The 60948-nt window shown below is 36.9% G+C and overlaps 2 protein-coding genes across 2 annotated transcripts; both read right to left on the bottom strand.

The window, feature by feature from the left end:
- Positions 1-12427: 12427 nt before the first annotated feature.
- LOC106085735 (cytochrome c oxidase assembly factor 7 homolog) lies at positions 12428-14430 on the bottom strand. Its single transcript, XM_013250123.2, has 3 exons — positions 14271-14430; positions 13167-13459; positions 12428-13112 (listed from the first exon to the last, which is right to left on the bottom strand). Exons 1-3 carry the CDS (start codon positions 14368-14370, stop codon positions 12717-12719), a joined length of 789 nt encoding a protein of 262 aa, XP_013105577.2. The 5' UTR covers positions 14371-14430; the 3' UTR covers positions 12428-12716.
- Positions 14431-15440: 1010 nt separating this feature from the next.
- LOC106085744 (probable citrate synthase, mitochondrial) lies at positions 15441-36187 on the bottom strand. Its single transcript, XM_013250147.2, has 5 exons — positions 36083-36187; positions 35766-35827; positions 18797-18955; positions 17261-17620; positions 15441-17189 (listed from the first exon to the last, which is right to left on the bottom strand). The coding sequence occupies exons 2-5, from the start codon at positions 35805-35807 to the stop codon at positions 16359-16361; spliced, it is 1392 nt and encodes a 463-aa protein (XP_013105601.1). The 5' UTR covers positions 35808-35827; positions 36083-36187; the 3' UTR covers positions 15441-16358.
- Positions 36188-60948: the final 24761 nt, after the last annotated feature.

Here is a 60948-nt window from a genome sequence, read left to right as displayed (position 1 = left end):
ACGCTCTGATGACAGATTTTGAAATTTTGCCTCGTTGTCCTTTAGATTCGCCAACAGTTTTGAGATTTTGAAAACTTCGAAATTTTGGCGATTTTCGAAAATGACTTATAGCCTTGTCTGAAAAATGGTCAAAAAAAACTTTTTTTCGCTTTTCGCAAAAACTGTTGGCGAATATAATTCCCCATCGAAAACTGAATTCAGAGCATATTTCAAATGTTCAAAAAACCCATTTGTTGACAAAAAACGTGTCGATTTAAGTGAAAATACGCGCGATTTTGACGCTCTGATGACAGATTTTGAAATTTTGCCTCGTTGTCCTTTAGATTCGCCAACATTTTTAAGATTTTGAAAACTTTGAAATTTTGGTGATTTTCGAAAATTTCAATGACTTATAGCCTTGTCTGAAAAATGGTCAAAAAAACTTTTTTTCGCTTTTCGCAAAAAATGTTGGCGAATATAATTCCCCATCGAAAACTGAATTCAGAGCATATTTCAAATGTTCAAAATACCCATTTGTTGACAAAAAACGTGTCGATTTAAGTGAAAATACGCGCGATTTTGACGCTCTGATGACAGATTTCGAAATTTTGCCTCATTGTCCTTTAGATTCGCCAACAGTTTTGAGATTTTGAAAACTTCGAAATTTTGGCGATTTTCGAAAATTTCAATGACTTATAGCCTTGTCTGAAAAATGGTCAAAAAAACTTTTTTTCGCTTTTCGCAAAAAACGTTGGCGAATATAATTCCCCATCGAAAACTGAGTTCAGAGCATATTTCAAATGTTCAAAATACCCATTTGTTGTCAAAAAACGTGTCGATTTAAGTGAAAATACGCGCGATTTTGACGCTCTGATGACAGATTTCGAAATTTTGCCTCATTGTTCTATAGATTCGCCAACAGTTTTGAGATTTTGAAAACTTCGAAATTTTGGTGATTTTCGAAAATTTCAATGACTTATTGCCTTGTCTGAAAAATGGTCAAAAAAACTTTTTTTCGCTTTTCGCAAAAACTGTTGGCGAATATAATTCCCCATCGAAAACTGAGTTCAGATCATATTTCAAATGTTCAAAATACCCATTTGTTGTCAAAAAACGTGTCGATTTAAGTGAAAATACGCGCGATTTTGACGCTCTGATGACAGATTTCGAAATTTTGCCTCATTGTCCTTTAGATTCGCCAACAGTTTTGAGATTTTGAAAACTTCGAAATTTTGGCGATTTTCGAAAATTTCAATGACTTATAGCCTTGTCTGAAAAATGGTCAAAAAAACTTTTTTTCGCTTTTCGCAAAAAATGTTGGCGAATATAATTCCCCATCGAAAACTGAGTTCAGAGCATATTTCAAATGTTCAAAATACCCATTTGTTGTCAAAAAACGTGTCGATTTAAGTGAAAATACGCGCGATTTTGACGCTCTGATGACAGATTTCGAAATTTTGCCTCATTGTCCTATAGATTCGCCAACAGTTTTGAGATTTTGAAAACTTCGAAATTTTGGTGATTTTCGAAAATTTCAATGACTTATAGCCTTGTCTGAAAAATGGTCAAAAAAACTTTTTTTCGCTTTTCGCAAAAAATGTTGGCGAATATAATTCCCCATCGAAAACTGAATTCAGAGCATATTTCAAATGTTCAAAAAACCCATTTGTTGACAAAAAACGTGTCGATTTAAGTGAAAATACGCGCGATTTTGACGCTCTGATGACAGATTTCGAAATTTTGCCTCATTGTCCTTTAGATTCGCCAACAGTTTTGAGATTTTGAAAACTTCGAAATTTTGGCGATTTTCGAAAATTTCAATGACTTATAGGCTTGTCTGAAAAATGGTCAAAAAAACTTTTTTTCGCTTTTCGCAAAAAATGTTGGCGAATATAATTCCCCATCGAAAACTGAATTCAGAGCATATTTCAAATGTTCAAAAAACCCATTTGTTGACAAAAAACGTGTCGATTTAAGTGAAAATACGCGCGATTTTGACGCTCTGATGACAGATTTTGAAATTTTGCCTCGTTGTCCTTTAGATTCGCCAACAGTTTTGAGATTTTGAAAACTTCGAAATTTTGGCGATTTTCGAAAATGACTTATAGCCTTGTCTGAAAAATGGTCAAAAAAAACTTTTTTTCGCTTTTCGCAAAAACTGTTGGCGAATATAATTCCCCATCGAAAACTGAATTCAGAGCATATTTCAAATGTTCAAAAAACCCATTTGTTGACAAAAAACGTGTCGATTTAAGTGAAAATACGCGCGATTTTGACGCTCTGATGACAGATTTTGAAATTTTGCCTCGTTGTCCTTTAGATTCGCCAACATTTTTAAGATTTTGAAAACTTTGAAATTTTGGTGATTTTCGAAAATTTCAATGACTTATAGCCTTGTCTGAAAAATGGTCAAAAAAACTTTTTTTCGCTTTTCGCAAAAAATGTTGGCGAATATAATTCCCCATCGAAAACTGAATTCAGAGCATATTTCAAATGTTCAAAAAACCCATTTGTTGACAAAAAACGTGTCGATTTAAGTGAAAATACGCGCGATTTTGACGCTCTGATGACAGATTTCGAAATTTTGCCTCATTGTCCTTTAGATTCGCCAACAGTTTTGAGATTTTGAAAACTTCGAAATTTTGGCGATTTTCGAAAATTTCAATGACTTATAGCCTTGTCTGAAAAATGGTCAAAAAAACTTTTTTTCGCTTTTCGCAAAAAACGTTGGCGAATATAATTCCCCATCGAAAACTGAGTTCAGAGCATATTTCAAATGTTCAAAATACCCATTTGTTGTCAAAAAACGTGTCGATTTAAGTGAAAATACGCGCGATTTTGACGCTCTGATGACAGATTTCGAAATTTTGCCTCATTGTTCTATAGATTCGCCAACAGTTTTGAGATTTTGAAAACTTCGAAATTTTGGTGATTTTCGAAAATTTCAATGACTTATAGCCTTGTCTGAAAAATGGTCAAAAAAACTTTTTTTCGCTTTTCGCAAAAACTGTTGGCGAATATAATTCCCCATCGAAAACTGAGTTCAGATCATATTTCAAATGTTCAAAATACCCATTTGTTGTCAAAAAACGTGTCGATTTAAGTGAAAATACGCGCGATTTTGACGCTCTGATGACAGATTTCGAAATTTTGCCTCATTGTCCTTTAGATTCGCCAACAGTTTTGAGATTTTGAAAACTTCGAAATTTTGGCGATTTTCGAAAATTTCAATGACTTATAGCCTTGTCTGAAAAATGGTCAAAAAAACTTTTTTTCGCTTTTCGCAAAAAATGTTGGCGAATATAATTCCCCATCGAAAACTGAGTTCAGAGCATATTTCAAATGTTCAAAATACCCATTTGTTGTCAAAAAACGTGTCGATTTAAGTGAAAATACGCGCGATTTTGACGCTCTGATGACAGATTTCGAAATTTTGCCTCATTGTCCTATAGATTCGCCAACAGTTTTGAGATTTTGAAAACTTCGAAATTTTGGTGATTTTCGAAAATTTCAATGACTTATAGCCTTGTCTGAAAAATGGTCAAAAAAACTTTTTTTCGCTTTTCGCAAAAAATGTTGGCGAATATAATTCCCCATCGAAAACTGAATTCAGAGCATATTTCAAATGTTCAAAAAAGCCATTTGTTGACAAAAAACGTGTCGATTTATGTGAAAATACGCGCGATTTTGACGCTCTGATGACAGATTTCGAAATTTTGCCTCATTGTCCTTTAGATTCGCCAACAGTTTTGAGATTTTGAAAACTTCGAAATTTTGGCGATTTTCGAAAATTTCGAAAATGACTTATAGCCTTGTCTGAAAAATGGTCAAAAAAACTTTTTTTCGCTTTTCGCAAAAACTGTTGGCGAATATAATTCCTCATCGAAAACTGAGTTCAGAGCATATTTCAAATGTTCAAAATACCCATTTGTTGTCAAAAAACGTGTCGATTTAAGTGAAAATACGCGCGATTTTGACGCTCTGACGACAGATTTCGAAATTTTGCCTCATTGTCCTTTAGATTCGCCAACAGTTTTGAGATTTTGAAAACTTCGAAATTTTGGCGATTTTCGAAAATTTCAATGACTTATAGCCTTGTCTGAAAAATGGTCAAAAAAACTTTTTTTCGCTTTTCGCAAAAAATGTTGGCGAATATAATTCCCCATAGAAAACTGAATTCAGAGCATATTTCAAATGTTCAAAATACCCATTTGTTGACAAAAAACGTGTCGATTTAAGTGAAAATACGCGCGATTTTGACGCTCTGATGACAGATTTCGAAATTTTGCCTCATTGTCCTTTAGATTCGCCAACAGTTTTGAGATTTTGAAAACTTCGAAATTTTGGCGATTTTCGAAAATTTCAATGACTTATAGCCTTGTCTGAAAAATGGTCAAAAAAACTTTTTTTCGCTTTTCGCAAAAAATGTTGGCGAATATAATTCCCCATCGAAAACTGAGTTCAGAGCATATTTCAAATGTTCAAAATACCCATTTGTTGTCAAAAAACGTGTCGATTTAAGTGAAAATACGCGCGATTTTGACGCTCTGATGACAGATTTCGAAATTTTGCCTCATTGTCCTATAGATTCGCCAACAGTTTTGAGATTTTGAAAACTTCGAAATTTTGGTGATTTTCGAAAATTTCAATGACTTATAGCCTTGTCTGAAAAATGGTCAAAAAAACTTTTTTTCGCTTTTCGCAAAAAATGTTGGCGAATATAATTCCCCATCGAAAACTGAATTCAGAGCATATTTCAAATGTTCAAAAAACCCATTTGTTGACAAAAAACGTGTCGATTTAAGTGAAAATACGCGCGATTTTGACGCTCTGATGACAGATTTTGAAATTTTGCCTCGTTGTCCTTTAGATTCGCCAACATTTTTAAGATTTTGAAAACTTTGAAATTTTGGTGATTTTCGAAAATTTCAATGACTTATAGCCTTGTCTGAAAAATGGTCAAAAAAACTTTTTTCGCTTTTCGCAAAAAACGTTGGCGAATATAATTCCCCATCGAAAACTGAATTCAGAGCATATTTCAAATGTTCAAAAAAGCCATTTGTTGACAAAAAACGTGTCGATTTATGTGAAAATACGCGCGATTTTGACGCTCTGATGACAGATTTCGAAATTTTGCCTCATTGTCCTTTAGATTCGCCAACAGTTTTGAGATTTTGAAAACTTCGAAATTTTGGTGATTTTCGAAAATTTCAATGACTTATAGCCTTGTCTGAAAAATGGTCAAAAAAACTTTTTTTCGCTTTTCGCAAAAAACGTTGGCGAATATAATTCCCCATCGAAAACTGAGTTCAGAGCATATTTCAAATGTTCAAAATACCCATTTGTTGTCAAAAAACGTGTCGATTTAAGTGAAAATACGCGCGATTTTGACGCTCTGATGACAGATTTCGAAATTTTGCCTCATTGTCCTTTAGATTCGCCAACAGTTTTGAGATTTTGAAAACTTCGAAATTTTGGTGATTTTCGAAAATTTCAATGACTTATAGCCTTGTCTGAAAAATGGTCAAAAAAACTTTTTTTCGCTTTTCGCAAAAAACGTTGGCGAATATAATTCCCCATCGAAAACTGAATTCAGAGCATATTTCAAATGTTCAAAAAGCCCATTTGTTGACAAAAAACGTGTCGATTTAAGTGAAAATACGGGCGATTTTGACGCTCTGATGACAGATTTCGAAATTTTGCCTCATTGTCCTTTAGATTCGCCAACAGTTTTGAGATTTTGAAAACTTCGAAATTTTGGCGATTTTCGAAAATTTCGAAAATGACTTATAGCCTTGTCTGAAAAATGGTCAAAAAAACTTTTTTTCGCTTTTCGCAAAAAATGTTGGCGAATATAATTCCCCATCGAAAACTGAATTCAGAGCATATTTCAAATGTTCAAAAAAGCCATTTGTTGACAAAAAACGTGTCGATTTATGTGAAAATACGCGCGATTTTGACGCTCTGATGACAGATTTCGAAATTTTGCCTCATTGTCCTTTAGATTCGCCAACAGTTTTGAGATTTTGAAAACTTCGAAATTTTGGTGATTTTCGAAAATTTCAATGACTTATAGCCTTGTCTGAAAAATGGTCAAAAAAACTTTTTTTCGCTTTTCGCAAAAAACGTTGGCGAATATAATTCCCCATCGAAAACTGAATTCAAAGCATATTTCAAATGTTCAAAAAAGCCATTTGTTGACAAAAAACGTGTCGATTTATGTGAAAATACGCGCGATTTTGACGCTCTGATGACAGATTTCGAAATTTTGCCTCATTGTCCTTTAGATTCGCCAACAGTTTTGAGATTTTGAAAACTTCGAAATTTTGGCGATTTTCGAAAATTTCAATGACTTATAGCCTTGTCTGAAAAATGGTCAAAAAAACTTTTTTTCGCTTTTCGCAAAAAATGTTGGCGAATATAATTCCCCATCGAAAACTGAATTCAGAGCATATTTCAAATGTTCAAAAAAGCCATTTGTTGACAAAAAACGTGTCGATTTATGTGAAAATACGCGCGATTTTGACGCTCTGATGACAGATTTCGAAATTTTGCCTCATTGTCCTTTAGATTCGCCAACAGTTTTGAGATTTTGAAAACTTCGAAATTTTGGCGATTTTCGAAAATTTCAATGACTTATAGCCTTGTCTGAAAAATGGTCAAAAAAACTTTTTTTCGCTTTTCGCAAAAAATGTTGGCGAATATAATTCCCCATCGAAAACTGAATTCAGAGCATATTTCAAATGTTCAAAAAACCCATTTGTTGACAAAAACGTGTCGATTTAAGTGAAAATACGCGCGATTTTGACGCTCTGATGACAGATTTCGGAAATTTTCCTAATTGTCCTTTAGATTCGCCAACATTTGTAAGATTTTGAAAACTTCGAAATTTTGGCGATTTTCGAAAATTTCAATGACTTATAGCCTTGTCTGAAAAATGGTCAAAAAAACTTTTTTTCGCTTTTCGCAAAAAATGTTGGCGAATATAATTCCCCATCGAAAACTGAATTCAGAGCATATTTCAAATGTTCAAAATATCCATTTATTGACAAAAAACGTGTCGATTTAAGTGAAAATACGGGCGATTTTGACGCTCTGATGACAGATTTCGAAATTTTGCCTCATTGTCCTATAGATTCGCCAACAGTTTTGAGATTTTGAAAACTTCGAAATTTTGGTGATTTTCGAAAATTTCAATGACTTATAGCCTTGTCTGAAAAATGGTCAAAAAAACTTTTTTTCGCTTTTCGCAAAAAATGTTGGCGAATATAATTCCCCATCGAAAACTGAATTCAGAGCATATTTCAAATGTTCAAAAAACCCATTTGCTGACAAAAAACGTGTCGATTTAAGTGAAAATACGCGCGATTTTGACGCTCTGATGACAGATTTCGAAATTTTGCCTCATTGTCCTTTAGATTCGCCAACAGTTTTGAGATTTTGAAAACTTCGAAATTTTGGCGATTTTCGAAAATTTCAATGACTTATAGCCTTGTCTGAAAAATGGTCAAAAAAACTTTTTTTCGCTTTTCGCAAAAAATGTTGGCGAATATAATTCCCCATCGAAAACTGAATTCAGAGCATATTTCAAATGTTCAAAAAAGCCATTTGTTGACAAAAAACGTGTCGATTTAAGTGAAAATACGCGCGATTTTGACGCTCTGATGACAGATTTCGGAAATTTTCCTAATTGTCCTTTAGATTCGCCAACATTTGTAAGATTTTGAAAACTTCGAAATTTTGGCGATTTCAAATATTTCAAAGCATATTTCAAATGTTCAAAATATCCATTTATTGACAAAAAACGTGTCGATTTAAGTGAAAATACGCGCGATTTTGACGCTCTGATGACAGATTTCGAAATTTTGCCTCATTGTCCTATAGATTCGCCAACAGTTTTGAGATTTTGAAAACTTCGAAATTTTGGTGATTTTCGAAAATTTCAATGACTTATAGCCTTGTCTGAAAAATGGTCAAAAAAACTTTTTTTCGCTTTTCGCAAAAAATGTTGGCGAATATAATTCCCCATCGAAAACTGAATTCAGAGCATATTTCAAATGTTCAAAAAACCCATTTGCTGACAAAAAACGTGTCGATTTAAGTGAAAATACGCGCGATTTTGACGCTCTGATGACAGATTTCGAAATTTTGCCTCATTGTCCTTTAGATTCGCCAACAGTTTTGAGATTTTGAAAACTTCGAAATTTTGGCGATTTTCGAAAATTTCAATGACTTATAGCCTTGTCTGAAAAATGGTCAAAAAAACTTTTTTTCGCTTTTCGCAAAAAATGTTGGCGAATATAATTCCCCATCGAAAACTGAATTCAGAGCATATTTCAAATGTTCAAAAAAGCCATTTGTTGACAAAAAACGTGTCGATTTAAGTGAAAATACGCGCGATTTTGACGCTCTGATGACAGATTTCGGAAATTTTCCTAATTGTCCTTTAGATTCGCCAACATTTGTAAGATTTTGAAAACTTCGAAATTTTGGCGATTTCAAATATTTCAAAGCATATTTCAAATGTTCAAAATATCCATTTATTGACAAAAAACGTGTCGATTTAAGTGAAAATACGCGCGATTTTGACGCTCTGATGACAGATTTCGAAATTTTGCCTCATTGTCCTATAGATTCGCCAACAGTTTTGAGATTTTGAAAACTTCGAAATTTTGGTGATTTTCGAAAATTTCAATGACTTATAGCCTTGTCTGAAAAATGGTCAAAAAAACTTTTTTTCGCTTTTCGCAAAAAATGTTGGCGAATATAATTCCCCATCGAAAACTGAATTCAGAGCATATTTCAAATGTTCAAAAAAGCCATTTGTTGACAAAAAACGTGTCGATTTAAGTGAAAATACGCGCGATTTTGACGCTCTGATGACAGATTTCGGAAATTTTCCTAATTGTCCTTTAGATTCGCCAACATTTGTAAGATTTTGAAAACTTCGAAATTTTGGCGATTTTCGAAAATTTCAATGACTTATAGCCTTGTCTGAAAAATGGTCAAAAAAACTTTTTTTCGCTTTTCGCAAAAAATGTTGGCGAATATAATTCCCCATCGAAAACTGAATTCAGAGCATATTTCAAATGTTCAAAAAAGCCATTTGTTGACAAAAAACGTGTCGATTTAAGTGAAAATACGCGCGATTTTGACGCTCTGATGACAGATTTCGGAAATTTTCCTAATTGTCCTTTAGATTCGCCAACATTTGTAAGATTTTGAAAACTTCGAAATTTTGGCGATTTTCGAAAATTTCAATGACTTATAGCCTTGTCTGAAAAATGGTCAAAAAAACTTTTTTTCGCTTTTCGCAAAAAATGTTGGCGAATATAATTCCCCATCGAAAACTGAATTCAGAGCATATTTCAAATGTTCAAAAAAGCCATTTGTTGACAAAAAACGTGTCGATTTAAGTGAAAATACGCGCGATTTTGACGCTCTGATGACAGATTTCGGAAATTTTCCTAATTGTCCTTTAGATTCGCCAACATTTGTAAGATTTTGAAAACTTCGAAATTTTGGCGATTTTCGAAAATTTCAATGACTTATAGCCTTGTCTGAAAAATGGTCAAAAAAACTTTTTTTCACTTTTCGCAAAAAATGTTGGCGAATATAATTCCCCATCGAAAACTGAATTCAGAGCATATTTCAAATGTTCAAAAAACCCATTTGTTGACAAAAAACGTGTCGATTTAAGTGAAAATACGCGCGATTTTGACGCTCTGATGACAGATTTCGGAAATTTTCCTAATTGTCCTTTAGATTCGCCAACATTTATAAGATTTTGAAAACTTCGAAATTTTGGCGATTTTCGAAAATTTCAATGACTTATAGCCTTGTCTGAAAAATGGTCAAAAAAACTTTTTTTCGCTTTTCGCAAAAAATGTTGGCGAATATAATTCCCCATCGAAAACTGAATTCAGAGCATATTTCAAATGTTCAAAAAAGCCATTTGTTGACAAAAAACGTGTCGATTTAAGTGAAAATACGCGCGATTTTGACGCTCTGATGACAGATTTCGGAAATTTTCCTAATTGTCCTTTAGATTCGCCAACATTTGTAAGATTTTGAAAACTTCGAAATTTTGGCGATTTTCGAAAATTTCAATGACTTATAGCCTTGTCTGAAAAATGGTCAAAAAAACTTTTTTTCGCTTTTCGCAAAAAATGTTGGCGAATATAATTCCCCATCGAAAACTGAATTCAGAGCATATTTCAAATGTTCGAAAAAGCCATTTGTTGACAAAAAACGTGTCGATTTAAGTGAAAATACGCGCGATTTTGACGCTCTGATGACAGATTTCGGAAATTTTCCTAATTGTCCTTTAGATTCGCCAACATTTGTAAGATTTTGAAAACTTCGAAATTTTGGCGATTTCAAATATTTCAAAGCATATTTCAAATGTTCAAAATATCCATTTATTGACAAAAAACGTGTCGATTTAAGTGAAAATACGCGCGATTTTGACGCTCTGATGACAGATTTCGAAATTTTGCCTCATTGTCCTATAGATTCGCCAACAGTTTTGAGATTTTGAAAACTTCGAAATTTTGGTGATTTTCGAAAATTTCAATGACTTATAGCCTTGTCTGAAAAATGGTCAAAAAAACTTTTTTTCGCTTTTCGCAAAAAATGTTGGCGAATATAATTCCCCATCGAAAACTGAATTCAGAGCATATTTCAAATGTTCAAAAAACCCATTTGCTGACAAAAAACGTGTCGATTTAAGTGAAAATACGCGCGATTTTGACGCTCTGATGACAGATTTCGGAAATTTTCCTAATTGTCCTTTAGATTCGCCAACAGTTTTGAGATTTTCAGAGCATATTTCAAATGTTCAAAAAAGCCATTTGTTGACAAAAAACGTGTCGATTTAAGTGAAAATACGCGCGATTTTGACGCTCTGATGACAGATTTCGGAAATTTTCCTAATTGTCCTTTAGATTCGCCAACAGTTTTGAGATTTTGAAAACTTCGAAATTTTGGTGATTTTCGAAAATTTCAATGACTTATAGCCTTGTCTGAAAAATGGTCAAAAAAACTTTTTTTCGCTTTTCGCAAAAAATGTTGGCGAATATAATTCCCCATCGAAAACTGAATTCAGAGCATATTTCAAATGTTCAAAATACCCATTTGTTGACAAAAAACGTGTCGATTTAAGTGAAAATACGCGCGATTTTGACGCTCCGATGACAGATTTTGAAATTTTGCCTCGTTGTCCTTTAGATTCGCCAACATTTTTAAGATTTTGAAAACTTGGAAATTTTGGTGATTTTCGAAAATTTCAATGACTTATAGCCTTGTCTGAAAAATGGTCAAAAAAACTTTTTTTCGCTTTTCGCAAAAAATGTTGGCGAATATAATTCCCCATCGAAAACTGAATTCAGAGCATATTTCAAATGTTCAAAATATCCATTTATTGACAAAAAACGTGTCGATTTAAGTGAAAATACGCGCGATTTTGACGCTCCGATGACAGATTTCGAAATTTTGCCTCGTTGTCCTTTAGATTCGCCAACATTTTTAAGATTTTGAAAACTTCGAAATTTTGGTGATTTTCGAAAATTTCAATGACTTATAGCCTTGTCTGAAAAATGGTCAAAAAAACTTTTTTTCGCTTTTCGCAAAAAATGTTGGCGAATATAATTCCCCATCGAAAACTGAATTCAGAGCATATTTCTAATGTTCAAAATACCCATTTGTTGACAAAAAACGTGTCGATTTAAGTGAAAATACGCGCGATTTTGACGCTCCGATGACAGATTTTGAAATTTTGCCTCGTTGTCCTTTAGATTCGCCAACATTTTTAAGATTTTGAAAACTTCGAAATTTTGGTGATTTTCGAAAATTTCAATGAGAAAAATTTTAAAATTTCGAAATTGTAAAACTTGAGCGCCAAATTTACTTCCTCATTTTTGTTCTAGCGTGTTTATTTCAACCCAGATTGATATTAATAACCAATTACATGGCAACACTACCGTTTATGGTATGGCAGCGAGACAGCGCCATCTATCACAAGTTATAAGCCATTTTATCGACTAAAGAAGGAGGCAATAGTGGGCTTTAATTAGTACCCACGGAAAATCGACCTTTTTAGCTTTTTAGAGCCGCTTACATTTTGTGGCTAGGATGTATCTCCCACGAGTTATCTTTCTGGGAAAAAAAGTAAACTTCAAAGAATCAAGACCAGCTAAAAGCTTTTCTCTCTAACACAAACAATAGATGGCGCTGTCTAGCAGCCTAACGATACATGATAATGTTGCCACGTGTTTGACATATTAGAGATGTGCCAGCAAAAAAAGGCAATTTCCTGAGCAGCAAATATAAAGTACTCAACTCTTCGAAGTCTCACTTGCTGTCGGGATAACTTACCTGCCACTTATAAAAATTATAGCGAAGACATTACTTATATTATATTTAAATTTAACTATTTTTATATGTTATACGTCCATTTCAAAAATATGTTTGTGTACGTAAATAGTAAATCTTATGCAAAAATTTAAACAAAATAATTGTTTCTTTCTCGCTTGATAAAATTACTTTAAAAGGGATAGGTAAGGGACGAGAGAAACAATAATGCAACAAATAAAACTAATCAATTAATGTGCCGTCAAATAAATCAAATTACAACAACTGAAAATAGTTGTCGGTTTCATGCCGATCATTTCAAATAAATAGGCCCGGAAACAGAAGTACAGAATTGTAAATTGTTCCCAAATAATGTGAACTCATCATTATTGGGGATTTTTCAAACCCTGTTGGAATTGTAAAGTTTGTTGTTGTTTTTTAATTTCCTCTTGCAACTCCATAGCGACCTTTTTATATTTTTCAGCCTCAGTTTCATTTTTCTCTGTTCCATCACCGCGGGCATACATCTGGCTTAAATTTGCGCAAGCATACATATTGCGCAGCTCACAAGCCTTGTAAGCAAATTCAAATGCCTTTTTCATATCCTTTTGCACAATGTAATCGCTTTCTTTTACCGGTTTCTGAGGAGCTTGCGTCGAAGGTGGTGCATGGGGGTTATATTCTTCCGGTTTGTTCTGAACACCAGATATATGCATGCCAGACAAATAGAAGCATGCTGTGGCATTGTTCATGTCGCAACTTTTAGTAAGATATGTTAAACCCTAGAAAAAAGGAAAATATTAATGTTCTTATTCATTACTTTGAGGCCAACGTACCTTTTGCACATCTCGATCAATTTCTTTGGGCATAGAGCGAGACACCAACAACAAACCGGAATGCAAACACGAGTCAGAGTCATTTAAATTGCAACCTTTTTCATAATAACTGAATGCAGCTCTTGGGTCACCTTTGTTGCCGCCGCTTTTGCCTTTTCCCAAAAAGCTGTAGTTGCCATATTTGAAACACGACTTTGCGTAACCATAGTCGTCACATGTCGATTTATAAACCTTAGCCGCTTTCTCGAAGTCCTTTTTGATGCCCTCCAAATAGTCGCCCAATAAATGGCACACTACAAAAAACAATAGTAGTAAATACAAAGCTTTCATTAATAAGCCGTATTTATGAATTATTACGTAATATTATAAAGGATTACACATGGTCGACGAAGCATATAAAAAACTTTGCCAATGTTCTGTAAATTTACATGAATAATAAATTTCCTAAGATATTCGAAATTATCGGTTGTGCAGTACCTGCTGTAAACATTGCCGGCATCTGTTGTATGCCTAGCCTATTTCTTAGTTATATGCAATATTAATCCAAAAACAAAATTGTTATTTCATACTCCTGCGAAAGTACGTATGTGACTAGCTTAGCTGAAAGATGTCCCAAGTAAAATCAATCGAAACCTAAGGGATATGTTAAGACACCAAGCATTATGCAATATGCGTTTTTCGAATATCAGATTTGTAATCTAATTTCACATTGACAAAGCCAATGAGCCGACCACGGCTCTGCCATTTATCCAAATTTACAAAGCCTGTTAAAGTGCATACTGGTATTCAAATTTGATCTCCGCGAATCATATTTCGAAGAAACAACATTCTTTTTGGCATAAACCAATTGCTGGCATTAACTTGTAACAATGTTATTTGCATGCTAACCAATGCACAAAGTCAAAACATTGGAACGATATGTGGGAAGCAAAAAGGAAACAAAAACAAAACCTTTTATGTGAATACAGTGGACAAAGGTTATATTTGTTTAGATGTAATGGCAAGTTCAACTATTCAGCAGCAGACATGAAGCTCCTAAAAGAAACTCTTCCATTCCTTTGGGCTACTACAAAGGATAGGTTAGGAATGCAATTTTTTACTCACCTTCAGGCTTTTTTTCCGAATAGCACCCAAAACGATATTCCACGCCAAGCTTATCTATATACTCCTTCACATCTGATTCCTTTTTTAGATCGTATGCCATATTAGTTTATAAATTAAATTTTATGCTTTGATGCTAGAATAAGATGTAAATGCTGTCAGCTGTTTTCGGCAAAGTGACGTAAGGCCAAAGTTACCATATTTATATAAATTTTTTTTAATAACATAACTAGCTCCGTTCGCGTACTTTAAAATGTAAATGCTTATTGAAAGCCTTTTGCGTGCAGTTTGAAAAGGAGATTTTTAACACTTCGATGCATAGTAGATGAACTTTCCTCTCTGAAAAAAAGGTGTATAAGTGCAACGATTAAAAATCTGACACTTTCTTTTGTTTCTTAACCAAGAGAACCTACATCAACGACATTCTAAGATTAATGGGTCGATTATGGATTGCAACCTAACTTCAGCTGAGTTGCCAACGGCTAAATGTGTTAGAGAAATTGCCATTGCTGTATTAAATTGCATATGTTTTTACAATTACTTAGTAGCTGCATGATCAAAACACTGATATTGAATGCAACCGAGAACTATTTTTGTTATTTCATGATTTTATCTCCTGACAACGAAACTGTAGTTGCGTGACCATTAATAATCGACCTCTAAGTACCATTCCACCTACTATGGCTTGGGTTCCATATAGTCTATAACTTCCTTAAGCATTTAACGTATCCAAAATAGATTTGTGGACGTACCAATGGCTGGTGAGACGACGAAAACTATGGGCGTCCGCTTCATGAGAAGAAGAGACTATTATTGCAAGAAAGGGCTGGAGCGCACTACAAACAGATTACTGTCTTAGGTGTTTGTCCATAGTGGCATGGGGCAGATTAGAATCCGCACCCTTGTACAGCGTATGCGTGCGCTATTAATTCGTATTATGTTTGCAGAGATCCATGAGGTTCCAGAGTATAGGCGAGATCAAGACTAATCGGTGAACAAAGAAAAAAAAAGACAAAAACAACCTAATAAACATACTGAACAATCTTAACGAACTGCTTCCGTCATCTGAGGTGAGCGATTATTTTCATTTTGATGGGACCTTTGGCAATGTCCCATTGCCCATATATAATATATCCAAACCACAAAAACACCAAACCCAGAAAAGTCATCTAATGTTTTCGACATGTGTAGATAATGAAGCTGCTTGCACTTTATTGTTTCCAGAACTCGGTTTTTTATAACTCTTACTTTAGTCATTTATTAAATATTTCCATTGTTATGTATGGATGAACACTACAAACTGTTTTTGTTTTGATTCAAAATAACGTAACTTTCATAAGTTATTATTGTTCTACACATTCATTTGTTAATTTCATGATTACTTTAATATCTAGACTTAGGTATGCAGTTGAACTTCGATTCATCTCCATTCGTTTGGTCTTAAAAATGCGAATATATAGAATGGTATATGTAAATACAACTTGTTTAGAATGTCGTCTAGTCCTCCCTGGCTCTCCGTTGTAACATCCAAAATTACATATCCAATCAATAGTTTGTTTTAATGTGTGTGCATGAATGAAGGCTTCGAAAACATGGGAAAGAGACAATGGAACCATGTTTCAAAAAGATACACACACCTTTCTTTCATCGTCTTCTGGGCCATTAAAATTTGGCTTTTAAATATTTCATATGTTCGCAATATATTTTATTGTTTTCATCTTAATTGTGTCCTTGTTTTTATAAAAAAATGAGGATTCTGCAGGTGTTGTTGCTATTTTTGGTTTGTTTAAATGGTTTTATTTTGTATTTTGTTGTATTTAAATTAAATTAAAATTAATTAAGCTTTAGTTCGTTAGGTAAATATGATGATTTGTTGTTGTATTGGTTACTTTTGCTAGTTTTAATCCTCTCATAATTTTTATCATTACAATCGAAATGATTCTTAATTATTTACTTCTTATTATCATTTTTTCTAAATCATTTAAAAACGTTATGCTTTTGTGGTTGTTTTGTTGTTGTTGTAGATTTGATACATTTGTTGTTGTTTAGAAATAGTTTTTGGTTTTATTACTGTACGGTATCTGTTATAATTTACTTCTTAACCATTTTCATGAGCAGGTCTGTGGATAGGGACTTGGGGCGTTCAATGGGCAAGCCCAAAGCACGATCCCAGACGAGGGATGCCAACACGCCGAGAGCGCGGGAAACGCCGAACAAAACGGTGTAGTAGTTCATTTCCTTCATGCCGTAGTATTGCAACAACACACCGGAGTGAGCATCTACATTGGGCCAGGGGTTCTTGACCTTGCCGGTTTCGGTGAGGATTGGTGGGACGACCTTGTAGATCTTGGATACCAACTGGAAGAGTTCATCGTTGGGCAGATGCTTGAGGGCGAACTCACGTTGGCAGGTGTAGCGGGGATCTGTCTTGCGGAGCACAGCGTGACCATAGCCAGGAACGACTTGACCAGACTTAAGGGTCTTCCAGATGTAGTCCTTGAGTTGTTCCTCCGAGGGGTTGTTGCCGGCTTCCTTTTGCAATTTGCGCAACCAAACCAAGACTTCTTGGTTGGCCAAACCATGCAAAGGACCAGCCAAACCGTTCATACCGGCAGCGAATGAGAGGTAGGGATCGCTCAAGGCGGAACCAACCAAGTGCACAGTGTGGGCAGACACATTGCCACCCTCGTGATCACTGTGAATGGTCAAGTACAAGCGCATCAATTCGGTGAATTCTGGATTGTCGTAGCCCAACATTTTCACAAAGTTGGCAGACCAATCCAAGTTGGAGTCAATGGATTTTGAACCTTTGCCATTGCGATAGGTATTGCAATAGATGGTGGCAGCGACAACTGGTAGTTTAGCAATCAAGTCCATGCTGTCTTCATAGACGTATTCCCAATACTTGGATTTGTGCACACCCTGGATAAAAAAATGAACGATGGAGTGATTAACCAACATGCACATGTGCACATCATAACACAATTACCCACCTCTGAGTAAGCCTTGGCAAATTTGCTGTCGTGGTTCAAGGCAGTAATGGCAGCCGAGAATTGAGACATGGGATGCAAAGTGGTAGGGAAGTTGTTCAACATGGTGACAACGTGTTGAGGCAAGGCAGCACGATCGGCCCATTCGCGGGACAATTGTTTAACCTGACCCTTTGAGGGAACATCACCGGTCATCAAAAGCCAGAAAAGGCCTTCGGGCAATGGCTCAGCACCACCTTCGGCAGCAGGCAATACTTTTTGGCATTCGGGAATGGAAAGTCCACGGAAACGGATACCTTCGTCGGCATCCAAAACAGAAGTTTCTGTAACCAAGGCTTTAATACCACGCATACCACCATACATCTGGAAGAGATCATAATTATACATAAGTTACAGCATTTTTTTATACCTTCATGGAATATGTACCATTTTTTTTTTTGTACCTAGACATTTTTATTTATTTTTTTTTATACAAAAATACTATCCATCGAAGATGCGCTATATAGGTCAACAAAAATAGTTTGCAATATTGTAAAGAAAGGAATTTGGCAATAAAACACTTTGAAACAATGTAATTTAAAATTATGCAACACACTCATAGAGGAAATGGCATAATCGAAAATCAATATAAGAACGGCAGCGGCCATAGGACAAACTGCAACAGTGAGCATCACAACGACCGCAAAATATAACAAAACTATTATAGAAATAGTGCAGCATGTTCAGCCCCAATGTTATCTTGTTTTCGCCATTTCCTCGTCACCATAACTACTGCCCCCACTTTGAGTTATTGAAAAAGGTGAAACATTGTGTAATCGCATGAGAATTATTTAGAACGTTAAAAAACGAAGACATAAAATGCATTTAATTTTAGAAGCGCCGGACAGAAAAGCCGCCAGAGAGAGAGAGCGAGAGAGCGAACACGGCATTAATGGATTAAAAAATGACCAAATTTCAACACCATTTGCTTTGTGTTGCCGTCATTCTTCGAAGGAGGCGATGCTCGATTATTTAATCGCTTGGCATTTGGCCATATATATTTTTTGTTTTTGTTCTAAGTTTTGCTGTTTTCTCTTCAAAGAAATGTGATGTGCCCATCTGAAGGGGATTTGGTTAGAATTTTCAAAATGAAATCGAATTCTAAAGGAAATTAATTAGAAAAAGAAGAGGACCGATTAAAAATGATAAGAATTATTGTGGACCACATTGGCAAAGTTGAATTATTTGCAAAGTTGGGTATATTAAAGATCAATGGCCTCTGCGCTGCTTTAGTTGGATGGTAATGAATGAAAAGTTTTATTTGGCATTTAACATTGATGCATATTCTTCTTGTGGGTGAAAGGGAAAACAGAGAAAATTTTGTTGAATTTGCCGATACGAAAGTAGACAAGGCTCACTTTAAATTGTTAGAATATGTGACTAACGTCTCTTTACTATGACTTTGTTTTCTGCTCGCCTTTCATTCCCCTCGCCAGTTGAACTTTACCCAAAATATCACTTTAAATGCACTTATATGTGACTTGAACGGATTTTACTCACCATGTCAATGGTGGTTTCACCCATTTTTGTGGCACCATGTTGTTTCCTGAAGTTCTTGACACGTTCCTGTTCCTGTGGAATTTTAGTAGCTAAAACATCACGCAAACTTGAATCGGCAGTGAAGAAACGGGCATATTGAGCCAAGAAGGCATTCACTTTCTGTAATAAAAATTGAAAGAAAATGATTATTAGTTGCAAGCGCATCAAATATGTGTGTGTGTGTGTTATAAATTTACTCAAGGTGTGTGTAAGAGCGATTAGACAAATGGCAATACATAGTCCAGACTTACTTAACAGACCTGCTGATAAATGCACTTGAGACATGTTTTTACCGACTTGCTGGAAAAAGGTTATATTAGTGAGCAATATTGTATAATCTCTCAACTTGTCACGCTATGTCAATGCAAAACTGACACCTTCTCTCTTCATCCCCTTAATGCCACCTCGACGCTGCTATTTTACACATGTTTCTATGTCAGTTGCTTGAGTTTTACTTCAAAGATGAACAATAGCTTTTTGTAGAATTTTGTATGGATTTATGAACTGATAAGAAATAGGCGAACACTTTTTACAATAAGCAAATGAAATGAATGAAGAATGTAAATTGAAAATAGACATCAAAGTTCCAAAATGTTAGATTCATTTTGAAGGCACCGCATTTAAACTTTAACCAAATACTAAAGGTCATGTAACATGGCGATAGATGATGTAGCAAAAACGTCATGTTAGTCCCAGTGTTTTTCTTTTTCAAAGATTATTTTCAATTTTATAAACAAATTGAAATATTTTTGATTGTGAGTGAGACTACACCAACAAAGATTACAAACATGTATTTTTACATTGTTCAGAATCTCATTCATAGTACATAGACTTCACCCTACAGGGAATAGATATTTAAAAAACTGTTGATTTATTATTTATACCTATAAACACTGTACAAAACAAAACACTTCCGAATCTTTCGTTCTAGTTTTAGCTTACAAATGAATAACAAGATATCGATAAAATTCAAACCTCTTGATTGAGACATGCATAGAAGCTAAGCTAAGTTAGCTTAGTGGTTAGAACTGGATGAGTTGAGCTGTGAATATTTATAGAATAATTCTATATATTCTGGTGGAAATATACCATATTTCGAATAACATGACTAACAGGACGAGGCGATGTCATCCCTTTAACAAAGCTTCTGAGCCTACAGTGAAAATCTTTCTCCAAGCCTGCTTGACATTTGTAAGAAATAGTTGTTGTAGTAGAAGTGTGTGGTACACTCAGGCGGCAGCCCTTGCCGATGAAGGAGTTCATCGGGTCAATCCGGTACATACAACCTGCTGCCATGGGATTGCCATGAGAAATAGTGCTAGACATATGTCAATAATTGCAGTCGCATAATGCTGTATGGACCCGCCACGGGATTTCTACGAGCACCACGTAGCTTGGCTGTATGGTGATCATCGTTATGGAATCATCCATACGAAGCTCCGATCTGTGTGGTATATGAAATTGTAGGCTGTGGGCACTGCAGCAGCTTTGAATAAATATACCACAATTCGAAATACATGACTTTTGTGACTACTTGACTTTTGTGACTACTTGGCTTTTGTGAGAAATACTGCTAGACACATGTCAATAATTGCAGTCGCATAATGCTGTATGGACACGGCACGAGATTTCTATGAGCACCACGTAGCTTGGCTGTGTGGTGATCATCGTTATGGAATCTTCCATACGAAGCTCCGATCTCTGTGGTATATGAAATTTTAGGCTGTGGGCACTGCAATAGCTTTCAAAAAATATATTGCGTTGCCCAAAAAGTAAATGCGGATTTTTCATATAGCCGGCGTTGAAAATTTTTTTTACAGCTTGTGACTCTGTAATTGCATTCTTTCTTCTGTCAATTATCAGCTGTTACTTTTAGCTTGCTTTAGAAAAAAAGTATAAAAAAAGTATATTTGATTAAAGTTCATTCTAAGTTTTATTAAAAATGCATTTACTTTCTTTTAAAAAATCCGCAATTACTTTTTGGGCAACCCAATACATTTCGAAACACATGACTAACGGCATGAGGCGATGTCGTCCCCTTAACTTCTGAGCGAACTTGACTTCTATGCGAAATAGTGCTAGACATATGTCAATAATTGCAATCGCATAATGCTGTATGGACCCGGCTCGGGATTTCTATAAGCACCACGCAGCTTGGCTGTGTGGGGAACATCTTTATGAAATCTTCTGTATACAGTTCCGATCTGTGTAGTGATCATCGTAATGGAATCTTCCATACGAAGCAGACGAAAATGCAGTCATGGACAATCTGCGGGATTGGGTCTAGTTGAGAGGCTGGCCGGCACCAGCTGTTGCTTAAATGCTGAGTGCATGTCGTACCAGATATGACAAAGCGAGTTATGTAGCCTTTAAATAGCCAATAGCACTCATGTTTCAGGTTTCAGCGGTGTTCGGTCCTATGGATCAGAACGAGCTTGCTCACCTATAGGAGCTTGATTAGGATCGCTACATATGCAAATATGTGGCTACAACAACAACACAGTATGAAAGGTAGCTAAAAAATTCATGCAAATATGTGGCTACAACAACAACAACACCGTATGAAAGGAAGCTATGAATTTCATGCCACATAAAGAATCCCTTTTGACAATTAATTCTACTTTAGTAGTTGAAAATAAAATTGACTGTCTTTTATTGCAGAAGCCCAACGTTTAAATAAGAAAGAATCCGTAAAATACAATTTGTACTTTCATCAACCATTAAATTTAAATTATTAATTCAAAAGTGAAAACGTAAAAGGCTAATAAAACTTCTCGTATTTCTTAGGTTATCTATCAAATTTTTATTTGTTTCTCTTTCGAGACAAGCTCAATGATGGGAGATTTTCTTTGCAAATGGAAAAGGAAAGCCAGAGATAACAACGCACACATCAACCACTATGGGACGCTATTCGTCTTTGGTTAGAAGACTTTTCAACCATATTAGATGTGATGGCTTCAAGGCCCGAGCGTTGGTATGTTGTATTTGAATCATATTAATTGCGAAAACGCCTCTATGATACAATTACCACATTAACCACGCTCGACAACCCTGTCTATCAGCTATACTTTTTCCCAATGCATGTGTTTTGGTGTAATGACAGACTTTTATCTGCGATAATTACACTACTTCCGTGGTACACATGATTCTGTGCATCTGTTGGAAGTTGTATTGATGGCTGTTGCTCCGTGTGCCCAAGTACGAATCCCGGCCGGGCTCCGCCGAATTTTTGTATTTTCATGTTGTTTGCCAGTTTGGGCGAAGATAATTAAATTTTACAATCTTTGTTTTCTTTCTCTTTCGAGACGAGCTCAATGATCGATAATTTTCTTTGCAAATCTATCTATCAAACTTACATACATAAATTTATTATTAATCCAAACCCCTGGCAGCCGGTTGTACGTACCGAATTGACCCGATGGAGTTCTTATCGGCAAGGCCTGCTGCCTCAGTGTATAACACACTGCTACAACAACAATAACTGTTAATCAATAGAAAAATTCGAAGAAAAGATTGCAAGATTAATGTAGACATATCTATAAAATGACTTATTATCTGTAATTGGGTCATTGGGCATGGTGCTAAAGGAATGGCAGAAATTAGTCACAACACCTTTTTAAGTGAAACACAAATTGCTTTTTTTTTGCAAATTTGAACATGAACATTTCATCAAGGAAATACAAAGACTTCACTTGGAAACAGAACTTGTTGTAACTCATTGTAGAGAAATGGTACATTGTTGTAGACAAATCACACTATGGCAGTGTTAGTGAAATTTTTCCCCGGAGGTTATTCCCAGTATTTTAACATACAAGGGTTTAACTTCATAGGTGGGACATGCTAAATTATGCGACCTTTCTTGTAAGTGCGAAATTTAGCTCTTAAAAATGTGTTATTTATATTCCCGCAGGCGTTTTGAGCATATATCGCCCTCTGTTAACCGTTTTTTGGGCTACTCTTTTAACAGCTTAGTGGGCTTTAGAATGTTGAGTATGTTTTATGAGGTTTATAATTATCAGTCTCCAAAATTTGTTTCTGATTGCTTTCGCTTTTGTCATTCAATTCGTGCCAATCAACTTCTGCTGCTCATATATGAAGGAGTCTTTCGAAGTTAGAATAGCCAGGTTGTTTAATATGCCTCCTAGCACTCTCAGAGTCTTGAATAACTCATGCCACGCATACCGCAAGAATCTATTGCTGCATCTTCGAGCCGTGTAATTATAGTAGTTATGATATCTGTGTATGTTGAAATTGTAATTCTTAAATGGGCCGAATGGCTTCGATTACATGTTTGAATAAATAAATCGAAAATCTAAACCAAAAATGTTAGCGTATCGCATTTAGATTTATTACCATTTTGCACAGCATTTTTCACCTTTTCCTTTTCGGAAGCAAATCCCCGATTACTCACCAAAGCACTAGTGAATATCTAGTCCACTCTCACTTTCATCCACTTTGATTTGCATGAGTAATCAGAAACTGATGAGGGTAAATTATTGTCTAATAATAAATCAAACAACGAAGCAGATTGGGTGCCACCTCCTTCGATCGTGATAAATCAATATTTAGAATAATTCAACCAACACCTCATTCATGAGCCGGTGTAATTGAATATGCAAAGAGCGACAACAAGCTAAGTTAACAAAACTTACGTTACACCTCAATAAGTAACAACACCAACATGAGACTAGAATGAAAAACCGCAATGGTGTGCTGTTGGTTCCGAATGCAACATGTGCGGGATGTTCATTTAAACGATTCCAACAAGTTATAATTTGGCACCGCCAGATGACGTGGATTGTCACCACAATCATTTGTTTTCATTGCATATGTAAATGTATCCATTTAGGAAAAGGAATGCATCAACCGTGGGGAAAATGTAACAGCTTTTTTGGTTTGGCATCGGCTTTCTCTATGTAAATCAAAGCCTAAAATACCACTTGCCATTGCGGTAAGTGATATTTTAAGACTAGTAGACCACAAATGTGACTAAATTCATGTGACCGCTTGGCTATGGATCCCATAATGCGGCTCCAATCAAATAAATTCTTTAGTATAACAATTCGTAGTTCTTTTCCGCCACGTGGAAAAATCTATCGCGTTTTTTTTTAAATTGTAAACATCAATACAAGAAACGAAGATGATATTAATATTTAAGCAAGTGTGTTGTGACTGACTGGCGGCATGAGTTTGAGGTGTTTCCCCCCTTCTTAGTAAACAATTAGATCCATCACATGATGTCATTTGAGGCATCAGCAGAACAACTAATTTTTTTTTCAATTTCGATTAGTATGCAATACTTTTTAGAAACATAGAAGTATACTAGAAAGTCAATAGAATCAACAATGTTTTCTTGGCAGAAAATTAATACTAAATGTCTAGGTATTTGAATAAAACATTTTTGAGGCCAAAAAAAACACCCATAGAACTTGGCAACTTGGCTGGTTTTGAGTATAGCTTTTTCCTAGCGCACTTTTCACAGACAAAAAATCATATACAATTAACAATAAATGTCAACAATATCTGGTATATGTTTGCAAAAGTCATCGGCTGGTTGGCCATTAATACGTGTACTGATTATCCCTTGGCTGTGTTACAAATAAATCAAAATCTTGTATTTTCTTAAACAATCCCAGAGTCTTTGTGCAGTCAGGAGAACCAATACCAAATTAACTTCATTTCGTGCTAATTCCTCCTTTCCACAAAATATACAATACAAAAAAAAGCGATATTACGAAAAGAAGCCAAATCACATGACGTTCCTAATTAAATGATCACATAATACTTTTGCGCCCATGCAAAGTTATACACCCCACAAATGTTTAGCTACTCTGTTTTTTTTTTTGCTTTTCATATTTTTTGTGAAAATCTTATCACCATCACGCTGTACAAGTGGAAATATCTGTATGTGCGTACTATGGTGGTGTGCTTGTGCGAAATAATACTCCTATTTATCTGATAATAGTACATTTTATTTCAAACATGAATTCCCATCGCAAACGTAGATTAGGTTGCCTTATCAATTTATTTTGCAAGTTCAAACCCGACCATTTTTTGTTATCTGTTCCCTGAAAACCCTAACAGGGTCGTTGCCTTCGTTACATCTACACCTCGGCCAATAGCAAAAACAAAAATTGGTAACGGGTTTAATAAATTTATTATGTTCTAAATGACACAAACATTGAGTAATTATCTGAAATCAATAGCTACTGTTTTTATAACAAGATGAAACTATTTTTCATATCAATGACCTTAAGTGGCAAAAAGATAAAAACAAAGAATAGTTGATATGAAATTTTTCTTAAATGAAACACCATGCGATATGCAACTGATAAGCATCTAGTGATAAAAAAAGAAGTGTTGAGCCTATCAGGAAAAATTTATTTTTTTTTAATTTCTTAATTTTCTCTCTTTGTTCATTGTTAGATTTGTTAAATGTGATTTTTCAGTAATTTTAAGGAAACCCATAAACTGAATAGACTTCACCGTATTGCCATTTAACCTTATCATGATTTATTATTTGCTTTATGGTTTTCAATAATTGTACAAGATTTTTTTTATTAAAAAAATTGTTTTCTGCTACGTTCTTTTCATCAGACTTATTTGAAATCCATCCACCAATTGACAGAAGCTTTGGCTAAGGCATTGTCGTCGTCCTTAATCAGGTACTTCAAATCATGTTGTTGTTGTAGCAATGTGTTCTACACTGAGGAGGTAGCCCTTTCCGATGAAGGACTTCATTGGGTCAATCTGGTACGTACAACCGACTGCCTTGGGATTGACTTCAAATCATGTATTTTAAATAAGTGGTGAAGTAAATATTCTGCAAATTTCTGCAAAATGTGCCCATGAACATTTTATTAAGGAACAGCGGTCATGCAAATTTGCAATACCCACAAAGTCAATGAGTGCTGTCTAATTATTTTAAGGCTCAATGATAACAGACCTCCCTTTTTAAGCTTATTATCTCCCAAATATGATCAGCATTATGTGTCCCCCCATACTGCTCACCGTTGAAAATTTCTCTGAAGGTTTCGCCACGAAATCTTGTTAATCCTATACGGTAGAATCCCGATTATCAATCCTGGACCATTTGCTATTATTTCGAGTTTGATTCATTAATCTTGCAACAGGAATATAAACAGTTTCTTGAACATTGGTCTCTCCTAGACTAAATTAGTTTATAGTGATTGTTTTAAATCAGATTAATTGTTCAACAAGATTATTAAATCTTTTAATTAGAGTATGTTAATTATAATGGTGGAACTGTTGCATACGAAAAGTTTGGTTTGATAGAAAATCTGTAATACATACTAAACAAAGCCATTCTAAAATTTGCTTGCATTGCTTTAATATTGTATTGATGTTGTTAAAGAGTTCCATAGACGATTTGAATTGAAAAAAAAATCATTCGGACACTAGTAGTTTTTGTACATGATTTTATGTGGCATTGTAAGAGCTTTTATATTTAGTTAATTGCTAAAATCAATCATTTTCAATTGTTTTAAAAACAGTACGCAGCTTTAATATTTTCTTAGGGCGAAGACATTTCATATGATGGCGTTATAGGCTGTTTGCAATCTGTGCCTGCTTCTTGAATCACATTTTCTGAACAATTCGGAAACATAAATCGGTGTTGGTGACTATGGTATAGGGTTTTAGGCATACCAATTATTTTTCTCGTCGTTGCGATGACATGCTCGGTCCATGTCCAGTAGCGGTTAGATAATTTTTGCCCATTGTAATACCGCAACAGCGAAAGAACAATGTCTCTGGCGGCAATCGAACCCACTGGTATTCAAAGATCGGTAGCAACTCAATTATTGAGTAGAAGAAGTCCTAGTTGCGTTTCACGCTATTCCAAGCTTGTGCCGCATCCAATTACGTGGGACCAAATTGTTACTGTTAGAACTACATTCATCAAAGCTACAGAATACGAGACAAACTTTTCCATTTCTTTTTATTTATCTATTATTTTTAATCCAAAATCTATATTCTTCTACTATTCGAATTATCTGCAGTGTGCAGTGCACAAGTAACTGATTAACAAACTACCGATTACAGACCATTCGTCATATAACCTCTATTTCAATAGCGTGAATTGTATTGTTAATGTTTGTAGCAATGTCATTGTCATGACGAATGTCAACGTTTTATATCAGTAGATACAATTTTCAACAAAATAAAAATAAAAATTTCAAATGTACTTCCCATTATAGATTACAAATCTATGAAAAAATTTGTAATAGCGTACATTGGATAGATGTAGCGGCAAAACAAATCTCCAATAAATAATCTCAAATGTAGATGGACACTTGAAAAGCCAAGACTCACATGATTAAAAACCTGTTTTGCTGATGTTTTATGGTGCTATTCTATAAGCAAGTTATAAGTTGATTGAACTAAGATGTATTTGGGTAAAAGTAGGCATTTCAAATATTTTATTTTTAGTTTGATTCTTGGAAACAGGATATTGAAGCTTGCTTTAAAATAAAAAAAATGAATCATTAAAAAAAGTTACTTAGAAATCGATTTAAAAATTATTTGTTTTTATATAATATACTCATTTAATCTTTTTGTTACCTAGTTTCGCCAAGTAGTTCCATTCATACAAACATTGTCCGTCAAATGTTTCTCCTTATCTAAAAGAGACTACCATTGACTCCTCTCCTTAAGTGAGGGTGATTTCCATTGATATCAGTGCGCAATGCCTCATTTTAGTGGAGGAAAACTGACATGCTGAGAGAGGCAGATGTACTATGTATGGGTGGGTATATTAGCCGCAAATTTGTTTTTAACAAATATCTTACGTAAGAAAAACATTCAAAACATTAAAAAAATGTTTTCTAATATATTTTTAGCTTGAGTTCAATAGAAAATTCTTAAAAGACTAAGCATAGCAAAAGAAAAAAAACAATCGCCAAACGAGAAGCCACATTAGCGAAAATTTATTATAAGATATTGCACATTATTGCTCTTCCACGTCATATTATTTGGTGCAACTTTGTCCTCTAGGAGAGGTCATGCATTGTTTCATTATATGAATCGTCGCATTTACTAGGATGGGTGGGTGGGTAGTGCATATGGCAAATAAAACAAGTTCAATAGCCTCTCTACGTGTTGCCCCCCCAAAATGCAAGACTAAAGAAAATGTTTTCAATGTGTGACACATCCATCTTCTTTAACTTCTCTATTGCTACGACATAGTAAATTAACTAAATAAACCCTATTGAACTTATACACTTTTGTTTTTTAAGACCAGTTAATACCAGTTTTTAATTGTGCTCAGTTCTTAATTTGCTCTGATATTGACCCACATTGCCTATATAATTCGATTAGATTTATTAAATATCAATTCTACAAAAGGCGGAAAATGTCAAAGTCTCACTGTGAGTGAACGGAACGCTTTGCCCAGTAGATAACGTAATAAATGTGTGAGTGGAAGAGTGGCGCGCAAATTAATTGAATATGCAAAGCAAGTCTTTCTTCCTCCTCTCCTCCCACTGCTGCTGCACACGTTCCACAAGCAGCAGCACGCATATGCATCACTCACTTCAATGGGAAAAGTTAATAAAAATGCAACCACAACAATAAGAACGTACCCCTCAATCACACTGTAGACGAAATGCTTCGGTGACGCAGAGTATATACAGTAGACGGCAGACAAGAAACGTAGGGGAAAAAACAACAAATGGACAAGGCAACATTTCAATAAAAAAAAAAACCCCAACTATAACATCTCGACACTACAATAACAATTGCAATATATTTACTTCATAACAACATATGTACTAATACTACTACTACATTTTCTATGAATTTGCCTTAAGGATCAGGGGATACTTCTCTCATCTCAATGAGTGCAGGGCCTCTTATTTTATGCCGAATACAAAAGGCGTGCCGCATAGCGACACCACTTAAAAGAGAAGTTTTAACATGTCAGGATGCCTTACAAATGTAGCCAGGCATTAGTAAGGGGCTAACCACCGCTAAAAATTTTTCTGATGTTCGCGCCAGGATTTAAACCCTAATATAGTTAACTATGCATTAATTAAATAACTGACGACCAAAACGCCAAGGAGCATTGCGTTGAAAAATGCAACTCTGCAAACAAGTCCGACAAAACATTTTTAACTTTGACGCCTAAAAACACTACTTCATATTTGGCAACACAAAATGTCGCTCGGGTTCAGTCGTGAAATTTCAAAATTCTTTAACTTTTGCGCATTTTTTTTTTGTGGGAATTGTTTGTAAAGTTGTTTTAAAAGTCCCACCCTAATTGAATTGGGCAAAGCTATTATTTTTGTAGCAGTGTGTTGCACACTGAGGCGGCGGCCCTTGCCGGTGAAGGACTCCCATGACAATAATAGTAATAAATAAATCAATCATAACAAATAAAAACCCGTTAGGCTCGGTCGGGTCAACCATATATATACTTCAGCATGTTTAAAATGTCAGCAAATAATTGCGCCTCCTACAGGCTGAATAGGATAAATCGGCGAGCAGTTATATGGGAGCTACATATATACGAGTTATATACGGTCCAATTTAGACCATACTGGGCACAGTTGTTGGAAGTCAAAACAAAATACTTCGTGTACAATTTCAGCAAAATCGGATTAGAATTGCGGCCTCCAGGGGCTCAAGAAGATCAGAGATCGGTTTATATCGCAGTTATATCAAAATATAGATCTATAGGGCCAATTTACAAGCTAATGAGCTTTCGAAAGGCAGGCAGACGGAAATGGCTGGGTCGACACAGAATCTCGACACAGGATCAAAAATATACATATTTTGTTTATTCTCAGATCAATATTTCGATGTGTTACAAACGGAATGACGAAATTAGTATACCCCATCCTATGGTGAAGGGAATAAAAACTTTAAGTGGTTTCATTCAAACAAAGTCTAGACTATATGTATAGAATTATTGAAGTATTTTCTTTGCCGTCAGTCAAAAATATGGTACAGATTTTAAAAGGCCGACTTGGCCCTGCGGCACATCGTTCTTGTTCGACTCAAAAAAAGGGTCCCTTATCATTGAGCTTAAACTTGAGTCGGACAGCACTCATTGAGTTTTCAGAAGTTTGGACTCTGTTCCTTAATGGAATGTTTGTGGGCAAATTTGCAAATTTTCCGATTAAATCTAATATATAAATTAATAGTTCGTATGTGATTGAAATATAATTTTTTTTTACTTTCTTGAAATGAAGCATCTATAATTTTTAAACATTTTTTTCTCTTAATAAAAAGAAGACCATATATTTCATTGGCGGCTTATCTTGCTAATATTCAACACGTTTCAAATGTTTATAATGGAAATACCAATGAAATACATAAACAAAAATAATAGCAACAAATTTTATATTTTTATTAATGACGAACTATTTTTTAATGTTTCACATGGCAATTTATACAATACTCATATGTATTATGAACAATATGTCCGATTTATTTTGATTGAAACTTCAAGCTCGAGTCCAAGGGGATGGGTCTTTAACGGGTTTGTATATCCCCGATGATATCTTCAATTAAAAGGTCGAAATATTGATAAATGAAACGGTTTTCGAATATCAATTAACCCTTTGGCTTAGCGCTAGAATTTTTTAATCAAAATTATCTTATTTTACATGTGTATGTAGATATAGCAAAGATTTTCACCGGTATTCACAAAACTTAATGTAGATTTGAAATAGGTTTATTCGACAGATTTAGTTTATAGAACTGGCAAATTAACTTATTTTATGGCTTCATTAAGTTTTATGAATAAGGTCGATTATGTTTTTTTCGGATTAGGATATTCTATATCCAACAGTATTGTCTGACTAATCTTTTTTTTCTGATAAAGAAAAGTAAATAAATACCCACGTTTGCATGTTTTTTATTTATTTTAAGAATTTACCTCACATTTCTAACTGCCACAATATGGTGTAGAGTAACTTATGTGACGTTTTTGCTTGCTAATGTCTATGGTGGCATACACGTCACATATCAAAGAGTGGTGGGTGTGTTATTGAATTTCATTGCCTCCAGTATGATTAAGCGTGGACGAAACGAGCCTCCTTTTTCATAATTCATATATTCTCGATGAATAAAAACAACCAAAGGAATCTTATCTAAATTTTCCGATTATCTCAATACGTCATTGCTTGTAAGTACCATAAATAGAAAACCGGAAAATGAATGGATTATTGTTGAGCGGTGAATAACAACTTCGCGTGCCTACCGCCCGCTTACATGCAAGCCGTTTTGATGAGAAGTGTGCTCGATAATTAGTTAACTAGGAACTATGTATAGATATGCTCATACGCATATACCCATACTGTTTCGCATGAGGCTAGTCATTAGCAAGATGTTATTGGAATTATTTTAAAATTTTAGATAACACGGAATGATGTGACACACATCCCATGATCTCATTCTACAGTGTGTAAAAAAATTTATTTTCGAAGATATTCGATGGTTGTTTGTTTCAAAAATATTGGGATATATTTTTAGCAAAAATCTTTTCGATTTTTGAGTTGATTTTTATTTATTTTTTTTTAAATATGCAATTTGCAAATTTTGCCCATGAACATTCCACTACGGAACAGAGGCAAACTTCTCACATGTCAATGAGTGCTGTCCGATTCAAGTTTAAGCTCAATGATAAGGGACCTCCTTTTTATAGCCGAGTCCGAACGGCGTGCCGCGGTGCGACACCTCTTTGGAGAGAAGTCCAACTTCAAGAGTCCAACTTCATAGGCGGACATGTTAACCTCTGCGCTACTAAATACCTTTAGCAAATTCTAAAGCATATTTCGAGAAATAGGAACGAAATTCAGCTTTTTTGAAATCAATGAACTAAACATAAAATGCTGTATCTGTATAATACGTTTTTTAGTGTAACTCTTGTTCACCCTGATGATGGCAATCGAAGGAAGTAGAAATATAGTTAAAATAAATACCCAGAGAAACAAACAACACTGAGCTTAATTAATCCATTCAAAAGAGATCTATTACTTTTGAATTAATACAGCGCTTTGCATGCAATCTCCTTTATTTGAAAATCCATCGAAAAAAAATATACCAAAATCGTTACTTTCATCACGTACAATAAAGTTTTCATCAAAAGTGTACCTTATCTTTTTTTTCCTTTGCTTTCAGATAACCATTATTGGCGACAATGGCCAAACGTCATTTAGATAAAAATAAAAACGCACATAAAAATCTAGTTGTGTCTCACATTTTAAACTTCGACATAAATCAGCCAAAATCCTCTTTTAGCTAAAAACTGTATAGAGACAATATTCACTGTACTTTCTTAGTATGGCATATAAAACAGAAACCAAACGACACGATTTTGTTGAAGGCACTTATAAGCGCAAGGCTGGTTAGTAACCATCAGCAGAAAGAAAAACAAGATTATATATTCACCACCAATGAACACACATAGTTGGAACTAATAAAACACTTGCAATTCAGCAATAATAATACCTGAACTAATCTTAATATTTCCAATTGATTATATATAGATTAACATTTATTTTAGCTTATTTGGAAAACTTTATTGGACAAGGGGAATGCAAACAATGTATGTACATATATGTCTGTATGTACATATGTATAGACATTTAAAGCGATTACAAACATGAAACCAGTTTTTTGGACTTTGAAACAAAACTTTATACTGGATTTAAGATTTGAAACATTTGCTGTTTGGACTGAGCTACATGAATGATTACATCGCATCCTAATCAGGAATTTCCGTATATGTGTATTTGCTATACATATTTACATTGAAAACAAAAATGCTGTAAAACAATGTAAACACTTTATGGAAAGAAACTGCAGTTAATGTTTTCTTTGTCTCGAAAAATTTGTTAATTATTTAGAAATAAAGTTGATAAGCAATTTTCTAGTTTACTAAATATCCCTAAGGCTATGGCTAGGCCTCACACTATTTAATATGCTTTGCTGCAAAGTATTCCTAATTGCGGATGATGGCCACAAAGAATAACAAATATTCTTCTTTGTGTGGCAAAAATCCATAACACAAGTTTTTGGTGCGTTTCAAGTTCAGTCAACTGTGAAACTTACAAAAACAACATCTCGACAAAATGGAAAGAAAGAAGTAAAGCAAGTTTAAATATAGATTTAAGTATTTAAATATAGATTGTACGTATTAAGTAACTCTTCTAGACATTTAACATTTGTTATCTTAACATAAACAAAAATGTTTATAATCTACACACTCATGTACACATCAAGCAAACATGTCCAATTTACAAAACATCAATACACTTGAAAGATGATGTCATTACAATAACCACAGAAAGCTTTAAGTACTGAATATTTTTACGTACAAGCAAAATTTTAATGAAGTTCTGCCTTTTGCCTGACAAAAAACCACATAATATTATATTGACGAAAGAAATGTTCGAATTAGAAGTTGAAACAGTTTATCGATTGTTTCTTAAACATCTAAATTCAACGGAAGTATACATTGAAGAATATTGGAAATTAAGTTATTTATTTCCTATTGACTGCGAAGATTCAAAATTTAAAAATCAGGCTACAAATCCTATTTTTAAAAGGAAATCGTGAAAAGTGAACATAGTACCAGCCTTAAAACGATAAACCTTGTTGCTATTGTAGCCACATTTGCATGCGGGGGTGGCGATCCTCGTCAAGCTCGTATAGGCGACCAACTCGTTCCGGTCTATACGAGCGATAGCCGCGGTAAGATGACGGTCATTTAAAAGCGCCAATTAATCGCCTTGTCGTATCAAGCAAGAGCCCGGCCTCTCACTGAGACTCTCCGCTCGATACCGCTGATTGCCCGCTACTGCAATTGCAGTTACTCCATATGGAGCATTTCACTTTCCTCAACCTGTAGAGGCGCCCGGTAGCTCCCAGCTATGCTTCTCGTGATAACGAAGAACAACACACAGATTGGAGCCCAAAGTTCCAGCCGGTGTGATGTTCATAGTTATCCCGTGCCAGAAGGGTAAACCTTATACTGTAATTGCTGCTATCGAGAGTTATTCCGAGAAACATTAGGGTTGGTATACTATTCTGCTTTCAGAGTAGTCGCTGAAATGTTTAATTGTTTCGGAGTGACAGTAATCATTTGTTTTTATTTTGAAGTTTTTTATTTGTTTTATATTTTTTCGCAAATAAATTAAATAACAAAAAAACAAGCAATAAAAATAATGACAACAATGGCTTCATGCATCACCACTTTTTTTGACGTTTTCCTCACTATAAGCAGAGTACTACTTACTCGCCTATTTTTCTTCAATTTTTCAATTTTTTATATGGAGTTTGACAGCTTTTACGCGTGAAGCATAGAACTAAAAAAAGAACAGTAATAGTTTGTGTAAAGAACATTTGTAATGCTCACTAAAACTTGTTTGACGGCTTCTTCGTCATTTACTTGCCAAAAATTATTTTTGTGGCATGTTTTACTTTTACCATACAAAAATAAATCCCGTTTTCGCTCGATTTATTTTAAAACATCCGATTTATTGGCTGAATAATTGATTAAATTTCCAAAAAATATGACTGCAAAATATTGTACATGAATTTGTCTGGTATGCTCGTACGTGTATACGCATGTACGCTTGTGTATGCCATTTAAATTGCCTGTATAAACGGCCTGTATTTATTCGCGGATCTAAATCGAGATCATTTATTTTTCAAAGTAACAGGCCCACAGTTTTTACTTCAGCGTTATACAAATAGTGTAATCGGCTATTTTTGAATAATATCGATGAGCCCTAGCCCAACTTAGCATTGGAAATCTGTGCACTACACCTGACTTCCACTGGATAGATCTAAAATAAAAGCGCCTAGGTAGATACATACATACATACATATATAGTCTATGTGTATAAAACTTATTATTCAACAGTGAGCTATCAGCTGTTTTCCAGTGTCACAGGGCAAGGGGCGGGGTAAACCTTACATTTATACATAACATAATCCACTAAAACTTTTGCTTTAAAAAAATTGGAAAAATGTAATAAATCACTTTGTCGCACACACATACAAAACAATTTACAACTTAATGAAATAGTATCCCAAAGCTTAATAACGTTCATTTTCTGAATGTCATTCATAAATCAACTATGGCAAACTTTCGCCGATGATAAGGACTTGGAAATAAGATTTGAGATTTCATATTTTTTAAAAGAATTATATATTGCGAATTGCTCTTATGTAATATGGCCAATGGAAAACAAAACAGAAAAGCCGATACGAGAGTGAAACGCAACGTAAAATTTTCAACGCAAGCGTGAAAAATCCACGATAAAAGTAAAAAGAGGCGGCTATGAAACGCAAATGAGCAAAAAAAAAACCCAAAAAAAAAAATGAGAACTCTTCGATGTAGAGGCATACAAAGTCTAAAAGGGGAGGGAGATGTATTGAAAGAAACATTTAGCCATTTAGCTGTTGTGTGTGACACCGTTTCGTATTGTGTCTTAGCCAAAACAAAAGAGGTCATTAAGCTGGTGACCATTAGTTACAAACCACAAATGGTTCTACAACCTGAAATTGCAAATCACATTTTAAATTCTGAATAGATTAAAAAAGAGAGAAAATAAAAAACAAACCATCCAACCACGTTTACACATATACACATGCAAGAAAATTATACACTCAGAAGTGGTGTGCACGGTGGTAGATTAACCCTACTTTTTTTGCCAGACTTGAATGAAAATAAAGGGGAGGTGGAACCTGATAATTCTTAGGGTCGTTTCCTTTGGAGAATAATTTTTAAGGAAAACGGGGGTGATGATGAAGTTGCCTCCTTTAACTCAAGATCTTTGTCTCTTCTTTTCACAGAACATAAGCGTGCTTTCAATATTCAGAGTTCAATCGCTCACACACACACACTCATCTACTTTTACAGAACGGCTTTATTGTTGCTGTGTAAAAAACTCACCTGGGCTTCTGGCAATTTACGCGATGAAATGCGGCTGATCATTGTGTTGGCTAAAAAATTTCCTATAATAAAAAAAGACACAAAAATAACAAGGACTATCAGAAACACTTCTATTGAAACACGATACTGCACGTTTAAAATATTCTTATTTTTCCAAATCAAATAAAAATTCACAGAAAAAAGTTTTGCGATTTCGCGTTATTTTTTGTGGGGAGAGGAGGGTAGAAGTAATTTTTATGGTTAGGTTATTATATTTTATAACCTTAAACACCCTTCACCCACCTCCCCCTTCTTATAATAAATACTACGCTACACACCGTTACACCGTTCAAGACGTTGTGATTCAAGTGCTGGTCAATATTTGACTGAGGAACTGGGATCTAAACGTCGACTATCGACTTATCATTTATTATCATGCTTATGCATGAAACTACTGTTTTCTCTGTCTGACTTGTTTGTTTAGAATTGTAATGGAATGGAGGAATGTCCGCTCAATACGAAGTGGAATGAAGGAATGGCCAGAGAACAAAGTCGAATTGATATCAGTCGGCGGCGCGCCGCCGCTATTTTCATCAGCTATTGCGGCTTAAATTGAGCCGCCTTTAGCGAAAAAAGGGGGCTAAATCGAAATAATCCCCCTTATTCTGGTTGGAGATGGCGTAGTCGAATGTCGACATTTTTACACAATGGTATTAAGGTTTTCGAAGAGGAAAATTAGTTTACATTTTTGGTATTACATAAGTCGAATTCGTCTGCCAAATTTGACGAAAACGATCGATATATAAGTTAATTGCATTCTAAACTACATCGCGCCTATTTATCGAAAGAGTATGGAACCTACTTTTATAGTATTTTTTTTTATTTACCACAATATTTTTCTAATATGAAACTGTCGAAGGCGAAAAAGTTATAAAATACCATGAAATGCGAAATTCACCTTCGACTACGACTGCTTTCGACTTCGACACGGCGAATAGTGATGAATAATAAAATCTTGACAATTTTCGCACATGTCGGTTTTTTAATACTTTTCGTTCAACAAAATTGAACGATAAATCATCAAAAATTATAATTTATTCATCTGCTGCTGATAATTTATGCAGCTGCCGTTCTGTGGTTCAGCCGACCAGCCGCCGCCGACGAAAGTCAAGGCTTCGTTCTCTGGTAATGACCGCTCTATACGAAAATGGAATGGAGGAATGGAAGAATTTTAGCATTTTGCACTACATTTTACAGTTTATGCGGACTTTCAATAGTTATCGATATCATCTTGAAACAGCCGATTAAGTCTCCATGTCGACTTTTACAGGAGACAGACCAAATACGTTGAGTGTTGAACGGTCAACGTGATTCAAATGCTAATCAATATTTGACGAGGAACTTGATGTCACAGACACTAAATGAATGACTTCGACTTTTCATCCGAACAACTGTCAAAACGCATCATGAAAAAATTGTGACATAGAAAATGCGAACGCATTCCGCAGAAATGGTACCGACGAGTTCTTTTAGCAAAATACCACCGACATGCCGCTACGCCAATACAAATTTCTCTTAAATTAATTGCAAATGTAATTTAATGCTCACGAACTAAGTCCAAGCAATTGTTTCATCATAGCTGCTTTTGTTGTGTGGCTTTGTTTGTCTTTTGTTGGTGTTATGCCGTCCAATAGAATGCAGCATATGTTGCCAACAATTTATAGACAATTTTCGTGTGAATGAAGAGAGTACTAGGCTTAATAGATGAATCAAGCGACTCCTTAAAGAGGCACCAAGTACCTGTACCAAACCTGTACATGATTAACGATATGATTAAGCTTGATTTCAATTAATTGTGTACATTTTATTTGCTTTACATTAGTTTTACAAAAAACTTTTTAACTATCTTTTTGGCTTTTTTTTTGTTAATTCAGTTGTTATTGTTGTAACAGTGTGTTGTACACTGAGGCGGTAGGCTTTGCCGATTATGGTTTTCATCAAATCAATCCGGTACGTACAACTGGCTGTCTTGGGATTGTGTGTTTTTTTACTTACCCCTAAAGGTGGAGTTATATGACTCGCGAAGCACTAATACAACTCTCGACATTGAACGAGTTTTAGGGCGCTAACATATGATATGAAACGTTTAATATTCAGATGATCAGTGAGCCCTTAAATAAGAACATTTATTAATTTAATTAATCCACACATGCACTGGACGATGTAAATATGTAGTTTTTGTAGACTGTGTGGTAGTGGTTTCATCCCAATTAATACGATCTAAGCGTCAAAATTATCCTTAATCGACTTTTCAAATGCCGTCTCTTACGTATTGTATGTCGTTCGATTTATTTGGATATGAATGACAACGCCATGGTTTTTGTCCATGCTACTAAACAAAAATTAGTATTGCCAACTTGATAAAAAAAACAGGAGAACGAAATTATCCGCAGTTATCCAATATTTTATTCTTGTCAGGGTTGAAGCCAACCATACACAAAACTTAATGTCACTTTAGTGGAAATTATTCACAAGTTTGCTATTTGCCATGAACAGCGCCTAAATTGCTACAACAAAAATTATATTGTTAAATTTAGGGTTGCAATATACAACCATACACACCTCTTATGGGTCGATTGTGGATTGCAACTCGACTAAAGTTGAGTTGCCAGGAGACAAAACCACGAAATAAAAATTAGTATAAATTGGACATTTTTGTCAATTTCATTCAATATCAGTATTTTTAAAGTTCAGCTACTAAGAAGTTTGTAAAAAAGTACGTGACTCAATACAAAAATAAACATTTCTGTAACGTAATTGGCCGTTGGCAGCGCAACTGAAGTTGGGTTGCCATCCGTAATCGACCCATAAATGTCATTTAAAAAAAATGTTGTTTAAAAGCTGCCTTTTTTGCGTGGAGGAACAAGTTGCATAGTTTCTTGAAGAACTAATAGCACCAGTCGGGACACACGAAGACAACTTAATGACTTGCTTACGTATTTGCCGTCTATCATAGATAAATTATATAGATAACGATTTTTAAGTTCGCACCTAGCCTGGATGGTGGCGTTTGTGAACAAAGATTAATGAGAATTATTTAAGAACATGCCGCAAGCAGAATTCTGCTCTCAATGTCAAGCAGTTGTGTCGTTTGCATTTTCTAAATATGCATTACTTCCTATTCCGTGAAGGAAACTGCACTCTTAGCTTCCTATATGTGTACCTTTTTTTCTTTTGTTTCTTTTCGTGTTGCTGTCAATTTGATTTTTTTAATTTTTTCTGCAGAGCTACTAGCTTTGAAGAAAAAATAAAAAAATTACCAACACCTATAAACTTGACATATGTATGCTGTCAAATTTTAAGGGCACACAAATTTTCTTTGTCATTTCAATCCTCTTTGGCCGTCTATGTTTTTATACCCTACACCACTACTGTGGTACAGGGTAGGAAGAGAGATAGACCCATTGATAAGTATACCGGTCGACTCAGAATAACTTTCTGATTCGATTTAGCTGTGTCCGTCTGTCCATGTTGGGTTGGGTTCGGTTTAAGTGGCAGTCTGCCATCAGACGTTTTCGTCCATTGTGATACCACAGGAACAGAAGAAGGAAGATGCCTTCTAGTTCCTACCGTTGAACCATCCAGATCGTTTTAAAAAGCCCAATAACTTACGAATGTTCACATCCTCTAAATCAGTCAGGTTCTCAAAGAAATGAAAACCTAATGTGGAACTCCTTCTAACTGCAGGTGCGGGACACACACACAGGAAGTGTTCTATAGTCTCTTCTTCTCCGATGTCCTCACAGCTTCTGCAAGAGTCGTTGCTGGCAACCTTCAGTCTGTCAGTATGTTTTCCGATTAGACAGTGACCTGTCATGACGCACACAATGACTGAGACGTCTGTTCTAGCCAATGACAGCAAAGCAGTAGACCTCTTCAAGTCTAGATTAGGCCACCTAGTTTTGGAATGCCCACAGCCCCTTCTTTGTGACCATCTATCATTCGTTGTCCATCGGGCCTGGTCCTGAAAACTTAGCTTACATGTCGCTAGAGGCATAGCCACAGATTCCAGTATCCTTGGAACGTGTAGAGAGAATGTGTAGAGAGAACTGCGACAGTCGAGGGCGGTTTTTGTGTTCAGAAATACGTTATCCAAGGGATTTAATGGCTGCCTGGCTGTCTGAGAAGACATTTATGCCAATCGTCATAATGACATTATATCTTAGCCATTAAACCACTTCCTTAATTGCAGGGACCTCTGCTTGATATACAGTGCAGTGTTCTGGTAACCTTTTCGATATGACCAGTTCTAGATCTTTAGAGTACACCCCAAAGCCCATCAGGTCGTTTAGTTTTGAACCATCCGTATAGAAGTCTCTGTAGCTTCTGTTACCGGGGATATCGTAGTTCCAATCGGTAGGGTGTAATCCACACTGCCTGGAACATCGGGTATTGTATCAAGGATAACACAGTGTCCGTAGCCGTCACATGACCAATGAGAAAGCTCCCTTAAGCTCACGGCAGTGGTCGCTGCAATTTGGGTAGCCACAATGTCCAGAGGCATGTAGGGATGTAGCATTAAATTCAGTCAATCAGATGGTGTCGTCCTTAGTGCGGCTGTGATGCACAAACAAGCCTTCCTTTGGATGCGGATAAGTATTGAGCAGTAGATGGACTTTTGAAGCGTCGTCCACCAGACCACAACACCATATAGCATTATAGGTCTGACAACTGCAGCATATACCCAATGCTTGACACGCGGTCTAAATCCCCAACTTTTGCCAATTGCTCTCTTGCAGGTGTTTAGGGCAAGAGTGGCCTTTCTTGCCAGGCGATCTCCAGGGATCTTTGCCCTTCGATATGTATCTATCAATCTCTCAAGAGTCTTCAGCATAATGAATGACAGACTAATAAATCTTTCGCCTTCCACACGAAGGCAAGGTTTTGCTCCTTTCGGAAGGATAACGACTTACGTATCCCTCCATCACACAGGTATATATGAATGACATTCTGATACAAGCAGAGTATATCTCCCTAAGCCAGGGAACCAGTCTATCAGACACAGCTTGTAATTCAACCGGCGATACATCATCAGGGCCTGGTGACTTAAAGGTGTCGAAACTTCTTATCGCCCAAAAGATTTACGGCTCAGACAAAATCTCCCTAATGGCCTCCGTCTGTCCATGTTAATTTGTGTACAAAGTACAGGTCGTAATTTTCGAAAATGGGATTCAAATGAAAGATATTCAAGAGTAGAGGACAAATTTTGTAATAAAAGTTGGGTCCAAGGACCTGGTAGGCCGCCAAGCCCCAAAACCCCTTAAAATAGGTTTTTTGTGACGAACATGACAATATGGGACTCAAATGAAAGGTTTTCGGGAGTAGATAACGAATCAAGTCAGGAAGTAGGAATAGGCTTTATATTTTATTGATAACGGAAGCGGGCGGACCCTCCACCGTTACCCCAAAAACACCACCCAAAATCAAAATTGGACCTATAAGGACAATATGGGTATCAAATGAAAAGTATGCGGGAGTAGATAACAAATCTGGCATACAAATTCATGTCGCAGTATAGGGGGTTACCCCACCCCCACAAAAACGCCCAATCACGGATATATGGGACTCGCTATGTTTGTTCCATATGGACTGAAAAACGGTAGAGCCGATTTTCTCGAAATTTTCGCATATTGTGTAGATTGGTCTGGAAGGAAACATAGGCTATATCATCTTTCGGTATTGGAAGGGGGACGTACCCTCACCCTTATGCCAAAAACACAACCCAAAATCAAAGGCAGACCGATCGGGACAATATAGGTATCAAATAAAAGGTATTGGAGAGTAGAACACGAATATGGTATTAAAATTTGAGTCTAAGTACCCATCGGGCCGCACCAACTCCAAAACTCCCTCAAACAGACACATAGACATATTGGATGTTCACTTCAATATGGGGCTCAAATGAAAAGTATTCGGGAGTAGATTTCGAATCTGGCATACAATATCAGATCGAAGTATAGGGGGTCACCCCACCCCTCAAAAACGCCATTAGACCTATTATAACTATATTATACTTGGCTGAACCGATTTTCTTAAAATTTACATAGATTGTGTAGGTTTGTCTGGAAGGAAACATAGGCCATATAATTTGTAGATATCGGGTGGAGGCGGACCCTCCCCCTTACTCCAAAAACGCCACCCATATCCGAAAGTGGTCCGATGGGCACAATAAAGGTATCAAATGAAAGGTATTGGAGACCACATACGAATATGGTATTAAAATTTGGGTCCAAGTACCCAGCGGGACCCCCTCCCAACCACTAAACTCCTCTAAACAGATATATTCGAAGTTCATGTCGATATGGGACTCAAATGAAAAATACTAGGCAGTAGATTACAAATATGGCATAAAACATTAGGTCCAAGTAATGGGAGGTCGCCCACCCCCAAATACCCCCAAATGGGCATATTAGCCGACCATGGCTATATGGGACTCAAATGAAAGGTATTAGGGAGTAGATTACGAAGAAGACATTAAAATTTGCGTTCAAGTCTAGGTGGCGCTTTTCCTCCTAAAGATACGTCAAATGGATTATTTGACCCATTATGACAATATGGGACTCAAATGAAAGGTAGTTGAGAGTAGAAAACGAAATTGGTATCCAATTTTGAAGCTAAGTGTTTTGGGGTACGCCCCAAAGCACCCCCTAAACCGAACTTCATTTCCATTGGGAATAAAGAACGAATTTGATAGCTATTTTCAGTTCAAAGTGCCGGTGACCGCCCCAGCACTAAAACATCCTACAAACGGTTCATATTTACCAGTCATGGCAATATGGGGCTCCAACTGAAGACATTTGGAAGTGCAGCACGAATTTGATATCCATATTTGAGTCGAAATGTCCGAGGTGCCATCCATCCCCTAATGAGAACATTACCGTAAGGAAGAACATTACTACCAGGAACCGAGAAGAAGAAGAATTCCTAACATCTAACAACTCATCTTTACATTTTACGGAGCATTCAGAACCTACAAAATATATATTGTATAGGCCAATCTTGATGGTACTCAAATGAAAGGTATTTAAGATTAGGAAACGTATCTGATATCCAATAGTCGGATTAAGTGTTTGGGGGACCACCCCAATCCCCTAAATACCCTAAATCGGACATATTTACCAACATTGGCAACATGGGTCTCAAATGAAAGGTATTTGCAAGTAGAATTCCAATTTGATATTCAAATGTGGGACCAAGTTTCTGGGGGTCCATTGCTTCCCTAAAACACCCCCCAAACATGACTTCTTTACTGACCATGGCAATATGGGGCGTAAATGGAAGCTATTTGAGTGTAGAACACGAATCCGATATCCAAATGTGGGACCAAGTATTTGGGAGGCCGTTCCTCCCCAAAAACATCCTCCAAAGAGGACATATTTACGACCATAGCAATATGGGGCTCAAATGAAAGGTCTTTGGGTGTAAATCACGAATTTCATATCAATATTTGCGAAAGTGCCTATGGGGCCACCGCACACCCATAACATCAGACATGTACGAAGTATTTGCTGACTATTGCAATATGAGGCGCAAATAAAACGTATTTTAAAGTAGAACACGAATATGATATATATTGGGTTGCCCAAAAAGTAATTGCGGATTTTTTTAAAAGAAATTAAATGCATTTTTAATAATACTTAGAATGAACTTTAATCAAATATACTTTTTTTACACTTTTTTTCTAAAGCAAGCTAAAAGTAACAGCTGATAACTGACAGAAGAAAGAATGCAATTACAGAGTCACAAGCTGTGAAAAAATTTGTCAACGCCGACTATATGAAAAATCCGCAATTACTTTTTGGGCAACCCAATATATTGGTGCTCTACTGTCAAATACCTTTCATTTTAGCCTTATATTATGGTCGGTAAATAAGTCCTGTATAAGGGGGTATATTTGGGGGTGAGGTGGACCGTCATATATAAGATTCGTGCTCTAGTCTCAAATACCTTTAATTTGAGTGCCATATTGTTTTTGTGGTAGCTGTTGGAGGTCATAGGAGGAATCATCGTATAACCAAATCGAATATAATTTTGCGCCTTCTAAAAGTTCAAGAATTATAGAGGGAAGATCGGTTTGTATGGCAGCCGATATTGATAGTTTTTGGGGCCCATACCCCAAATCGGACATATTTGCCAATGGCCAATGCCAATATGGGGTTGAAATAAATGATATATAGATACATGAGAATAGAGCACGATGCTAATATATTTTCAGGGCTTAGTGTTTGGGGGACCACCCCACTCCCCAAAACACCCCTAAATCGGGCATATTTACCGACCATGTCAATGCGGGACTCATATGAAAGGTATTGAGGAGTAGAGCACGATATTGATACCCACTTTCGGGACCAATTTTCTGGGTCTCTAGCCCTTTCCCAAAATAGACCACAAACAGCAATTATTTACTGACCATCGCAATATGGGGCTCAAATAAAGGTATTTGGGAGTAGAATACGAATATCCAAATGTGGGACCATGTATATGGGGCACCGCTCTTTCCCCAAAAACCCCCCAAAAGGGTAAAAATTTGCCGACCATGGCAATATGTGGCTCAAGTGAAAGGTAATTGAGATTAGACAACTAATTTGATAACCAATTTTGGGGCCAAGTGTTTGGGGGATGCCTCATCCTATAAACTCTACTTAAACCTATGGCAATATGGGGTTTAAATAAATCTTATTTGAGACAAGAGCACGATGCTGATATATTTTTCGGGGCTAAGTGTCTAGGGGACCACCTCGCTCCCGAAAACACTCCTAAATCGGACATCATGAGAATACTGGGCGGAAATAAAGTCTTTAGAATGGCATTAAACCCTCCGAGCGAATTCGTGGTCCAATAACGATCATATGGGATTCAGATAAAGGCAATTATATTGTTAGACTGTTAGTCAAGCGATATGAATATATTGTTATCGCAGCATGGAAATTCACTTAAAGCTCCTTAATTGTCGAAAATAAATATTCAAAGCATAATTTTGTTCCATATAATGTAAGAGAAGGCGCAGCGGAGCGGGCCCGGTTCAGCTAGTAAGTAAAAAATCCTGATCAGCTATACAATTGACTCCGCTTAACTGAAAACAATAAAATGGGGGAAATTGGTATAAATTTTCCCATATTTTCAATTAAGCGAAGTGGATATTATTGCAATGTAGTTTTTCAACAAAATTTGGATTTTAATTAACCGAGATTTTCAGATTCCGGATTCAACAATCCCACCTTTGAAGTCTACATAGTCAAAAGTGCTAGCAAACTTCTAAACAAGAATATTTCATGGTCACCCACTTTGTGTAGCTTAAAATAGAGCCTTCCATCTGTCTAATAAATTTATTGAAATTTTTGAGGATTATTTTCATCATTGCTAGAAGCAAAAGGCTATACCCATCTTGAACATCTGCAGCATCTCTTTATAAAAAGAAACTGGATCAAAATCAAACTAACAGTCAGAACTGAGTTGTTTTTTGGACATCTGTTTTCAAAGGGCACCAGACAAAAGAAGTCCCATAAAACTTGCACCCATTATTCATTTGGCTATTCTATTTACCATTTTCTAGTTGTTTTTTGTTTTTATTAAGAAACAATGATAACAGCCGACCAATGGCCAGTAAACCAGAACTTTGGACAACCCTTTCTCAGGCCTTGCCCATAAAGTGGACTTTCCGAAGGAACTACTTCTTTGTAGCCATTTCATTGTTATTTGATAACTATTATTTTCGAAGAACAAAAAAACCATTTATTTGATGAATGTCTATGCACACAAGACGTAGACAATAGCCCAGGACTATGACCGCTAGAAATGTCAAGCCTGTATGGATAATAGGATAAAGTATTTCCTCTATTTATAACCCCGTAGGCAGGATATTTGAATACAAATTTGGATACCAAGCAGCTTTCGTGAGAATGTGAAAGACATCAAACAGATTTGGTCATTGTCAAGGTCATGAAATAAAATCCTATATTTTCTCACATCATACATTATAATGGATCCAACTTTTGAATACCACTGTTAGTCATCTTCTCCCCCTAACTACTTAACAGTCAGCAAATCAAACGCAATCCTGGGGACGATCGACAATCATATGCGAGACTTCGATTTTAGCCGAAACAAATAAAGCCAAGCAAACCAAAGCAAAAGACGAATAGCAACCCAATGCCAAACCAAGAGCAGATGTTTCTCACTTTTCGATGGTGAAGCCGAAGGATAAAGCGTGCCAAAAAGGAGAAAAACAACAACAGTTTTCAAAGCCAATAAATATCCTTCCACCCGACACATGAGTCTCAAAATGATGAATTGAATTCACTGTAGCCAAGACAAACAACAACACACGAAGCCAGGATCTCAATCAAAAGACTGCTGCTGTTGTTTTGTATTTTCAGTCTCAAACACAAAAAACAAACATACTACCGGCTCCAGGCTCTTGGCACTAAGCATTAGACATTAGACAGGGTTTGCATTGTTTTTGTTGCTAAGAAAGCCAAACACTCCCAAAGCGAATATTTTTCTTTGCATTCAGCACACACTACGATTCTAGGTTGCCATGTCCCATACGTGTTCCAATGCGAACCACCAAGAATATACACAGATTTTTACACAAGGCTAGAGCGCTTCAGCTGCACCTTTACAAAGGGTACCTTGGAGATTGATAGATTTTTGATTTGATTGATTACCTCAAAATGTGTACTCTCCAAAATAAAAGTACCAAAGGGAAAATTAGTAAAAAATTAATTAAAAACCAATAAGGAAGGGCAAAAGTCGGGCGGTGCCGAATGTATAATACCCTACACCTACCCTATAAGTTCAATGTGGGAGCTATATCCAATTCTGAACCAATTTTGATGGACCTCGGTGCTTGTTTTCAGATGGGTCATTTAACAATGACCCATCAAACTGTAATAGCTGACAAATCCCAACATAATTGCAAATTACCCAAAAACTGACGAACATATATAAGGGAGCCTAGCCTAAATCTGAACCGATTTCGAGCAAACTTCCCAGATATTGTGGTAGTCGTCGAGGAAGGTGTTATGCAAAATTTTGGCAATATTGGTCAATAAATGCGCTTGCAGTGGCCCTAGAAGTGAAAATCGGACGACATACATATATGGCAGCTATATGTAAATCTGAACCGATTTCTATGAAATTCACCAGTAATGTCGGGAGTTGTAAGGAAATCCCTCCTTAACAAATGAGCACTTTATTGCAATATTTCTCAAAATCGGATGAACATATATATGCGAGCTATATCCAAATCTGAACCGATTTCGAGCAAACTTCTCAAGTTTTGTGGTAGCCGTCGAGGAAGGTGTTATGCAAAATTTTGGCAATATTGGTCAATAAATGCGCTTGCAGTGGCCCTAGAAGTGAAAATCGGACGATATACATATATGACAGCTATATGTAAATCTGAACCGATTCTATGAAATTCACCAGTAATGTCGGGAATTGTAAGGAAATCCCTCCTGCCAAATTACAAGAAAATCGGGTAACAAATGAGCACTTTATTGCATTGATTCAAGAGAATCGGTTAACAAATGGCCATTTTATTGCATTATTACTGCAAATCGGACGAACATATGTATGGAAGCTATATCGAAATCTGAACCGATTTTTTCCAATTTCATGTACACTTTTTGGGGGCAAAATGGACTGGTGATGAAGCTTGGTTAATCTGCCCAATGCATTAACAGCAACCACATTTTGCCTAAAAAATTTTGAAAAAGGGTTTTTATTTTGCTTACTATTCTAAATAAAGGGTGATTTTTTTAGCTATTACCTTTTTGGCAACACTGGTTTAAACAGCTCACGCACGTTTCGTGTTTCGTTTCACTGTCAAACATATTCAGTTTGGCATATAATTTAACCATGAATTTTCCAGGTTTCCTATCGTCGCCTCGATTATACAGTTCATACCATCGCGATATAATCGAGGCGACGATAGGAAACCTGAAAGAAAAGGAAGAGGTTACCGATCGGACAACTTAAATGAGCCTTGAAGTCGAGTGCGAGGCACTGCTGCCATCGGCACAGTCTTCGATTGACGGAATCCTTGTATTGCCATCTGGAAGATCATGTTAAACGGATGGGATCATAGCTAGAGGACAGAGTGAGCCTGGGTGGTTAACATTGGGACTGAGATCTGTTTTAGACTGCCTGACCATAATACGGTCCTGCAAGCGATGATCTGGGCGATCACGGAATATGTGAAATGGTGTGGTCCTAACGCGAGGACGTCTAGTATGAACATCTTTACCGACAGTAAAATTGCCATAAGGGCAATAACAACCAGGACGGTAAGGTCACGAACAGTCTTGCAGTCTTGCCCCTTCTCTGGGGATGGCAAATTCCGCATCGTTTGGGTGCCGGGCCATAACGGATAAAGGGGAAATGAAAGGACAGACGATTTGGCGCTGAAGACCAGAGGACTATCGTCAATAAACTTGGTTAAGCCGTAGCCTTTCGCGTCGACGCAGTCCGAGTTAAGGGAGTGGGCGACGAATGCGCATGCAATATTGGGGAACAGCGAAACGGACGGTAGGACGGCGAAAATCCTATGGGAGGATCCAGATCGTGAGAAGACGAGGCTATTACTGAACGGAAGCAAGAAGGAGGTCAGTATAGCTATCAGCCAGAAGTATTGCAAGAGCTATTAATGCATCCAGAAAAAGGCACAGATTGGTGTGGTTTATGGGATGGTGGCATCATTGGACCGTACTTCTTCAAAAATGATGCGAATCGTAATGTAACTGCGAATGGTGAGTGCTACCGTGAAATGATATCCAACTTTTTTTGCCCAAAATGCAACAGCTGTGTTAAAGCTCATGTCTATACAGAGAAGCCCGCTACAATTGACGCAATGGAATACAAGAATGAAGCATTTATTCGTGAGATACCGGCCGAAACGTTGAAAAGAGTATGCCAAAATTGGACTAAGTGGATGGACAATTTGAGGCGCAGTCACGGTTAACATTTCCATGAAATAATCTTCAAACATTTAAACATATGAACCGTACTATAGATTCAAATAGAGATTTCATGCATTTTTCTGAATTTTATGTGTTTTTTTTTTTGAAAAACTTTTCTATAGCTCTTAAAAAATCACCCTTTACATTTCGTGAAATAGCACCATCAGATATCTTATCTTAGGTCAGCAGTCTGCATCATTCCGTCCTACCTCCACCATTCCGTGGCCACCTCAAACAAAGCGGTTAGGGCTGTCTAACTCTTCAATCTGTTTTCCCTTATGTTGTAACAAATAGGGTGTCAGATCTCTTGCTATTCTAATCGGTTTAGTTGCCTTACGAAGAGACGGACCCGCCTAACGAGGCATTTTTAAGGCTAGTGTGCGGGAAGGGCCGGAGGATGCGGATGATCTTGGGTTGCGGTGCCAATCAGAGAACTGCATGAGATCAAAGATTTGGCACTCAATAGCCAGAATAGGCCAAAGCAATTGTTTGCTACGCATGTCACCTAAAAACAAAGTTAGTTAGAAACGCACGCACAAACACAATAGAGTGAGAGATGTCCGAACGTTTTCGTAATGTGTGGATGTGTTTTTCAATTCGGTCGTCGGTCAATTTCACACTGAACGTCTGGATTCGAATCCTGGCGAGAACATCAGAAACATTTTCAGCGGTGGTTATCTCCTTCTAATGATGGCGACATTTGTAAGGTTCTGTACCAATTGGTATAGCAGTCATGTAAAAACTTCTCCGCAAAAAGGTATCGTCCTGCGGCACGTCGTTCGGACTCGGCCAAAAAAGGACGCCACTTATCATTGAGCTCTAACTTGAATCGGACACCACTCATTGAAATGTGAGAAGTTTGCCCCTGTTCCTTAATGGAAAGTGGAAATAAAGGTTTACCATCTTTTGAAAAATTGGGTTGATACGATGCTGAACGATCGGATTTCCAACGCATCATTGGCAGAGGAAGATTGGTCCTCTACTTTTAATCAATGGGTTTCTGAGGCCTTTCGGAGGTTGAAGGTCGTTGCCTGCGCGGGCAACTGTAATGGGCGAGGGCGGACGGACTTGACATTGATCCCAGAAACACTGAACTGGTACTATTCACCAGGAGGAAAAGCTGGATATTTTTTGCTGGACTGTTCTGGATGGGGTGAAGAAAGGAGAAATGTGGAAGCAAGGGTCCAAAGGTGACTAAATGCGCTCTACTCCTGACGCAACTCTATACGAAGGAGTTGGGGGTTTATGTCGGGTACGGTGTACTGGATGTTTACAGTGATCGTTCGGCCAATTGTCACTTATGGATGTATGGCGTAGCATAGAGCTCTGGACAACTGTTCCTCTGAACCATGATCGATAGTATGATAAAATTCCTTGGAATCAGGGAATCTTCAAAGCCTTTGGGCGTGTGCAGCACTTTTCAGGCGGAGGTTTTCCCTATCCTGAAGGCACTGGAGACGATATTGATGCGAGAGCGGCGGTCCGATAAGTTGACTGTCAGGCGGCGCTGAAAGCTCTGGCGTCGAGCCGTGAGAGGTTAAAACTGGTTAGAAGATGCAAAGAGCTTCTACGAACCGTGAGAAAAGCTGCTGGGTTTCAGGCCATCAAGGTGTGACGAGGAACGAAGCGGCCGACCAGCTGGCCAGGAATGGATAGCTGATTGCCGCAGATCTTGCTACGGAATCAGTGAGCCCTCTACTTTGCGAACATCTTGGTAGAATAGAGGTTTTTTACGATGGCCGTGCGAATAAGGCGTGGGCTGGTGCTGTAGGTTGTCAAAGGCCCCGTGGCCGAGTATTTCGCTCAACAGGACGTCATTGGGCATTGCAACGTCAGGTTTTTGACTTTGCTCTGGACGCAAGGAGTGGCAGACTCTGCAGCATGTGTGATGACGAGGAGGAATTGGAGACGGTCGAGCAACTGTTGTGTCACTGTCCCGCAATTGCGAGGAAAAGACACAGGATAATGAGTAAACACCTCTTCCCTCCAGGCACTTGATCCTCTTGTCACTCTGGAGTTCTGTAGAGGCCTGAATTACATGACTGGATCATGCTCTCGCTGGTGAGACCTTTTTTCTTCTTGTACTATCGACATACACCTAAGCCAGTGATCGGCTTATAACCTTTAGATTTTAAATTTATGTTGTCCACAGCTTTCAACTCTGAACAACTTCAATTGCGAAATTTAGTATAAATTTTCTCCTCACATAATATTGAACACGGCAGTAACACATTTTATGGCCAGATTAAAGGAAAGTGCTACTCCCATGATGGACACAAGAGGGAAATGATGAGCTGGCAAATACAGATGAAAAATGTCATTGCGATTAGAGCTGTAATTCTAGACTTTCACTTTTTCATGTATGCATAGGCAGGAATCTTAAGATTTAATTAAATCTAGCAGGGATTCATTCAAAGCAACTCGGTCTGTCCTAGTGATGGATGACAAAGATGGCGTTGATGAATTCATTCCCCAAGGGTCATTCTACAATATGGAGTCATTCCCGTTCACTCATCAGACGGCGAAATTAAATTCATATTGTGACTTGTGCCTTGGCAGAGCCACAGAGCCACAGAGCCATGCCTGTTGCATAAGCAAAAAAATTGTGCATATTTTTTCATATGACTGGGCCATGAAGTGCAGGGAATGGCTTAAACTTTGGTTGGAGGTAGGGCACATGGGCTAGCTACAATGGATGGGATTTTCACGGATGTGCACATTTTCCTTTTTGGGATGTTTGGCTGAGGAGGTGGTGGTTGCGTTGCGTTGTTGTTGTTTATGTGGCAAATGCATGACGGTTTTATGTATGCCTTGAGTGTGTTTGTCTGGCACCACACATTGTTGCAGCCAGCTAGCCATCGAGGCAGAAAAGCGTTTGGGTAGGCAGCCAAAATGGTCTTGTGTACACATTCAAAATTGTGCATGTATCTGCAAGCAAGCCTTTCGTCGTCTATCCTTTGTTAGTGGTCCGGAGCATGTTGCCATGGTCTGGCCTAAACCACAAGGCCTGCTAACTGACCCCGTCAGTCGTGGTGTGAGTGTGTGCATAGAGTCCACAAGCAGACGTTTTGGGATTGGGTGACAAGAGCAAAAAAAGGAACCTCGGCTTCGCTGTTGCATTTGTGGCATGAGATGCATGAATGGTGCACTGCCACCACTGCACCACCACCACCACCAACACCAGTGTTGATTCGTAGTTCTGCTTGGGTGGGAACAACATCCATCCATCCGGCTGTTTGGTCTCTACCATATATGTGGTGGTGGTTGCATGCTACATCTTTTGCATATGTGCCATAAGGAAGGCGGTGTGGGTTGGCGCTACATGCAATCACATAGAGAAGACGCCACAACTACAATGCAGCGGCTATGGTCGGCTGAAGGGAGCAGCAATTGAGAGGCACTCTGTGAGTGCTCTTGGCATGCTGGGCTTGGGTCTTTGATGTTTTGTGATAGGCTTTCCTTGGCACTTCTGACGACGACGATGTTCTTGTTGTGGCTCATAAATTGCATTAATATTGCCCTGTTGTTATTGGCGTGTCTCCTTCGCCTTTGGAGGGGGATTCAGAATTTGAATCGCTGTTGTTTTTGTTTTGCTTACTCGATGAGAGCTCTGACTTTTTGCTTTTGCAACATTGTCTGGCATTGCATGTGCTCTGCTGCTGCCGTTGCTTTCTGCTGCTAGATTGCATGTTGCTGCCCATTGGTTAATTCCTGGACGTCATCAGCATTTCATATTGTTTATCGTTGGCGTGTTGATGGGTATGGGCGTGCAATTGAAAAAGCAAAATGGATTTTGCATTTTTTTTCTCCTTTCACCAGTGTCTGGTGTCTAGTCATTTATTCACATTCGTAACATTTTAAAACCCATATTAACAAAAGAATGGCAGAGGTGTTGCATGCGCCATAGTTTTGCCACTCTATTAAAAGGTTTTAAATCAAAGTTCTATGGTAAAGTGTAAATTGAACACTTAAAAGGGAATAATGAGTGGTGGAAAAAATCATATCACTACTAGGGAATGTTGTAAATGGCAATAAGAGCAAAAGATGCTCCGAAGAAGAAGTATCTCAAAAAGAGATGAAAATACCAGATAAGAGATTTTTTGAATTTGCAACTTTTGTCAATTCCAAATTATCGTATGAATATTTCATTATACAGGCGACTAACATATCAGTTCACTTGGTTGCTCCATAAGCCTAGAGGCGTCAGCTTATAGTCCAGTCCTATTGGTCTCCCCGAGAGCAGCATCTCGAGTAGAGAAGTTTAACCCTAAAAGTCACAAATGACTTGTCCAATTTTAATGAAATTGCATATTTTTATTATTAAATGAATTTATGTCGGCGTAGTAACAAGCTTTTCAAAATTTTTTCCAAAAAAATTTGAAAAACTATTTTCAAAATTTTTTTAGAAAAAGTAAACCAAAAGTTTCCTTATGATGTATTTTATGACCATTAAGCGGATAAAAGTGAATTATGATGCTTTTACCATCAATTTGGAGCTGTAGTACAAAGTAGTAGGCCTGCACTCAAACAAATTTGCTGTTCAAACCAGCACAAATGTTTGCTAAAACAGCAGTTTTTGTCTGCTGAAAATGGGAAAGCAGACATAACTGCTGTTCCAGCAAACATAGGGCTGCTGTATTAGCAAACATTTCTTACCGCGTAAAGAAGCTGGAGGCCACCGTAGCGCAGAGGTTAGCATGTCCGCCTTTGACGCTGAACGCCTGGGTTCGAATCCTGGCGAGACCATCAGAAAAAAATTTTCAGCGGTGGTTTTCCCCTCCTAATGATGGCAACATTTGAGAGGTACTATGCCATGGAAAACTTCTCTCCAAAGAGGTGTCGCACTGCGGCACGCCGTTCGGACTCGGCTATAAAAAGGAGGCCCCTTATCATTGAGCTTAAACTTGAATCGGACTGCACTCATTGATATGTGAGAAGTTTGGCCCTGTTCCTTAGTGGAATGTTCATGGGCAAGATTTGCATTTACTGTAAAGAAGCTACCTAATCCATCCATTGGTATACATTTCGTGGCTGATCTAGCTCGCATTTTTTGTTATTGCTCTACTAATGTGTGCATGACTGGCATGGCTGTTTTGTTTCTAAATTTATAGAAGAATTATTATGGAAAGTATATATTCGGTGGTGATTATAAACATCCACTGAGACAACACATTTACATTTGTATCTTATTTTTTTTCTTCTTCTAACATCCCCTTCATAATTAAGCAGCAGTCATTCTCAGCTAACAACAGTCGTTTCAGCAGGCAGCCTGCGCTCTTGCAGAACAACTACTGCTGTAATAGCAGAACTACTGCTATAATAGGAGCAAAATTAACTACTAACATTCAGCAGACAGTGTTTGCTACTTTTTTTCTATGAGTGTAGCTCTCAGATAGACCGATTTGCCGCTTTCATATCTTGAGCTCCTGGAAGCCTCAATTGCTACCCGATTTGACTGAAATCTTACACGTAGTGGTTCAACCGGACCGAGATTCGAAATGGCTGGAGGCATCATAAATGTCGCCGGCATGGTGAGGGGATAACCACTGTTGGAATTTTTTTTCCGATGTTCTGGCCAGGTAACAAACCCAGATGTTCACTGTCATTAGTGGACATGCTAATGTCTGCGCCGCTATGGTCCAGACTTTTGAGTTTCCATAAGAACTGCAGAAAAGGTAATTGGAAAAGGTAACTGGATAGCTCTTATTCAACAGTTTTTGAAGTATCTTAATCGATTTCTGCAAAAGTCGTTACTTGCAATCTTCAGTTTGTCATTATGTTTTCTGATTAGACAGTAACCTGTGATGACGGACGCAATGACTGAGACGTTTGCTTTAGCCAGCGACAGCAAAGGGGTAGACCTCTTCAAGTCTAGATTAGGCCACATAATTTTGGATTCTTCACAACCCCCCTTTGTGACCATCTATCATTCATTTCCGGATCCTTAAGACTTCGCCATGCCGCTAGAGACATACTCACAGACTCCAGTTCCCCATGGAATGGGTTATGCAATTCCAAGTCTCGTAAGCTCGCCTGCTCTACAACTCTCTGGGATATCTTTTGGGCCCGGCACTCAGAACAGAATTTTGAACTGTTCAGTCATCTCGTAAAGAGATATTCGACAGTCGAGGGCGATTTTCCAATTTAGACATATGTTCCCCAGAGATTTAATGGCTGACTGGCTTTCTGAGAAGATATTTATGACAGTCGCCAATAGTGCCCGTTCGGTAATTGCAAGGATTTTCGCTTGAGACTTTGTCAATCACGTAAAAGTCGAATTCCGCGAAGGTCGTGCAAAACGGCCGTTGTACCAGAGAACATTGATGCCGTGCGTGAATTGTGACATCCCTGGGCATTTCTCCCACTAGCCTACATTCGATATTGCATGAACACCTCGCCGTAAAACGCCGTTCGGACTCGGCATAAAAAAGAAGGACTCTTATCATTGAGCTTAAACTCTAATCAGACTGCAATTATTGATATGAGAGTAGATCCCCTGTACCCTGTACATGTTACTTGAACCATATATGGGGCTTTAATTTTTGGGGATTATATTTCCACTCCCAATGTTTTTTCTGTGGCAACACTTCTCATCATTATGTAGGTACTTTTTATCTTAAATATGAGAGAAGTATCCCCTGTACCTTAGTGTAATATTCATGGGAAATTTGGTATTAAGAAGTTTGCCACAATAGTAGCCTTATGCTGAAACGGCAGTAATGTCTGCTTTCCCATTTTCAGCAGACAAAAATTTTTGTTTTAGCAAACATTTTTGCTATTTTGAATAACAAATTGTGTGCCGTTTATACGATTCAACCTGCCCGGACTAAAACATTTCTATTTGTTACTTAAACCATACATGGGGCTTTCATTTTTGGGGATTTTATTTCCACTCCCAATGTTTTTTCTGTGGCAACATTTCTCATCATTATGTAGGTACTTTTGATCGTAGATAACAAAGTGTTTTTTTTCCGCAGCACATTCGTTCCGAGTGCGGTGTTTCAGAGTTAAATATACAAATTTTGTTCAACATCCGCCTCCCACTTGTTCCCGTGTGTCTAGGAAAGCTGAAAATAAGCTTTCGTTAGACGTTAACACGACTCTCTGATCGAGCAACAAGCTTTCCTTACTCTTTTGGTTGTGGCACACAAGTGTATTGGTGTGTATCTAACAGAGTGGGGGTTTCTGTATCAGCGAGTATGAGAGAGAGAGAGAGAGAGAGAGAGAGAGAGAGAAGTGAATTGGTAAAATTGATTTTGAGGGGGGGCTCGATGTGTGTGGGCATCGCTGCACATATGAGTATCTGGCATAATAGCCACGAACACGTCTGCTGTCAGCTGTGCAAGTATGCGCGGGTGTTCGTGCGAGCGGCACACAGTTACGTCTTTGATTTGTTGAATTAAATATTCGCGAGTGAGTTTCGTTAGCCTCGTCGCTCTTTCGTTTTCGGCCTCTATTAATTCATTTTTGCAATTGCGTGTTTAACTTTTCTGATGGGTCGTAGTTGTTGTTTTTTCTATTGCTGTTGCTGTTGCTGCTGTCGTTTTGGTTCTCAGTCTTTGTTGCTTGGTTTTCATTGTTGGATTTTGCGATCGCCATTATTGCGCTTTTATTTTGTTTTTATTTTCCCTTGGCTTATCTTCCAACGCTGGCCACTCAAAGGGGGAGTTCGTTGTTGTTGTTGTTGTTGTTGCTGTTGTCTTCTCATTTCCCCTACAGCTTGAATGAAACGAGACGAGAAAATGGGGCCACATTTTCCACTTGCTTTAATAGCCGATTTATCTTATCGCTCGTGTGTGTGTTTAAATAATTATTAAATTGCAGCTATTATAAATTAATTTCTTCATTTCATGTAGAAAATTGTTATGTCCTAAGGAAATTTTAATAACTTTCTTAACAAAAAACGCCAACACACACATGCCACACAAACAAATTATAAATCGTAAAGACCAAAAAACCTTAATTTGTTATAAAAAAGTGCAATAGGGGCTAATGGCATATGTGGAGGACTGCAATGTTGGTTGGACATGCAAGAAAATGGATGGATATGCGAGGAGGGCTTTCAATCTTATAAATGAAATGGTACTACATAAACAGATTCAGTTCATTTCGATAAGTTGTGATAATCGGCATTTGTTTTTACAAATATGCTTTTCTATCGATTTCTAGTCAGACATATTGCATAGATCTCTAGTGCAAAGTATACTAAGTATGGTATACTTATTGATATTTGCTGTGTCTTATTTTAGTATACGTACTATACAGTAAAAATCACGATTTGTCGGTTATTATCTGTTATCGCATGATATCGATAACTATTCCGTACAAATGGAATTCTATCTAAAACAACAACAACTTCCACTGGATAGAACTCAGAACAGCTATAATTTGTTTGCGGCCGGTAACACGATATATCGATTTCAATAGCTTGTGATCGTTAATTTTATTTATCAAAAATAGTTCAATTGTGACGTACTGCTAGGATTTCCAGCTCAAAGTTTTACATGTGATTTCCTCTGTACAATTCTAGGCCAAGAACCTTAGGGGTTTTTGGCTGTGTTTTATTCTAGTGCAAAACACGATTAGTCGGTTACACGGACATTTTTCCAGGACTCTTGACTTGCACTGGATAGGACTTAAATAAAACACCGCCATTGTTATTACAAGAATACACATATATATGTTTAAATCTGTAAATTTCGAACGAAGGAACATCATGAAGACTTCTCTCATATCAACAAATACTGTTCGATTAAACTTTTAGGCCAATGATGAAGGAGAGTGATTTCTGATTTTCTCGCCAGGATTTGAACCACTGTCTATTTTATGGTGGAATTTAAGTCGTGGACTGAAATTTATTATCTCAGTTAATCAGACGTTTCTCAGCACACTTGGAAGATACACTTAAGTACTCTCTTCGGAGATGTAAATACATATTTGTATTGAGTATAACATTATTATATCAATTTGTTTTCAGTTAAATTGTATCGTATATGCTAACATATGTGCTGCCATACACAATAATACTTCTAAATTTCTAGTATTAGTAATCACCTATGAATGCATAGGAGAGTGCATATCGTTCTACCATAAAATGATGCAAACGCTTAAATGTACAACCTTTCCTTTGAGGTTCATTCAAAAGATTAAGAATCCCTTGTAACATGCCACACAGGAGACAATACCAAAGGACTTGCCATCAAAAAAAGCCAGGGAGTATAGTATAAGTCACCACCATCACCATCACCGCCACCGCTATAAGCGACTACCTGTTTGCCTGACAAAAGTCAATGATCGTACGCACCATCATCATCATCCATGGTGGACAAAACCCTAAAAATGCCAAAATTAAAAAATGCAAAACTCGTAAAGATCAAAGAAGATATAAGAACAAAAATAATAATATCCAGCATTATAACACACTGGTCATGGCATTATCCTTAGACGGCAGTGAGTTGTCCTTTTGGGGGGCCCCGCTATGCAAACACTCATTTATACACTCAGTTAATGTGAAAGAGTTTTAAAACAAACGAATTGTTAAATTAACGATCACCTTAATAATCCTGCCGCCACGAATGCCACCTAGGATACACACCGCTAAATGCTATACATCGTAATTCGTCGTGGTTCGTTCGTGCCTCATATAAAACGGAGCACAAGAGGTAGACAAAAAAAAAACGAATCAAGCGATAAAAATACACGCAATTGCCAAAAGCGAAACAAAATGAAAGGATTCCATACCAACTTGGTTGAATTGAAAGGGGACATCGAGTTGACTTCATTGTAGCCTACATTATTAGATCGTAAAAAAATGTTCCTAGCCATCATAAAAGGGCGTTAAAAATTGACCCATACAACATATTAAGATAAAAAGACTTAAAAAAAGTTTATTATAATATCAAAATTTATAACATTTAGTGTTTTTTATGTACTATAGGAATATTTCAAATTTTCTTATGAACAATTAATAGCAAAACAATAGAGATTTTTCTTTAAAATTGCGATACACAAATTGCATATTCACAAATAATCATTGACAGACGGACATTGCTGAATCGAATTAGAAAGTGATTCTGAGTCGATCGGAATATCGTTCTTCCAAATGCACCCTGTACTTCCAGTACCACCCTGTACTTCCAGTGCCACCCTGTACTTCCAGTACCACCCTGTACAACAGTGGTATTGTAGGGTATAAAAAGGATGTCGAAGGGCTTAACACAACTCACTGTCCCAAATTTCAGCGAAATGGACAATAAATAAATGCGTATTTTATGGTCCCAAGACCTTAAATCAAGAGACCGGTGTATATAGCAGCTATATTGAAATCTGTACCTAACAGAGCCAATTTGAAGAAGGATGTCGAGTGGCCTAACACAACTCACTGTCCCATCAAAATCGGATAAATGGTGGTTTTTATGGGTCTAAGACCTTAAATCGGCAGATCGGTCCATATGGGGGCTATATCAAGACATAGTCCCATATAACCCATCTTCATAACCCAACACAACCTGTCTATGGACTAAAAATGAATCTGTGCAAAGTTTCAGCTCAAAATTTTTAAAAACTGTAGCGTGATTTCAACAGACCGACGGATGGACACATAGACGGACGGACATGGCTAGATCGTCTTTGATTTTTACGACGATTAAGAATATATATATGTACTTTGTAGGGTCGGAAATGAATATTTCGATGTGTTGCAAACGAAATGACAAAATGAATATACCCCCATCCTTTGGTGGTGTGTATAAAAATAAACCCAAATGGGTTTTGGGACTTTGCATTTTGAGAATGTTTCCAATTTTTTGATAAAAAAAATCCTATTTTGACATGTAACACACGTTTAAGTTGGCATGTTTTTTAATATTTACTTAAAACACATCTTCAACATATCCTTTTTACAAAACAAAAAGAAAAAGTTTAGGTTTTAAACTACTTTTATGAATAGAGGCTAAACAATGAAAATGCATTTTTTGACCAAAAAATGCAAAAAATCCATTTAAATTTTTTTTTTCTAACTGTATAATATTTTACTAGATAATCAGAATTCGACAATCTCAGCGGCAAACTCTTTGTAAATTTTGTCAATCTAATCCTAATCATGTATCAAAATGAAAGTCTTACCACAAACGCTTTCGTAAATAGCAAAATACAAAGTCTATCTCAGCCAAATTAAAAAAAAAAAATAAAACAAAACGAAAATCCCCGAGACCAGATATTGTTGATCTCAAGTGGACTGTTTTGTAAGGATTTTTGAGCACTAACCAGAATTGAATATTGGAAATCGGACCACCAATGAAGATTTGGCAGAGTGAATACGTTTTGGAAATGCCGATGTGACCAACTTTTGGGGCTTGCCCAGAGACGCTCGGACCACCTTAAAAATGTGCATATGATCTCCCTTAGCTCTAACCAAATTTTTTACTATTTTTTTTTCTATTCTATCCCACAGTGCGTCATACGTCACACATGATGCCATTTTTTTATTATATTGCAATTATTATTGCATATAGAAGGCATCAAACACTACAACCTACTACCAAGACTGTCAGATCCAGATTCTTCATCATCTGGATCTGACAGTCTTGGCAATAGGTTTTAGTATTTCATGCAGTAAAAAGTGGCAACATGACGCACTTTAAGAGAGAATAAAAAATACAATACAAAAAAGAAATAAAAAAATCTGGTTAGAGCTAAAGGATTATCATTATTACATATGAAGTGAATACCGAGCTGACTGTGATGGTCGATGGAGAAATGATTCCGACCATCAAGTGTCCCAAAATACTTCCTCCCACATGCCACTGCAATTTGCGATAAAGTCAAAAGCAGAAACAATGTGGTAAGTTATGTAGCGCCAGTGTGGTCAGCTCTCTGACACGCAGTGGAATAATATTCAGATTTGTCACAATTTCAGATTTGTCACAATGCCTCTCCCATTCTCATGTGAACCAATTCCATCAGGAAACAAAGATCCTACCCATCCGAAGACGTAACTACATGCTGTCTAAGCAATATCGTTTGGACTGTTATCGCAGAGACAATCCAAATCATCATCTTGTGGATAGGTATCCACCCCAGAAGCCTTAATGAAGATCTACATTATCTAGAGCATACCTCTAGGTCAAGCGGCATACCAAGCGGATCTAGACAGCATTTATGCAGACACGGTAGCTGATGCG

Source organism: Stomoxys calcitrans, chromosome 4 (genome assembly GCF_963082655.1).
Source record: "Stomoxys calcitrans chromosome 4, idStoCalc2.1, whole genome shotgun sequence".
NCBI classification, from domain to species: Eukaryota; Metazoa; Arthropoda; class Insecta; order Diptera; family Muscidae; genus Stomoxys; species Stomoxys calcitrans.
Note: the sequence above shows the minus strand (reverse complement) of the source record. Positions and strands in the feature narration are given on the sequence as shown.

What these genes read in the sequence shown, in the direction of transcription:
- LOC106085735 (XM_013250123.2), bottom strand. Translation starts at nt 14,370, where the DNA reads ATGGCATACGATCTAAAAAAGGAATCAGATGTGAAGGAGTATATAGAT. An exon ending in TTCGGAAAAAAAGCCTGAAG is followed by an intron (nt 13,460 to 14,270) that starts GTGAGTAAAAAA and finishes TGTTTTTTGTAG; the next exon opens with TGTGCCATTTATTGGGCGAC. An exon ending in TTGATCGAGATGTGCAAAAG is followed by an intron (nt 13,113 to 13,166) that starts GTACGTTGGCCT and finishes CCTTTTTTCTAG; the next exon opens with GGTTTAACATATCTTACTAA.
- LOC106085744 (XM_013250147.2), bottom strand. Translation starts at nt 35,807, where the DNA reads ATGATCAGCCGCATTTCATCGCGTAAATTGCCAGAAGCCCAG. An exon ending in GTAAATTGCCAGAAGCCCAG is followed by an intron (nt 18,956 to 35,765) that starts GTGAGTTTTTTA and finishes TTTTTATTACAG; the next exon opens with AAAGTGAATGCCTTCTTGGC. An exon ending in TTGCCAAGGCTTACTCAGAG is followed by an intron (nt 17,190 to 17,260) that starts GTGGGTAATTGT and finishes TTTTTTATCCAG; the next exon opens with GGTGTGCACAAATCCAAGTA.